The sequence below is a fragment of the Manduca sexta genome, chromosome 18, assembly GCF_014839805.1.
Source record: "Manduca sexta isolate Smith_Timp_Sample1 chromosome 18, JHU_Msex_v1.0, whole genome shotgun sequence".
In the NCBI taxonomy this organism is placed as follows: Eukaryota; Metazoa; Arthropoda; class Insecta; order Lepidoptera; family Sphingidae; genus Manduca; species Manduca sexta.
Window position 1 is genome coordinate 13,262,670 of NC_051132.1, and position 72,089 is coordinate 13,334,758.

Sequence of the window (72,089 nt, forward strand, 5' to 3'; positions counted from 1 at the left end):
ATTATGGCTTTACAAAATTTTTGTAAGACGTATAGTTTCCGAGATGTCGCGAAAAAAGTGTTTTCACCCCTTTTTCCAAGATGGCGGCCGGGGACAAGGGTGGCGACCCCACACACTTGAGGTTAAGCTTCTATTGACCCCCCACACATGGCCCAAAAATAAAATTGCGTCCTCCAAGAAATGCAATATTCGGTCCTTAAATTGTAACATTTCAATTGGACTAAACGCACATTTCAAAACCCGTTTTACGTTTTACGCCCGCGGCGTGTGCGGTTGTATGCGGTACCCGCTGTATTGGCGTCCAACTAGTAGAATCGTGCGGGCCACGGTAGCACCAGCGCGCTCTGTGGTTAGTAGGTGGGCGACTGCAGTAGTCGGTAGGGGAGGGGTGGTTACAGAAATCTGACGCCATTTTCCTCCATCGTGATCGTTTCTGATATGTGTCCATGGCGTTCTGGAACTCAACTGACCGTTAACTGTCCATCTTGTAACCGCCCGCCTTGCGATAATCGCTCGCCAAGTTTGCAGGACATAATCGTAACCGCGGTGGTTACAAATCGCACAGATCTCCGGTCGTCATGAGTTTGGAAATAAAACAGCCGTTTCTCAACCACGGCGGGCGCGAGTAAAAACGCTTCGTGAGTTCTTAGCCTTATAGAATCACTTTGCTGTCCCGTTGTCAAAACGTTTACAACTCGCCAAATACCCAGTGCGCGAGTCCCACTCGCACTTGGCTGATTTTTTTGCATAATGCATAGGTACGCTTACTTTCAAATAACAAGGTTTTTGTGTTCACTGGTGCGCACTGTTAAGAAAATTCAAGGGACGAGAGACGGAATCCTATATCTTTCTCCTCTTTGAACCTTAGAAATAAGGGATTTGGTAATTTATGTAGCTAGTGAATAAAACTACTAGTAGTAGTTAGTATACCTATCTTCTTAACTATTTGGGCTAGTTTAGGTTTACACGCTCACATCAATTTTACATATTATTTTATCCTGACGTTTAACCCTGTGCAGGTTTCGGCGTCATTATACTTGTATAAATTAAACGCGTCTAGATCCATATGCAGTTTTACTTAAGTATGTAGTGTTTGCGTAAACTTCGATAACAGTAATAGTATATTCTATATATTTTTTTAATTTTTAGGTAATCGAGCCTGATATTATACTCAAAATAAATAAGGTTATTAAAAGCCGCAAAATTATAGATTTTCAATATTTTTTGGATCAAATTAAAACACTCAATAACCACAACAGAGCAACAGGTTGTAGTATCGAACATTTACAACTATTGAAAGAGAATAATGTTTGCTTGCAGTCACCATTTTTAATGAAGTGTAATATGTGCAATATGGAATTTAAGCTATTTAAGCGCTAAGAGATATACTGATAGTATGGACGTATATCGTGGAACTGTGAATGGAGCTATGATGACTGGAGTTGGTAGATCAAATTTAAACGAACAGTTGGCTTCCATAGATTTTACCAATATTAACGCAAAATGTTTACATTAAATGTTACGACGACTTAGCTAAATGATTGAAATTAGCTGCAGAGGACAGGATGCAAGAGGCCGCTAGGGAAGAAACTGATAAAGATGTTGCCTGTGGCGATGTAAAAGACGGTATTACCATACTTACAGTGAAAGCTAACTGCTGTTGGTCAAAAAAAAGTACAGAACCAACTATTTTGCTTCGTCGTGTGTCGCAAATATTACGCAAAACTATGGATACACTGGTACAACTGGTAAATTGTTATACATGGATGTACAATCGATCGATTGATGATCGATGTCACTGAGAAGCAATACCTATTAAAAAAAAACTATCCAAAAAAATATAACCAACTTCCGAAAAAAGAAGTCTTTTATTTCTCACTTTTTAGTTATACACCTAAAAATGACATCTCATTACATACACCTTCTGACTCAAAATATAAATTCCAATATGTAATTTCTAATGACTTAATTAAACTTTGGACTTATGGAGTAATTATGTGGTTCATTATAAACATCGTAGCACAGTAATTTTCCTGATTTATTGTCTGATTACGAAGTTCTGGTGCCTATCTTTCGGCTTCATGATGAGCTCTACTTTACTAAAGGGTACTTTCTAAATGCAAATGCTTAAATTTTTTAAGAATTTACATTTAAAAAGTGAAAATAACAATTTGTAAAATTGCAGTTAAAATTTGTTTAAAATGTATATTTTTTTTATAATTACAAAATGATACATATAAACTATTTCATGATGAATTCTTATATATTTAATAATAGAATTCTTCATTTATCATAAATTCATAAATCATAAGTCACATTCCAATTAGATAATTAAAGCGAAAAGATCAAAATTGGTTGGTCTGACTATAAAGATAGCCGATGCGCTAACTCTACGCACACAGCTACGCACGCTGTCTGTGTGAGTGAATTTTGCGAAGAATTACCTATAGTTGACTTCACGCGCGGCACGTAAACGCTCTTAAAGCAAGCGAGAATTCACAAAGAATACACACATATTTTTTTAGAAAAGTCAGAGGTGTGTGCCCTTGGGATTTGAACCTGCGGACATTCGTCTCGGCAGTCCGTTCCACAACCAACTAGGCTATCGCCGCTTCAAGCTGGTAGATTATGAAGGCATATTGAGACAAATTGTAAAGTACTATAAATACATTTAATTGTAAAGGAGGATTTAATGTTTACATTATATTTATAACCGCGCCGTCGCGAGCGTTAAATGGAATTTAAAAGCATTGTATGTTACGCGACAATGCTGGACGGCGTTATGCGAGAATTAGGAAAGGTACAAATAAGTTTCTAATCTCTGTTACACTTATAAACAGGCAAATGAAAATTTCTTAAATATTTTGGAATTATACTACGTGAATCGCTTTTAGCGATAAGATCGCCCATTGTGTAACCTTGTCTTGTAATTGTATTTTGCTATGTTTTTCTGTATGTTTTATTAGGTGTTCTATAAAGAGTTATTATTATTTCGTTTCAAAATCTATTGTTAGACGTCCGCCATCTTTTTCCGTCTCCACTATCTCGTTTCATAGTGATTATGTCCTGTACGGTGATTTCGCTGATGGCAAACCCTTGCTATAATAAGTATTTTTCTATAGTAAAATGGACGCAACATAGGTTTTCAATCAAATTTATTTAAAGAAGAATTTTACTTTGTTTTTACAAGCATCCGTAGCTAAATGTGAAGACTTTCTTAGGCCGAGTAAGATGTCTATACAAAATCTCACACGGCATATTTCAACCTGTGAATCGTTCCCAAGACTTCCACGTTCATACCTCATAATATACATTTCCATTAAGATCTATAGGTGACGAGAATTCGAGAAACAAACTAATAGTGCGTTGGTTCTCTCTTGCACATATCGTCCATATCTCGCAGGCCCTGCGCAATTAGAGCGTGACTGCAGATGGGGGAACGGATCCGCGATATCTTCACGCCACGTCTCGCTGGAGACCGGCAGAATGTATCGAATGATCGGCCTTCTTACAGCTTGCATGAGTGAATTTATACGCAAGGAATCCGAAAAATGCATCACTTCAGGTGATCTTTATTTAAAAGTATATTGGATGTTCTGCTGACCTCGAAGGAAAACGAAAAGGTAGACCCAGATCAAAAATCTACAAAAATTACGTACTATTATTGTACTTATATTCTTATATTGGTAAGCTCACGATAAGGCCTGGTTTAAGCAGCTAGCCCACAAGCGCGAAATTCGGCGCGACTACGCCGTTTTACCACCGCCATACACAAATACAGAAATCCGCTGCCAAAACTATGGTCGTATCTTTTGGGCTAGAATCGGTGATAAGTCACCAGCGTAGGTGTATATCGTACCTCGCATCTTCTACGAACGCTACTTAATCATCTCACGTAGATGTTAATTGCCAATTAAGAATTTAAGAACTGAATTTAAATTTAGTCTCAGTTTATAATTTGTTTTAATTATTATTTTATTATTTATTTTTTTTATTTTTATTATTATTACTTTTTGATTTGTATCCACAATAAGTTCTTATATTGTTTTGGCATTCTGTTACCTACATGTATTTTCTTCCTTTCACCCTAATACTCAGCTAAAGCAAACTGTGTTTTGGGTAGCCCAAGATACAGGCTATGCCTAGTTTGGGTACCTCTGGAAATTCTAGTTTTAAGGATCTCATAGTGTTCGTTCATTTTGAGTAGCATTAATTCTCTATTGATTTCCATTAGCATTCCATTAGCATTAATTAAGTCTATTGATTTCCAATAAACGATTTTTCATTTTTTCATTTTCAATGATGATACTTATATATTATACTTGAACGGGCCCTTTGGCGTGCAAATATAAAAATACCAGGATCGTAGTAACATAACTAAACCCGCATTGTAACGTATAAAATAACACGCATAAGGTGGGATAGGTTTGTGAGACTCCGCGAGCTACGAGGTGCTCCCATACTGGAATTACAACCGACAGGCTACACACGGCACGGTTTGAATTGGCCTGTGTAGTTTTTTAGGTTTATTAAAGAGTATATCATGTTATTTTTGTGATGTGACAATTTGGAGTTTCGGATATGTTAATAATTAATATAGAGATAGTCATGGAAACTTTGTATTGTTAATTATAATAATTACCAATAGGCAAATTGTAAGATATTATAGTATAAACAAAATATTTTTTTAGTTATTAAGTACGCAAAGAAACGCCATTTTATTGAGAATTGCATGCATTGTGACAAAACACAATATTTTCTTTTTAAGAACAAAACACCAAAAAGGTAAAATATAAGAATTGTAACCTTTTTGGTGTTGCATTGCAAGTAGTTAATGATAGTCTACATACTACTTACTGTTCTAAAGTAATTTAACAAGTTTAGCAGCTTTCCTAGAGTTAAATTAGGGTAATATTTATTGACAAATGAACGATGCCTGCGCATTAGTTTACATATCTATCTAAGCTTATTTAGTGTAAACTGAACGATAAAAAATATTTAATTAATAGTGCATAACGATTTAGATTTGATGGTGTATTTTTATCAATATATAAAATATTAAAAAGGCCAATTCGCGACGAGCTGACTCTGAATGACATACAAAAAGCCACAATCGTAAAAGTGCTATGTTGTTTCACGTCCAACATCACATCGATGCTTCGATCTATTTGTAGCGATAAGGCATGAGCAAATAGCGGATTAAGTTTGGGAATATCTGTTTTTGAATATGTCGTCCCTTATTCTTGTAAACAGCTACTAATATTAAGTTATTGTAATTTTTTTTTTTAATTATGAATTGCAATAACGTACACAGGAATTACTTATACTAGGTCCAAAATATTACTGCCAAGGAAACAATTTAGATTTTAAGTTTTAAGATCAGTGATATTACCAAAACTTGTAAAATAAAATCCCATTTTTTCTCATCATGCTTATTCTATTTTGTAATATAAGGCCAATACTAAGGTCTAATAAGTATTACTAATGTTAATGGTATCCAATTTCTTTTTATGCCAATTGTACATTATGCCAACAATTTCAAATTTGGAACAGTAAATAACACGTAAACGTTACCAGGACACCTTCTTAAACCATTTTTTTTTAATCGTCCTTAGAGGACAGGCTATAGTCTTACGACCATACTGCCTAGTCTTACGTATTGTCATAAAACATAGTTACTGTTCCAAATTTAAAATTGAAATCCTTCCCGCCAAATCGCACAAATGGCGCCAAGGCGCACCGGTAATGCCACCAATATTGGTTCGTAGGGGCAAGCTTAGCGGTTTACGGTGCGGCGACGGGATCCGCAAATGGGCCACACCGTTGTAATTGAATTTTTTCGTATGTAATAGCTTATCGAATGGGTGTTCCGATGGATACGAGATGTGAGTATGTATAGCTTTCTTCTATGTTGCTAAGTAACAGTCTCGAGCACTCTGTTACTAATAACTGCCTGTCAGGAATGCACTATAAGGATATTGTTAAATGTTTAATAAGTAAAAAATATAGTTCTCAGTCTTGTATTGCTCTTTTAGTGGGCAATAGTGAGAACTTATGTAAAAGGGATATTACAGAAAGCATTGCCTCTATGACCAAATTAAATTGTAAAAGTAATATTATGTGCATTTCCCTTTCTGGCCAATGTACCAGACAGGTTAAATAAGCACATTCACATGTTAAACAATCATATGCAATTTTTAGTAAGTCACTATAGTGATAAACTGTTATTTTTGACATAAATAAATTTACAGACAATTGTAGATTTTCATTGACTAGAGATACTATGTATCTGTCAAAATTAGTTAAAGTTAAGATTGCTACATTGTTAGCATTTAATATTAACTCAGTCATAAGTACTATGACGAAGTCCTCCATTACTACATGTTTTAGTAGTATTACTAATATAAGTGTAGTAAATAATTTAAACAATTAGTTATGACAACAGAGAAAAGTGACTTAATATTAACTCATCAAAATATAAATCGTTTCTCTGGCAAAATACTTGACATAGAATTATTAGCAGAAAAATATAATATTGATATTTTATGTTTTACGGAGACATGGTTAAAAGCAGATAAAATGGCATTTAGTGTTAGTGGCTACAGAGTCGCCAGCTCGTTCTTTAGGATATCAGCAGAAGGTGGAGGCACCATGATCCTCATCAAGGATGGTGTCTCTCACAAGGATAGGCAGGATATTGTAAAACTTTCTGTAGAACAAGTGTGTGAGGTCGCGTGTGCAGAGACCAGTGGTTATATTATATTGTGTGTATATAGGCCTCCTTCATCAAGTATATTGGCATTTATTTCTAAAATGGAGGATATTCTTAAAAAACTTAAAATGAATAATAACATTTTAGTCTGTGGGGACTTTAATATAGATTTGCTAGTGGATTCCACAGATAAAAGACTTTTTGAATTTACTTCAATCATTTAATCTAAACTGTCAATTTCTCGAGCCGACTAGATTAACTACAACTTCAGCTACCTGTATTGATAATGTTATTTCAAATTTTAAAATTAACTCTAAAGAATTATTAGCTGGCGTTCGCTCAGACCACACATGTCAAATGGTCAAACTGAATTGTGAAAGCAATAGAAGTAAGAACATAGTACAATTTAGACCCCTAACCCAATATAATCTACAGAAATTTAGTGCTAGGCTTAATTTGGTGTTGCCTATGCTGACTTGCGGTTCAGACAACCCAAATAATATGTTTAAAACATTATTAAATGGTATTACAAACATATTTAATAAAACATGTAGTGTAAAATCAGTGCCACTAAAAAATAAAATATCATTCAGTGCTTGGGCAACAAACGGTATTAGACGTAGTAGAGATGTTCTCTATGAATTATATGACAGAAGGTCCTTTACACCCAATGTCGAATTTAATAATTATGTGAGAACATACTCTCAAATTTTTAAACGTGTATGTAGGTATGCTAAAGCTGCCTATATCAGTAGTCATATTAAAAACTCAGATAATAGAATTAAAACTACTTGGAAAATTATTAATACTGAAACTGGCAAAAATAAAACTAATGACAAGATTTTATTGAACATTAATGACGAGCTAGTTTCAGATAAATATAGAATAGCTAATTACTTTGAACATTTTTTACTAACATACCTTTTGAAACGACAAAATGTCTGCCATCCTCACCAGGGGCAGCTGAGTCGTTCTTAAAACAAAATGTTGATCTGTCGATTCCAAATTTCGAATTTGAGTTTGTCACGCATTCTGATATAATAAAAGTATTTAAGAGCTTAAACATAAAAAGCACTGAAGACCTATGGGGTTTATCTGTTAAAGCGTTGCAGTCAGTAATAGACAACATTGCCCCAATTCTTGCGGAAATCTTTAACTGCTGCGTCAGAGACGGCATATTTCCTGATCTTATGAAGGTTAGTAAAGTAGTACCAATTTTAAAGCAGGTTGTTCTAACACCCCTCTAATTTCAGACCTATTTCTATTTTACCAGCCTTAAGTAAGGTATTTGAAAAACTAATGCTTAACCAAATGCTGGTGTTTTTAATAAAAATGGGATCTTACATAATAGACAATTCGGCTTTACAAAAGGCAGATCCACGCAAGATGCTGGACGTGCTTTAGTCAAAGCTGTGTTAGATGCTTGGGAGGGATCCCAGGATGCACTGGGGGTCTTTTGTGATCTTTCCAAGGCATTCGATTGCGTCGATCACAAAACCCTCATTTTAAAGCTTCATTATTATGGTATTAGAGGAATTGGACTTAAACTAATATCTTCATATTTATCAGGTCGAAATCAAAAGTATTTATCGACAACGTCTCCTCTGCCGGGTCCGCAGTTAGAATTGGGGTTCCCCAGGGTTCCATATTGGGTCCATTCCTATTCTTAGTTTACATAAATGATCTGCCTTACATGGTTGATAATATGGCAGATGTAGTATTGTTCGCTGACGACACTTCGATTATTTTTAAGTTAAATAGAAGGGATGAGAATCTCGGTGAGCCACATAAAGTACTTAGTTTGATTTCTGACTGGTTCTCTTCTAATAATTTACTTTTAAATGCCGCAAAAACGAAATGTGTCAGATTTTCGTTACTGAATAAAAAAGGAACTAAATATTGATTTAGATGGGGATAAATTAGAATTAGTTCCCTCAACGGTCTTCCTCGGGGTTTCAATCGATAGTAAATTGCAATGGGGCCCCATATTCAAAAATTTCTAGTAAACTGAGCTCTGCCGTGTTTGCTATTAGGAAGATTAGACAATTAACTGACGTGGCTACGGCAAGGCTAGTGTATTTTGCATACTTTCACAGCATTATGTCCTATTGTATTCTTCTGTGGGGCTCTGCTGCAGATCTGCAGACCATTTTTATCTTGCAGAAACGAGCGATTAGAGCTATTTACAACCTTCGCTCTCATGATTCCCTTAGGCAAATGTTTAAGGAGGTGAATATACTGACTTTGCCGGCCGAATATATTTTTCAGAATATAATGTACGTACGTAAAACCTTAGTACTTTTATTAAAAACAGTGACTTGCATAGTCTAAATACCAGAAATAAAAATAAATTGGTTGTCCCTAATCATAGGCTCTGTAAAACCAATAAATCTTTCTTAGTTAATAGCATTAAGTTCTATAATAAACTTCCCTTCGAAGTTACCAATTTGACCGAACAAAAATTCAAGTGTTATGTTAAGCGTGAATTAATGTGTAAAGGATACTATACTGTATCTGATTACCTTAATGATAAGACGGTTTGGAAAGTTTGTCCTGCACACAATGACCCACCATGTTAGCACACATTAGTAATTAATTAACTGCCTAAAATGTCTTTGTTACATGTCTCACATGGTTTTTTATAATAATGACATTTCTATAGTTCTAATTTGACATAATCATATCATATCTTAATGAAATGTAATTTTTGAAAGACGACCACCCGATCATGTTGTGTTTGCCTGTTCAATATCACTATTTTTTTCTTTTCTCATGATTGAAAACTATGATTGTAAATGTAGGCGAATGCACGCTGTACGCCGTTATTTAAGTATGAATCTATGTTCTCTTTTATTTGCTATCGCTAATTTTATTTTATGCCGCTCCAGGTTTAGTCGATTGGATTTCATCTTATCCCATGTTAACGGTGATGTGCGTGCATTAGCTTATATAACTATTGTGACTATGTACAAGAAAGACTTGGAAAAAATACAAAAGAAGTACTGAACAATTGATGACAAAAAAGAAAGCCCGGAGTTTCTTTCTGCCTTTCTTCTTCGGGTAGTCATCACTTAGGTAGCTAGTGAAAGGCTGGTAGGTTAGCTAGGCTAGGGCTCATGTCCTCACCGGTGAGGATCGCGACGCGTTACCCTTCTATTTCCCCTACTTGCCAGCCCGAGCTGGTTACTTCGTACTTTTGTACCTAGTCTTTTGTATAAACTTTATCCCTAATTTAAAATCTCCATAGTTATATAAGTGATTTTAATAGTTGTTTAGAAATAATAATTATTCTTATTCTTTGTTTTGACGTATCATAAGTGCAACTTTGTTCGCCTACGTGATAAATAAAGTATTTTATTTTTTTTTTATTTTTTTTTATGTGGAATGTACGCCTTGGAGTGATGAAGTTTGACTCTTTCCGAAAACCGACTTTATATATAGGTACTGCTAATATGCATCCGGTTTGCAAATCGTTCCAATGATTAGATTTTACATAAGTTATTAAAGGGAAGCCGAATCGGTTTATATGGACCTTTCGCCAGTGACTCCTTGTTTTGTATAAAGGAAGAAGGTAGGAATTATTCTTGTCTATGTTTAATGTTGTGTGCATGCTTTAGGAATAAGGTTTCAGCAAATATCTTCGAAATATTACTTATACGCAGTAAAGACTGCATAAGTCTTTAGAGTCTTTATACAACTAACATTATTGAACCAAATCTAATCATTAGTAATGGACAATATTTATTTATTATATATACGAATTACCCTGATGGTAACCAAGTCTGCGAATAAACAATTACTACTACACTATTGGACTTGAATCACGTTTTAAAAACAGTATTCATGTTGCATCAAATAGCCTCAGCTCCCTTGACATCCTAATTATAAGATGCTAGTACCATTAATTTTAAGAGAATATTATCTCCGCAGTCTCAACCTTATTTCAATTGAAAAATGTATTTAATCGTACTCTAAATGGGCAATATGTTATAAAACTAAATAACTATACACTTGTACATAGATTATCTATACTACAGCATTGAGGTAATGACCATGTAGGTAAGTAGTATCAGTTGGTTAATAAATAAATGTTAACAATTTTGTGAATCATACAAAAATTGCATTTTGAGTTAGATATTAAATCTTGTGTCCAGAAATTGGATTGACTGCGGTGTCCTTCATCAGAAACGTTTGAAATTGCTTGGCTACAAAAATATACTTATAATTCTGTAGTGTGATCTAACACCTAACATAGCTGTTGTATTTATTTAAAAATAGAACTATATTTCCTGATATCGCGGTTTTTAATTTATAAGTCTCCCGACTTTTGTAAGATTACAGTCTTTGTAGTCACGGAGCGGACTGAGATGTTGGTCATCTGAAAAGTCAAAGTTACAATATCTACCTACATTTTACAATTATACAGTATCTTGAAGTCGTTTTTTACCTACGTGATTCTATTCTCCAAAATAAGAACGAAGAGATGCAGAGTAAGTAAATTTTGGAGTTAGTGCATGCGGCGCGGTACTGCGGCACGTGAGCGTACTCTGATAAATAAAGAACGAGGTTAAACTGTGAGGTGCTTCGCGCAAACAACCTTTAGGGCTGTCACTGGGAGGTGAGACGTAGATAAAATTTTAAGAACGATTTTGGCTTACGCGTCTGTTATCTGCGAAGGGGTAGCCAGAGGTGTATCTAATAGAAAGTGGGACGATATAGAGGAAATTTTAAGAAAAAAAAATTACACACACGCGTCTTTTATATCTAATGGGGTATGCAGAGGTGCATCTAATATACTCACATTTCGGTGTATATATTCTGTCTAATGTGTCATGTGAAGGTTTAGTACGTAAGTTTAGCTTGTTATTTAAAGATGGGTGTTTTTAAATTCATTTCGTGTAAGTAGTTTTGAAAAATGATTTAACAAAATAAAAAATGACATTTTAACAAACAGGGCTAGCAATATTTCGATTTAAATGCGAACTTATAATTGATATCAAAATATTAATAACAATGCGTTTTAATTGGCGATAATTTATTCTAATTTTAAATTCTTTAAAATCACATAAAAAATATTTTAGTAAACATAGATTTATAAATCTCACACACCTCACTCAACTATCATTCATATTTAAAAAAAAAAACCTATTTTATTATCTCAAATTCCATCATTCCAAATTCAAAAACGCACATAAAATACTGAAATGTGTCAATAAAATCGCGCGAGGCAGCCCTACCGGCTAATATGTGAGTGACACGGGGTCATAAATAACACGCGTCACCCGACCTGCGCGGCCGACAGATCAAGGGTTGCCGCTCAATTACATATCTCAAGCACGTCGGGGTTCCGTATGGTTTTTGTAGTATGACCCTGGATGGCCTGTCTTTAAGGGATAGTTAATAGGATAAGGTTGGGAAGGCAGTGCCTTTAAGACTTTATAATTGGTGGTTCAGGAAGACTAGAACAGTTTAATATATTTAAAATTAATATTTCTGAGTCCTGCTGCTCCTAGTCGTGATTTCCAAAATGTACGTGATTATTTTTATTCAGAAATCTTAAACAATAAACAAAAGAGTAAGATAATTGCAATGCAAATGGTCGCACATTTCTAAGCAGTCCGTGTTAAAGTGAATTACTGGCATAATTCCTACCTCCTTCTCGAGATACGTCATTTCAAGTATCAGAAGCATTATTTGGACTGCATTGCAACCACCGGCAATGTGCTGCGGTCGTAAGCAAACATTCATCATCACCTTATATACTGTCCCACTGTTGGGCACGGGCCTCCTCTACTATTTAGATGAATTAGGCCTTAGTCTGCTACGCCGGCCTAGTGCGGTTTGATTGAGAACTTCTCAGGTATGCAGGTTTCCTCACGATCACAAACAAACATTTATTGCACCTCATTTAATAATACAAGTTTTTTTACCGTCTCACTGCTAAGCTCGCGTTCTCCAACCAAAAGAGTTACTCCTTAGCTATTCTTATCCTTAGACACTCAAAACTCCTACGGAACCTTAAATTTATCAATTTAACCACGGGGAAAGCTAGACAAAGTAAAGTAAACAGGTTTATGAGGACAGGGGGTCCGGTGGGACTCGTTTCGGTCCCGTCCGCACACCGCCGCTCACCGCCGCGCACCGCCCTAATCACAACGTATCGATGGGAGATCGGGGTAACTATCAGCTTGGGGTAACACAAATTATTGGATTATTAAATTGCTATTGACTTGGGCTGAGATGTAGGATTGTGTGGGCGTTTTTTAAAATTTGACGGGTGACTTAGAACAGTAATTGAGAGTTTAGTAACTCTTTTGAACTCATAGTAATAACGAAGGCCATCAAAAATCTTGTTCTGAGTGAGGTGGATAATGTGACAGATAATTTAGAATACAGAGCTTGCCAGATACAAAACATTATGAGCTCATTCTGCGTAAATCGGACCGTCAAGAACTAAAACAAAATGTATAATTTTGAAAAATGTAGGAAGATATTATAGCTTTGACTTTTCGGGTGACCAACACCTCAGTCCGCCCCCCGTAACCATGAAGGCTGCAAATTAGAATTCGAATTCAAATTAAAAAAATACGAAGAATAGTTTTATTTCAAACTGGAGCTATTTTTACTAGTGTTTTTACCAACTTGTGCATTTTAAATAAATTGCTAAATCTATACCCAGTACAGGACGATATATGATAACTTCTAACAAATAAAATAACAAAAAACCGCGATAGAATCCGAAAAATTAGTTTAATTTCAAAAAAAATAATTTTTACACCAATAATATTAGAGAAGTGATGGTTAGATATTAAAATACCGAAGAAACCCCACGCCTAACATTTTTCTGGAAGAATTTCAATCGAGAATTCCCAATCCATGCTACATCTAAGTGATGGTTTTGTTTCACCGTTAAAACAACCCATAATTGACAAAGAATACGGTTACTTCGAAACGAAAAAAAAGCGATAATTAACAAAGAATACTTGTAACTTCGAAACGTCAGAGGTGCCTTGGATTTTTGCGCATCTTCAACTCAGAATGTCAGGATGACTTGGGTCTTGAACCTGTGGATCTTCGTCCCAGAAGTCCATCCCAACTAGGTCATCATTTCCAGTCGAAGTCCTCTAATTCCTGGATATTTGTATCCAATCAATAAAGTTGTAAAGATGTTTAAGTGATGTTTTCAGAAGCGTATTCCCTCACCGACCCTAACGCCCGCAGTTATATCAAATATATTTTTATTGCTACTCGGTAGCCATATTTTTACGTGTAATTTCTTTGAGTGTATGTACTGCACTAGTTTGGGCGTGTGGTGTCGTTCGTTTGAGGATTTTTGCAATTTTCATAACTGTTTCTCGCTTTTATATTAGTAAGTTGAGTGTCAGAAGCGAAAATTTAAAAAAATATCCTTATTTAAGTTAGGAATGTAATCATTTAAATCGTTATGCTACTAGTCTGTCTTTAGGTACAATTATTTGTCTCTTTCTAACACTAAGTGGGTGTCTCTGTTTTTAAGGATGAAAGTAAATTTAATTATAAAACACGGACAAACATATCATTACCTATAGAGTTTATTTATTACTAATATTACTGAATTTGAGTACCAACTCAAATTTACACAAATTGATTCATAAGCTTTTACCGACGTATTGGTTCCTTTACATAAAATAATATAGACGTTACAAGTCAGAACGATGCAATATTCCAACGCTATAATAGTGTGTGGACGACATCATGCATCCTTTGTTAAGAGCTGGACGACTCTACTTAGTATCTTGCTATGTTTAGCCTAGTAAGTTCTTGCAGCAATATATTGCACAACAACTTCTAATGTGCTTGGAATGTGGCAAAAATACACAACTTCCCGATGTACTGGAATTAGTTGAGACACACACGTCGCATTGGTCTCTCGATCACCAATATCAAAATTAAACATCCATTTACAAGTCGTATTTTTAGGAACATTGTAAACGGGCAGATGTGTTTACATTAACGACAATATTTCCATAGTCCTCTATATTTGCGACTCGCCGCAAGGCCTACAAGCATCAAACTTAAACGAAGGCAGCTTGTTCTGATTGTTTACACGGTAAAATTATGTATATAAGTCGAGTGTCTACTTCTGCATGTTACTTTTTAATCTACATCTCGTTTGAGTCTGGTAATAAAAATAAAAGACCCTTGCAGAGTTTATCTTTACTTTAATTCTGACGACCTCTGTCCAATTCTTTCCACTACGAAGGTTGTCAATATAAAATCTGCCACGCGTCAACAATATAAAAGAAACGACAAAACAAATATTTTAGACAAGCATTGTAATATGTCATCAACAAATTATGGGAATGAGTAAAAAAAGGTATCTAGATTTTATTATTGTTCCTATTTCTTTAACTGTAGTCTTTAGCCCATGAAACAATTAATTGAAAGCCAGCATCACCGAACGGTCTCTTGAGAAAGTCAGTAGATGATACCGCTTCGTCTAATATTAGGTAAGCAGCATTTTGTCAAGTTTAAAGAAGATGGAAACCTTCTGGGCCTTATGGGACCTCTCAGTAAATACAATGCATTGAATGCAGTAGTAATTGAAATAGCATTGCTAGAGGCTATGGGCACGCGGACTAGTGTACAGTAGTCGCTTGGAGGCAAAACTAGACACTACTGTATAAAATGTTTAAGAGGATAAAATCCCATGTAACAAGGCTAAATTTTGTTTAATACCTGTCAGATGTAAACTTATTAAATTACTTTGTTTATTATAAGAATTGTTCTTGATTACAGCAATGGAAGAAAAACGGACCAGGAAACACAGTCGCCAATGTTGAAAATATTCAAAGATATTATACAACGTGATAAGTAAGTGTAGTAATAAGGAGACAATAATTAGACTAATTGAAAGTAATATAAGCATTAATAAAGAAAGTGTACTGTCTCTACCTACCTCTATTAATTAGTAACTGATTCTGTGAAGTGTAATACGGGTATCGTAGATGCTTTAAATTATTTATTTCTCCAAAAGGTCATCGAATTTATTTTTATCGAAAACGCGCCTTTGTTTTTCTGTGTTTTGTAAGTATATTAGGCGGTAATACGCTCTATATGTAGATAAACTATGACATGTATGGAAACTATGACAGATATTTAGGGTTTGTTTCACTTCAGGGATCCCGAAAAAACCACCCTCCTCAAGGAACATCATGAAGACAGGAAGAAGAGACACTATTCTACATCAAAACCGAAAGTAAGCCATGTGTGTATCGCTTCTTAATACTTAATCTTCATTGGTCTGTATCACGTGTAATATTAAATAGATCTAAATCAATAATTATAAAAATAATCAAAATGTTCTCTGCCTGCCTGGGTGGTGTAGTTGTACTGTTTGCGTGGTACGATTTCCGTTGTTATCTGGAATTCGAATAAAAAGGACATGACAAATTAGAGTAACTTCGTTAGGTGCTCGGCAAAGTGAGCCCGTTGTACTGCTATATTCTACCACCAGCTATTGATAGTCTGTTAATATCAGTCCAAGAGTCAAACATTGCGAATTTATTCATCCCATTACGTCTTCCAGAAAAGCGAGTCAAGCAGTTCAGAACGTTCGAAAAAAACTGTGTCGTATAAGACCCAAGAGACGAGGAACTTGGAGTATGAACAGTGCAGGCCGCGGAGTACGGTACGTCATAACGCATATATAGTGAGCAACCTAGTCTGGTTCTCTTTCTACTTATAATAGAAAACACAATTATTTTTTCAAAGGTTAAAGCTGATGATATTTGTTCAAAGTAAAAACGAACAACTGAATAGATATTAATAAAATTTGTCATATATTTAGATTTTAGACAGTTTCCTAAATTATTACATTTATAGTTAGCGATGAGTTAAGTTCTAGAACTCAGTCCCCTCCATGACCATGAAGACTGCTAAGTCTTCGGAACGTCGGGAGAAAATTATAACATAAAAAACCGCGATAAAATTCGTAAACTAGTTTTACTTCAATAAATTCTAAGAGAAATACAGGAGTTAGCTACATCAATAAAAACATACCAGTAGAGCTACCATCGTACGTCCATGAATTTCTGATGCTCTTTATTTTATAACCACCTTTGTCAATTGATTTTTATTTTTTTACAGCCTTTTCAAAGCGATAGAAAAGAGAGTTGGTGGTTTTGGGTGAGTATGAATTTTACGTAAAATTACATCTGGTTGTACCTGCTTATTAAATATTATTAACTTTGGTTTAGATAACGTTTGTATGTCACCTGGGTCCATCATTGATTGTAAGTAATGCCGTATTGATTAGGCTGTAGTCTGTACTGTAGTAAACTGTAATTATTTGTTACTTAAACATGTAATTGTTTGCATCAGCAATAAAAAACCTTCTTTCTTACTTTCTAGACAAAATATTATTACTTACTAACTCACTCACTCCTACTTCAACAATATGTGGTAAATACTTTTGCATCAAACTGAATAGCGACTGTGCGTCAAATTATGGACGTAATTCATAGTGATTCGTTTTGGCGACTAGCTTCCGGAGTCAACTGGAGTTTATCCGCAAATCGAGCTGGAATACTTCTGTCAATAATCAATGTAGAGAAAGCATCTTCTCCTACACTTGCTTTTATCACTGAACTGCACTTACCAGTATTAAAATACAACATGTAAATTTTACAGGGAGACCCGAAGACATCCAACCGCGACACGCGCTCATGCGTCTCTTGCGTGTGAGTACTATTGAATACCAAAGTATGAATAGAGATATTGTTCCATCTGCTTTCATTCAAGTCTGATATAGGGTAGGTGTAAGAGAGTCGTGTTGCTTATTCCAAAGATGTTGCAGAAATTATTTGACTCAGGATTTAAACCGCCTGCATCAATTCTCTCTGGACACCCGGATAATCTTGTCACAATCCACACAAATTAGTGCAGAGCACGGGTATGAATGCGAGAACATAACAACCCAAGGCAATGGAGATTTCATAAAATTTCAAAATATGAATTCTGCTACCTTTCACCTACTATTTCTCTCACCAGGTTGAAAAGACTAGGCGGTTCAGAATATTTCTGCGTGGGATGTCTTTTGCTGATCTTCGCGGTATCGGTGGTGGTGGCGTTCCTGCTGGTGTTCAGGAGTGTGCCCACCATAGCCGCCGTCACTCCTGTGCCAGGCATGCTGGAGAGCGACAGGCTGAGAAGGAAGATGGACGCCCTCAACGAGAAGAAGAAAGACTTGAAGAAAGGAGATTCTAGGGAGAAGTTAGTGGGAATCTGCTGTTTATTTCCAAAATGTATAACAATTTTTACATAAGGACAAAGAAGAATTTGAAAGATTTTAGTATCTGATAATATAGTTTTAAGACTTCTTAAAACTATATTATCAGATACTTCTTGCGTCTGGAATTATAATTCGACATAGCGATACACTCGTCCCTTATGATAATATGGGACCTACCATGACCTACCATGGGACGGTATACAAACGGTGAAAAGTGAGTGCACTACGTACTCCTTCGGGGATAAAAGAATTTTTTATTATTAGAATAAACTGGCCAACTCGATAGCCGCATGTCCACACAAAATATTAGGCACTTACATTAATTTTATTTCTAGGCGCGAATGGGACAACTCCGTTTGGAAGAATCTGGAAGGTCAGGGATCACTTTCTAGAACAGGTATTAATAATTATCACAAGTCTTTATAATTGCTCTGAAATCAGTCACAAATCTCGCCCTCTGCTCTTAAGGCTACTCTTGAGACCCACCGTTGAATGGTACACTGCTCTGAAGTCAGTCACAGATTTCGCTCTTTACGCTTTATGCTTCTCTTTAGACCCACAGTTGAAGGAATTTTTGTTTTACTTCGGCCAAATTAAGGTTTCAAAACCGATTATAAACAATGACCGTTCATTGTAAATTATTATTAAAATAACAATAGAAATGTGTTATAATATTGTTTACAGATTTTGGTCAAGCCGGTTACAACGATATGGTGAGTACACTTTGATTTAACACGTCCGGTTTGAAATTTAAATCTTACAGTATCTTATAGGAGCTCGCTCACCAGTGGTGAAGGTACGTATAACCCGATTTCTGCTTCCCTTTCGTAATGTATGTAAAATCAAATTAACATAAGATCGATTTCCACGCCGCAGTTATTTATTTATTTTACACACTTCTATATATAATTATTGATGTATAAAGGCGGACTAAACTAAGGCATTCTCTACCAGTCAACCGGGGATGCAGAGAAGAAACAATATAGGCAGCAGCATTTATGCATATTATTAGTACTCGTAAGTTGTGTCCGGTCCCCTTTTAGAAAATTTCACCCTCACCATTACTGGTCACTATACAAGACCAGTTTGAATTCGAAAGATGTAGGTCTAACTTTTTTTTTGTAATTAAAGTGACGGTACTGTATGCAATGTTTGCACATGTTAGTCTAGCGCTGCATATAATGAGGAACATTGTGTGGACAAAAAATATTTTTTTATTTAACTTAAGGCATAACACAGAACACAATCATTATAAACAATACCTAAGCACTAAATTACATTATGACTAGATTGTGTTCCTTAAACCTATGCCCTAATTGAAATTTAACAGGTATTGATGCCGATTATGTCTCTTGTTAAATTTATGCCAGCATTTTAATAGCATTCTGAATCTCTGATACCGGAGAACACTACTGACTCTGGATGACTATAATTAAGGTTCTGCATTTTATCTGCTGATGGCTTCAAGCAATTATTATCTAACGCCTCTTAAAATTACTTTATTTTCAATATAACTATTGTTATAAGTTTTATATTTAAGTCGAAACTTCTTTTTTATTAATATAAAATCCAGCTTACATATTTGATTGTCACGCCTTTTCCGCCAAATTAGTGATCAGATTTGGGTAGGATTGACGTCTCTTCATTGCTCCCAAATATCTTCTAGACTCTACCGCCCTCTAGAAACCCTCCAGCACCCACAAAGGGGAGTTATTTATTTATTTATTTGCACTTCATATACAAAAATTGTACATAGGCGGACTTAACACCATAGGCATTCTTTCCCAGTCAACCTTAGGGTGGAACAGAGATAATCACGGTAGGTGCATTAAAAAAAATTGTTGCTGTGAGCAAATACAACAGCTTATATAAATAATACAATATATTAATGACTTATAAATATTAAATGCAGGCATCAGATAAAAAAATAATAATAAACATAAAATGCATACTATAAATATATGTATCGCATTTAAGAAATACTGATATAGTTCTATCTTCACGCTATCGCGAGGCGGCAGTAAAATCTCATAAGGCTTGTAACACCTGGAATCCTATAACGTGGTGTAACGGCACCCGCAGGACTCCGCTCGGGGGCGCGTTCTTAAACTATATCCACTGTGATTTTTATCAATATGGTTTTGTTGGCCTGTACTGTTGGTTTTCGAATGTAGAGTTTCTTTTTTCGTTTAATGAATATGGTTTTTATGATGAGGTGTTAAAGTCTATTATTAAGTAAAATATTAAATGTAGATTTCTTTTAGTAAAAAAAAAATTGCAACAATGTCTTTAGATATTACAATGTATATCCAACATACATATAGAAACTTAAACTCTTTATTTTTGATAATATCATTTATCTACATTACTTACAATAGGTAAAGTTATTAATTAGTCTTTAGTTTTTAATATATAAATATCCGTTTCTCAAATTAGAGTCATGATGACAAGACTTCATAAAATATTTTAAGAATACAAACAATAGTTAAATAAAGTTAGTAATTAATAAATTATCTTTTCGAATCTAAAGCATATTTTTATCTAAGCATATTTTTAATTAAAAAATCTCACGTCTTCTCGTAACGTTATACAAAAAGCTTTTAATTAATGGACTGTGCCCGCGATAATGATTCGACAATCAGTAGTAAGGGATGTATTGTCCCTTTAGCACAAAGTATAGGATTGGACGGGACGAGCCGGTCCGCTGTTCCTACACTCAACGTGAGGGGAATTGGCTCCTTGTTGAGATATTTTTATATTGTTGTTAATGACAATTATATACGCCACGATAGCAACTACCGTACACAAGAGCATTTAGCAATAGTAGGCTATGTAATGTAACGCGTTTTCGGATCAGACAGAGACGGATCGATAAACAGTAGAAACTGTTTATGTGCGGTAGTATTTTTTGGTATTCCACTGTGCTCGCCATCGTGAGACATGAGAATTTAAGGCTTACTATGTCCAGTAGATACACTACAATGTCCTTCAAACTGGAACACAACAGTGACTACACACCGCTGCTTGGCGGCAGAAATAGACATAGCGGTGGTACCTACCCAGGCGGACTCGCATGATTGAAAGATCTACCTCCAATATCATAGCTTAGTCGTAATTTTCAATTTAAATAAAGTATTATTTAGGCCAATACTTTGACCCCTCACAACCCCTCACCGTTCCGACGGGAACCCATTACTTCCCTTTATCCGTAACTGGCGTTGTCCCGCCGTTCGTTCCGCTGATGTATTGCGCGGTGCATCACGACTCGTCCCTCGCGGGGCCGCCAGAGATGTGCCACCCGCGCCGTCGAGTAATCATCCGCTTTGACAGCCCGCTGCCAGTTTTTTATGTTGACAATGGTGTTTGTGTTGTAGCGATGGTTGTGGTGGCGGCTCGACTGTGATTGTACCAAAACCGACGTCAACTAAGTTTGTTCTTTCATGCGTTTAGGAGTTGAGTCGACATTTTGAAAATATACCCTTTTGTCTCAATTCTTTTCTTTCAAGGTCCACTTATTCATTAAAGTGAAGAGCAAGTGAATCCGAATCTAATGTTCATGATCCTCCAGTTTTCTTTTGTATGTCATAAATTATTAATATTTAATTTTACTCTTAACTCCATTTGCAGAAATGTTTTCGTTTAAATATAATTTTCATTGCATTTTTATTAAATATTGCCTTCATACAGAAAAGGACTTAAGCAGCCGCTAAATCTAATTTTATCTATACCCGTTGGTCTATTAAGTTATAAACTTCCACAACAATATAAGAATATATGTCAAAACAAACATTACAATAATAGTAAAATTTTCTCTATGAATAAACATGACAAACTTGTGAATAAAATAGCTCGCAAATAAATTAGGATTCCGCGTACTAATTATGAAACGTTTTGTACGGAACAGAGACGATAAATAACGACGTATTATTTCCTTAGGTGCAACTGGTCGATCGAATGCGACACGGAAGGTACAGGGTGTTCTGTACTCGGTATTTTTTTATTTTTTTGAGTGTCTAGACGAGATTGCCGTTCGCCTGATTTAAGGTAAGCGTTACGACCGCCCATAAACAGTAGAAACACCATCCAACATCTTGAATTACAAAGTATTGTTTGGTATTCCACTGCGCTCGCCATCCTGAGACATGAGATGTTAAGTCTCATTATGTCCAGTAGTTACACTGGCTACAATTTTTTTCAAACTGGAACACAACAGTGACTACGCACTGCTGCTTGGCGGCAGGAAGAGACATTGCGGTGGTACCTACCCAGGCGGACTCTCACATATGAGAAACCTACCACCAGTAAAATTGGGTATTTTCAGATTTCGAGATTTGAATTGAGACTGTTACATATCAGCCATTAGACAATTTGCAGATGTTTAAGGCGATGATCACTCATTAACAGGCAATATGGTTGCTTTTCCCTCTCTGAAATGAAAAAATATATTACAGCGTATTGTTTTAAAAGAATATAGTTAATCTTATATATTAAATACTTAGTTATGGAGCATCGCCGCAAAGTACACGCAGTAGAGTTACGTATTATATATAAAAAAACAATTTTAGTAAATCCATTAAATTTTATGCTAATTTATTTTTTACTTTGGAAACCAATTTCGTCACACAAGAATAATCTCAGTGGCTGCTCTTTAAAATCTAGTTTACGGTTACAGATATAATATTAACAAAGACGTTATTGGAATATTTAATTTAATAAATTCAGAGCATTCTAAACTTCCTTTGTCTCCTCAAAACAAAAACAAAAACACGGCCATATTTAATTCCCAAATGGCAATAATTTCACAGCAATAAAACATACTCAAACAGAAAAATCCGCGTCCCCTGGGCGCTGTAAATAATTTTAAAAGTTTTCGGATCACCCTGTACAGTTAGGGGCTGTACATCATACGACACGGGACTTAAGGCCCCGTATTATGTGAGTCTCTTGGCGGGCCCTAAGTGATTTGTCTTTAGCGACGCGGTTAGGTGAATATTCTTTGTATTTTTATAAGTAAATATGGTTTGTTGGGAGTAATATGTCTGATTTTTATTGATTTTTATGTGGGAATGGTTGGGACAATGATAGAGGTTAAAAGGTGATTTGTATTGGTAATGGGTGGTGGTAGGTCCCTCTTATGTGAGTACCGCCTGGATAGGTATCACCGCTATGTCTATTTCCACCGCCAAGCAATAGTCATTATTGTGTCCCGGTTTGTAGAACAGTTTAACTACTGGACATAATAAGACTTAACATCTTATGTCTTAGGATAACAAGCGCAGTGGAATACTAAAATATTTTGTAATTCAAGGTGTTGGTGTTTCAACTGTTTATGGGCGGTCGTATCGCTTAACATTGTGCCATTCAAAGCAATAAAAATGAATTATTTATGATTTACTTTGTTAAGATAGAACGATTCCCCTAAACATTGCCTTGGTCACGATGAGAAACTAATATTTTACATCCAAACATTTTGTGAAACAATAAAATACTCTTTTTACAACATTAGTAATTACATTCGCAATAATTACAAAATACAATTTTAAACTATATTTTTTCTACATAGAACCAGAGTATAGAATATTCGCAGGGTATTATTGCTTCTAGTTTGCCAGCGCAGCCGAATATTTCCGGAAACGCCCGATGTCATCGCCTGGGTTAGCGGCGCGTAGCAATTTAGTTTAATAATATCCAAATTTCATCTTTATAGTACTAAATAATATAATAGTAACTTATATTTTGATGAAAATAAAAAGACTCACAAATATAACACCAATCAACCAATCGATACGATTAAGCGTACCGTCTTTAAGAAATATGTGGATACAGCTGTCAATAACCGACTTAACCAATTGCTAACCGCCTCCATCTGTCTATTTTTTTTTTTTAATTTATTTATTGCGGGTCTGGAAACAAGTCCATTGAGCCCCTCGGTCTGTCAAACGCTTAGTGTTATTATAGAAAAAGGTGTCACAAATACCCTCAGTACAATATTTTTAACATAACAATAATGTCCCAACAATTACTATTATAGAATCGTTTATCTAAGAAAAGTTCATTCATTATCTAGTTTAAGATAATGTCTCTCTTGAGGCAAGTTTTTTCATTGTCAATAATAACTAAGACAGAAAAATATTTCATTTTGCCGTCATTATAATAAACAAAACAAGTCTAAAGAAAAATTCTATGCGAGAGAAAAATGGCCACCGCTTTGTTTAAGAAGTTTATATTTTAATTTGTCTGTAATAGGGTTATGTCAAGTTTGTTCTTTCTTGTATTTAAACTATTTCAAAGTTAAGAGATTCTGGTTGTATTTAAATTATTATTCCAAAGTATTTCAAATTTATGATTTAGGCTATTATACTTACATTTCTGTTCTTAGGTAGGTTTTGTATATTCGAAAGTCCTATGGGTAAATAGGTGCAGGATATATTACTGGCGTCAAGCAGTTGGCAGACTTTGTTGTATATCAGTATAAAGGATATAATAGCCTGTGGAATTACTCGACATTATGAGACTACATGAAATTCTTAGTGAGAACGCGATAGTTTTGCTATTTTATATTTGCATGAAGCTGTTGTAATATAACCTATTTTAATTATAGGATGTATAATATATTTATAAAAAGCAATCACATCAACAGAAAACGGATATAAATAAATTATAAAACAGACATAACCCTGTCCATTAAAAATATCAAATAGTTACCTCCAGACATTTCAATTCATCAACGAGGAAGACGCAATAGCTAATCTTGGAACGCGGACGCATTACCAAAAGGACAGGCTGCTTGCACCGGGGGCCCGCGAAACCATAATAACACAGCGCATACAAAGAAGCGACAAAAGCCCGGTCCGTCTGTCTGTCCAGAACAATGGAGATCCCGCGGGCGGCAGGCAGATTAAAAATGCCGGCAACTGCGAGATATTTTGTGTTGTTGCGTGCGTCAACGCGATGATTTTACAAGTTCGGAAGTGTTGATTGAACTCTTGAATATCATTTGTAAAATGTACATTAATATAACATTTGATAATGTTAAGGAAGAAACCGTTTGAGGCGATTCAAATAATATTCAAGAGGTTGAGAGTTTTTAGTCTGTAACTTCGGAAAAATGAAGTATGGTAGCGCGCTTTGTAAGTTAGCCAATATGTCAATACAAACGTGTTAGTAATGGACTGAGATACAATGTTATTTAATTATATTAAAACATATGAAGATACTTCTTGATACCTTATGCACAGAGAGTTAACAAACTATGCCACAAGCTGCATAAACTAATCAGATGTGAACGAAAGAAGAAACAACTATTCTCAACATATCTACGTTTCGGTTAATATCCCGGAATCTATGCAGGTATTTGAAATTATAAAAAAAGGAAGAAAACTCACCGAATAGAAAATGAAACATGGATCCCAAACAATGACGAACTAGCGAACACTTTGTTGTGAAGATAGCCTTTGTATTGTAACAATTGATCGAAGATTGTAACCTATCGGAGTATAACCTCACGCTATATTTCATGGGAGGAGGGAAATACCAGGGTATGGGATACTGCATTCATAACATGAGGAAAGAGGAAGAGTAAAATTTGGCAGTCAGTATTCTTGCTGATGAGAGTGAGAGAGGAGTTAGCCACAATTCCTTACATTGACAATAATATGAGAAATGAGGAAAAGAGTGTTTTGAGTCCACGATATACGTCAATATTATGCTTGCTGATGAGAGCGGGATTGTTGCAATTTCTGATGCTTGGATAATTGTGTCTAAATTATAATTTATTATAATGGAATCGTACAATCGAAGCATTTGGGTAAAGGAACTGATAATGCGCTGTGTTAAATGTCCAATAGCTCACTTTAGCAAACAAAAATATGAAATATACGTTTTATTTCTTTAAGCCAGTTTTAATTTCCGTTAGCCATCGATCTGCACTTCAAAATTTCTACTGACTAAACAACAACAAACATAACATAACTAGCAAAAAGGTGATCGTGTAAGATGGTACACAAAACGAGGTCCAAACTGATAAAGGTTCAGCAGACCCTGAAGTAGCGACAAAGCACAAAGCGCCTGGCGGTGTATGAAAACGTAAAATATCTCCATTCACGGTAGTATCCGCCGTGGACCACGTAGTGGGACAATCAGCGGCCATGTCGCGGAGACGAGATGGCCGAGCGTAGCAAGATCTCGGCTGATTTTGATACTTTAGGTTTGGAGTAATGTTTTTGATCTGTTTACAGCATTATTAGAGGAAGAAAGAAATCAAAGAGTGTATATTATATATGTCGCCAATCTGTTGTTCTGGTTACTGTTTTTATTTTTCAAGTTCGTTGCTTTTAATCAAATCCAGTCTAAAGTTTTGATTAGGTTTTCCAAATAACATTTATTGAAGAGTTGCATTGTCACTTTAAAAGATTCTGTATAAAAAAATATATGACAAAAATAGATATTTATCTGATGGAATTTATACAATGATAAATAATTCAGCGTTTGATTTTTTTCTAATGTACTACATGGCATAGTAATGCGTACGTACTGTACCTGAAGGTGAATAGGGTGGGTTGACTGATGTTAAATGATTACCCTCGCCAATCGACACAATTATGCCGGCCTCTTCATCAGCAGGGACATATTTATATCACATAAATCGGATAACTAACCAAAATAAATATATTATTTCTATTTAAAATTAAAATGAGGGTCCCCAGCTCCTAGACAGCGAACATTAAAATGAAACCTGCAAAAAAAGCAAGTTTTCGGTCGCGCCAGACATGCTTTTATTTAACCATTCTGAACTCTAGAAAATACTCGGCCATATTGCTTTTTAAATAACCCGAACGCGGCGTAATGTCGCTCCGTCTGTACCTTGTACGCTAACTGCTTCCTGTGACTGCGTCCGGGTCATTTTAGATAGATTTATTAGTTATTAATTAGCGGCTCATGTTTCCAGTCGATTGTATAGTAAAAAGACCTAACTTGGATATCTACGATGCATGTATTGGGCTACATTGTAATAGTAAATATTTAAAAAATTCACATAATCAGTCCGTGGCAGTCCACTGCTGGACATATGCCTCTCCCAAGGTATGCCATAGAGCCTGGTCTGCTGCTCTACGCATACAGTCGCCTGCATGAAATTCAGATGTTTTTTAATATTAATGGCCACAATAGAGGGTCTGAGGCCTCGGAAGACCAGCACCTCAGTCCCACCGTAACCGTGAAGGCTGCAAAGTATTCGAAATATTGGGAGAAAATTATAGTATAAAAAACTGCGATAATATCCGTTTTTTTTATTTAAACAGCTGAAGGTACGTAAAATCTGATTCAAGATACGGAATATGCTGCTATTGTTATTCAAAATTGTCTGGTCCTGCCCACCACCAAGTACACACACACACACACAACATCACGCATTTTATCCCCGAAGGGGTATGAGGCGCAAGTAGGGCATCCACTTTTCGCCAAGTATGTTCCGTCCCATGATGTGATAGGGGGCGAGCCTATCGCCACATCGGGCACAAATTCCAGACTCCGGGCTGATACTGAGCAGAAAAACCCAAATATCACTTTGCCCGACCCGGGATTCGAACCCAGGACCTCAGAGCGCTATTGTACCGGACATGCAATACAACTACGCCACCGAGGCAGTCAAATTCACCAAGTAAATTCTGCGTAAATTTTCAAACACGTTGCAACTAGGTTTAAGCTATTTCTGTAAGCATTCTATGTGCAAGTCTACGGCCAACCTCGACTGGAGAATCCAGTTTTAGACAATTTGTGTTAATACTCTAGCGCAAGCATAAAACCTATTACTCAGATTCCAAAACTCATATACACCCACTAAAAACATGTGACTTTATGATCATTATATATTACAACGCATAATATACCATGCATTCTCCAACCAGTATAGTCAATATCTACACCTAATCACAAAACAACTCCAGAACGAAGTTATTTACTGGTTTCAATTCAGTAAGCGATAAATCCCTTCGCCTCTAAGTTCGTAAATAGCCAAATGAGGGGGAGAGTAGCGCTGTGACGAGTTATGGACGTCGTTAAAGAGGTACTTCATTTGCGTTTTTGACGTTCCTTAGTTTCGCGATGTGTTGAATGGTTTAGTGTCACACAATAAATACTACCCCACTGCACTCGATGGTAAGTGGAGTGGGCTTCCATAGAATGTCGACTGACGAGAGGTGATTACCCCTCGGCAGTCGACACAATTATGCCGGACTATTGGACTATATACACAGGATGATCCCGGAACGTGCAACATTTACGTGGGCCAGTATGGCGGGTTTTAACACCTTGTATATGGTGGTAGGTATCCGGGTGGATATACTACCACCAGTAAAAGTATCAGCTGAACAAATTTAAAACTTCAGAACACTTCTACATATTAACTGCAATAGATATATTTATTATTCATTTTGAATAAAGTGATCTCTTTAAATTTATATAAGAAGAAAAAACTATTGTTGATATGGACACAAACGTTGTATTTATTTATTGCACTTAATATACAAATGTATACAGGAGGACTTAACACCATAGGCATTCTCTACCAGTCAACCTCTAGGTGGTGCAGAGATAATCATGGTAGGTGCATCACGATAATATGACACTGAGAAAAGAAAATAAGTATATAAAAAAGGGGATATGTTTGAATTGAAGGATGATTGCTGAGCAATAATTGTTAATGTAAAATGCCATCAGCATAACAACAAGATAACTTAACGTTTCCAACAGCCGGGTTTAGATTACTGCGAAAAATAAGATTAATGTATTATATTGTTGATGTCATTAATTGATTGCAACGTTTGATACTAATCGTTTGGCAGCGAGGTATTGCAATAATCTAATTAACCTTAACGAACTTGTAAACACAAATTTTATGAGTTAGCATTTAGGTTGTCTGTTTCAAAATAAGTTAATGTTACTCGTATAAGCCGACCAAATACTTTAGTAGTGGTAGGTCCCTCATATGTGAGAGTCTGGGTAGGTACCACCGCAGTGTCTATTTTTGCTGCCCAACAGTGTGTAGTCACCGTTGTGCTCCGGTTTAAAGGACATTGTAGCCAGTGTAACTACTGGACATAATAAGACTGAACATCTCATGTCTCAGGATGGCGAGCGCAGTGTAATACCAAACAATACTTTGTAATTCAAGGTGTTGGTGTTTCTACTGTTTATTGACTGTCGTATCGCTTAACATCAGGCAAATGGCAAGCTCGTCTCGTCATTCAAAGCAATAAAAAAGGTCACACTACTTTTTATTTGATTACGTGAAAATGATAAAAGTTTCTGTTATTTTCAAACGGTTTGATAAACAGATCTGCCGATAGATCCAATGATTGTTTCTGACTGATTTATCGCGTTAGAATCACGTGTAAATAATTAGACAGGCGCCATTCGTCGGTCGCCAGTTGCAATCGTTATCACAATCTGATCTTAACTGATGAGAATCAAATGCCATTAGTCTAATGACATCGGCGTTTAGGCGAACTATTAGAGTTTAAAATTATTTTTTAGTCATATGTCAATTTGTTTGTGACCAACAAACAAATTGACATATGACTAAAAATAATTTATACTAATAACTACAGTTCCAATTAACTAAGTCTATGCAAAGGTTTTTTTAGGAAAAAATCGTTGATAGCGATAAAATCGCTATTTTGATTTCTTCCTAGCCTATTCTCTATAATATATTTATTTTTCTTTTCGTCTTCATGTAATAAAGAATTTAAAATAAATGCGGCTTTAACGATAAAGGAAAACATCGTGTGGAAACCGGCATACCTGAGAAGTTCTTTACATAAATTTTGAGGGTGTGTGAAGTCTACCAATCCGCACTAGGCCAGCGTGATGGACTAAGGCCTTATCCCTCTCAGTAGTAGAGGAGGCCTGTGCCCAGCAAGGGGTGTTTTTTAAATCAAATAAAAACGTAAATTAAAAGACTAATTAGTTTAATCAAAACTTTGCTGATTATTGTAATATGCTCGTTTGTATAAGTATTGATGCTGTGTATAAGACAAAGCACAAAGCATCTCTACCAGTTTTAAAATACTTATTAAGCCTCACATCTCAATGATGCCGTCATTCCTCCCTCCTCGCTGGAGGGAACAATCATTCACAGCGTTGCAATATCAATCCATTTTCCACGAGGGATACGTACGTACGTTGAGGATAGTCGGTCCCTCTTCCTCTATAAGGGAGTGAAAGAGACGGTGTGATTTACAAACGTCACATGTTAGTAATGACGCTTTAATATTGTCGCGTGTGTTAAGGGGTAGTTCCGAAAAAAATACTGTATTTTTTGGTTAATGGCAGCGTACTCGGTTTCTCTGTATAATAAATCTCATATTTACAGCAAACAATACACAGAGTAGTATTCCCTAATTCTGGCCAAGCTTGACCGCTTGGTGTCATAAAATACTTGCTATTGCTGATCCTAGCTTACAGGAGTTGCAGTAATGGGTTCGAGGCCCGAATAGGTCTTTAGCCAATCACAAAACCTCATGAAAACAAAACCCACATTGATCTAATATGTTTCTTCCCTGTATTATAATGAATATATCGATACAGTCATTGTATATCAATGTTAACATTAATGGGCCAACACTCTAATTTTAATGTGATTGACTATTCATCCAAAAAATACTATTTTACCGTTATCTTCAAGGCCCCGCCCCGTGACCATGAAGGCTGCAAAGTCTCCGAAACGTCGGAAAAAAAAATATAGTATAAAAAAAAATCGAAAATAAAATTCGTAGAATAGTTTTATTTTAATGTCTAACATTCGCGTAAACATTTCTTATGTTTACGCGAATCATGACCATTAATCAATCATCGAGCGCAATATCGGGAAAAATCTTACGTACTTGTAATGGATAACGTATTTTATTCTTAAATAATACAAATTTAAAGACATTATGAAGTGATAATACAACTTATTGTTTATTTTTCTATGACTTCTATTTCCTGTCCATTCGCAAGAACTTTCCCTTAACAAAAGGCACAAGTCGGGCCCAATATGTGTATCGTGTTTAAGTTTTAATTCGCCAAGTTTCGGGTCAACAATCCGACTCAACTTTCTCAGTATACCAACTAATTTATTGAAATTAAATTATGTTACTAAATTTGCGAGTACGGTTCAAACACGCACGATTTCATATTAAATCTGTATTTCTAGTCAATAAATTCTAGGGGGTAACGATTTGGTAAAGGTCTGTCAATTTTGGCGAAAAATGTGTATGTTAAATGTCCAACCCTGCAGCTATAGAAAGGACTTTTCCACATACATTTGTATATGGAAATAGACATGTTAAATTTAACTCAATTTGGGAAAAATATAGGTGAGTATTTTTTGCTTAAGACGGCAGTATCCAGTACCACTGCTCGACACGGTCTTCTCTGTTAGTAAGGTTAACAAAATTGTCAACAGGACTCAGTAATGTCGAGAAACATGTCATACTATAAATGAGACATATTAGCTCACCCTCCCTGCTATAAAACGTCAACCAACCATACACAAATATTTGTAGATAGCACAATAGTTTGTTCCAAGATCTAAATGCGGCCATAAAAGAAAACTACAAGTAAAATAAGTAATTGCGTAATAGTAAGTTAAATTGAAGGTTTAAATAGAGAGTAATTTAAAAAAAATATTAATGAATTAATGAATAGGAAGGAAGATATCCCTGCATGCTACAGGCTATTTTTCTATTGCGGAGATTATAATCGTGCATAAATTCAACCAAATGCAACCAAAATTCCAAAGTATAGAGACAAGGAGTGGCCGGTAGCGATGTAAAGAAAGATATATCAGTTATTTACGTACTTAATACGATTATTGTTATATTTATGTAGAACTGTATAAGGCGATTATATGCATTGATGCAAATTGGTGTATTTTTATCATTGAATCGATCGCCGAAAGATAACATCTTAATGTTTGTTTTTAATAATAACGTGCAGTAATTAATTACATTAAGATTTTTTTTTGCACCGTGATGCCAAACTTTATTTGAGATACCTACATATTATATCAGTTAAATATGTCCTTGAAAGATCGCCAAAATTATTCCGATCTGTTCAATCAATGTGTTTTCAATTTCTAATGTGAAATTATAAAATTCACGGTTAGTTAATTTTATTTAGTCGTACGGGTACGGTTAAATGACTACTGCACCTGATGGTAAATGGAATGGGGGTCCAGTCAGAGCGTTGACATACAAGACATGGTTATTCTTCGCCGGACTGTTTAAAACAGGATATCAGTCAGCTAATTTTATTCCTTCCTTATAACTGTAATCGTAAAGTACAGCTTAATGGGAAACAAAAAATTATATTCTACAAGCCAAGTAGTAAAATGGACTGCGAAATTATTCGGGCCGACACACCTGGGCACTTTTAAATATAACCCTTTAGACATATTTATTGTTTGGGGTTAATACACGAAATGGGGCCAAAGCGTACCCCCTCCCGACTAATGGACACATTAATTACAAAGCAATTTGGCACCAAGAAAACGTTCTGTTTTATTCATTTTATTGTGTTGAAAGTGGGCTGTATATTGGAGAAGTTGGGTTTTGGGGTATCCGAGAGGAATATCTTGAAAGACGATCGCTAGAGATTAACGGGTCAGGCTCTTTGGATTACTGTAGCTTTGTTTATTAACTTACGGTATGGAAACATAGCGCTAGTAATATTAATTAAGCTGATAAAAAACAATTACAAGTGCGAGCACGATTTCATAGTTAGATCATAAGATAAAATCAGAAGCGCTTATTACCTTGTGAAATTTAAATACCTGAAAAGTAAAACAGCAAGCAAGCAAAGCAACATTTGATATTACCAAGTATTTTGCATTCTTAGCGTTCTTAGGGTAGTAGAAGCGATTATGAAGTGTGGACCTACAGGTCCTGTTGCCGATTTTGTAATAGGGCCACACTCTATACGACATTAGCTAACAAGTTCTGTTTTTTCAGGTGAGTATCGACGAAAACGGCAAGTCTGAGCTATCAAACGTAATAGACACCGAGAGAATGGAAGATATCCGAAGCAACGATCGATTGAGAGGTAACGTTACTACTTATAGCAATAATTTTTTCATCGAAGCGGCGAACAAACTGGTCGCATCAATGAAATAAGCATAGGTACAATAATGTACTGCGGCATTGCGGATATCAATTCGGAAGACAGGACAACACACATAGGCAAAACAATATTTGGAGACATCTTTCGATCAAGTCCACAGCTTCTTGTTTACAAACAGGTTCAAAGTCTGTTATGCCACGAAGAATTTTAAAACCACAGCGTACCACGATTTATAATTGCTAGTCATTTGTAATTACAACTTCTTGGTGGATGAAAAACTGCGGTGAAATGTGGCGGCCGTATTTACATTTATAATTTATGTGTCGTGCGATGTTGATAGCATCACGTTGTATAGTGGATTCTGTGGTGCAGTGGTAAGAGAAATAAGGGATTACAAGTTCGAGCTATCAATAAAGACGTATGTTTAAACTATCCACGTATATTGTGATGGGTTTGTGTGTTGGGTTTGAAGCCATAGTATTCAATGTCTATGAAGATGTAATTTCATAGGTATTGAATTAGTATGTTAATTTCTGGTCAAAATCAAGAGTTTTAGATGGGTCTTAAGGCATAACTTTTTATCATAATAAGTAAGTAACTTACAAGAATTGATTATAAACAATAATATTGAAATTTCATAATCTTTCACAATCATAATTTTTCAATGAAACTAATCTTTTTATTTTGATTACGCAACAAACATATAAAAATAAAGGTTTATTACAGATTTTTTCAAAAAGTTAGTCGAAACTGATGCACAGATACGTCTGCTTAGAAAAGGCATGCAGCGCCAGAGTTTTTCCACTGATGAGAGCGAAAAATCATTGAAAAAGTTATTGGAAAGATCAAAAAGATCTGTGAAAACCAACCGTACAAAGATTGCTAACAAAAATAAACATGAAATCTTCGGGAAAGGAAAGAATACTCTAAAGAGTCGTGTACACCGTCCATTTTATATTCTAAGACGTGGTAAAACCAAAAACGCGCGAAATAAAAGAAATCCTAACAATGGCGAACCAACAGGATATTTTATAGAAAAGAAGAAAGTATTAGTTCAATATATGCCTATCGCGGAAACCAAAAAAATACCCAAATGTTCGCATGCGCCCAAAGACTCAAAATCGCACGAAACTCTACTAAAGCATCCATTTTACAAAAACACACAGAGACTGGACGAAATGTTGGACCAATTTATAGCCAACAACTTCCATGAAATCATGGGAGATCCATACGCACTAGATCTACTGATGAAAAAGAAAAAAGAGAAATGCAAACACCCAATACCCCATAAATATAGGACTAGTGCTCATAACAAGGTGAAGGAAAAGATGGAACCAAATGTAGAGAAGATATATGAACAGAAGATAAGTGATGAGGAAATAAGCAAGTTATTACAGCCACTTGTAACAACGGCATTGCTTGAAAAAGATTCAGAAAATTTGGAAGTAACCAAACCCAAAGAAACAACTGGTTCTAAGTCAACAAGTGATAATTATGACATCGTTTTGAGCATATCAACTATTTTGTAAGTACAATAATCGTAGTTTCGCTTTAATATAATTCAGTAATATCAATATCATTTGATATCTGATTAGCGTTCATTTGAAGCACTCAGGTAACAAAGGACTAAGAGTAATATATAAGTAAAGTAATACTCTTTTAGAAGTCCAGACATGCCCTCAGTTACACCTTCGACTCCATTTGGAAGAAACTACGTTTTCCGTAAGCTCATGCAAGTGGATGAAGAAGACGAAGAAGGCATTGGTTACGAGGATCTGAACGAAGTCCTCGCTGAGGACACAGAGGCTCATGACGAGAGGGACAACAGTGTTGATCGGAAAAAGAGGGACGTGAGTATTTTACTAAAATAGCAAAATTGCAACGTACTGACGTAACATTACGTGATTCCTGTGCATGACAAGGCTTAACATCTTATGTCTCATGATGAGCGCGGTGAAGTGCCAAGCAGTTTGTAAGTCAAACTTCTGTATGGTGTTGCTACTGTTTAAGGTCGGTCATATCCCTTACCAACAAGTAAGCCACACGCTCGTCTCGTCATCCAATGGTAATAGGGAAAAAGTACTAAGTGATAGTTTGTTCTATATCCTGTTACTTTATGTTAAGACTCATATTCCCAATAGGTGACTATATTAGATACAATTCTGATCAAAATCCAACCGCAATTGTTTCGACTCTTCTGCGTATATGCAAAAATAGTCTTAAAACGCTGAACATTTGGACAGACTCAGATATTTTAGTGACCTACGTAGTCTATGTTACAACAAACATGGTGTAATGGTATTTATCTGTCAGATTATTGCATATTATCTCTAGCGCGCAATCAAAGCTACGAAAGGATTAGTGATTCAATAAAGGAATCGTCCTGCGCGCTGTCGATTGATGTCATGATACATCATTATTAGAGATCCGACAACGTGATAATTTTTTAAATACCGTTAATTAATCAAAGTTAATTAACAACAGAGATATTTGATAAATCTACCGCGATCACATGTTCAAATTTATTTTTAAAACAATATTTCAAATTTGTTACATTGTATCAAATTTTAGGAGCTGACTCAACTACCGCAAGTCCAGAATGTACCGAACCCGACGGGCGTCAGTAACCGGAATTGGAAAGGCGCAATGCCTTTATATCCTGATGAAATCAACTCGATGATAAAGCAAGCGGCACTCAATGCTAACAAACTGGTGTATCTTAAAAATAAAGAGGGTAAAGACATATTTCTACCCAAAGATGCATCTTCAGAAGCCGAAGATGAGAACGACGTTCAGTACATTGAAGAGTATTTCAACAGTAAATATAACAGACTGGTGAATATGGCTCAAGCGTACAGTGATTATGGAGTGCTAGATGGAAAACGGAATGGCGTAGGGACTGAGAAAACGGGCGATCAGAAGATCTTGGAACACAGAGTAAAGCTGTCTGCAGATGGGGCGCTTGTTGGCAGCGGGCTGTTTGGAAGGCTGAAGAAACGTGAGTTAAAGTTTAATGAAGTTTTCTATATCAAGGTTTTTTACTCTGGATTTATCTATGGCTTACGCTAGGCTCCATCTAATGCTCTCTAGCTACTTTACGTTTTTTCATTATCATCTTATAAGCCTTAAAATTTTATTAAATTGTTAGATATTGTAAATTGGTGCTTTATCTTTCAATGATATTGTATAAATCACGTAGCATGGAAGAAGATAACGTCATCAATTAATCAGCACAATTTTACTATTTTTATTAGGTACTCGACCCTCAGAAGGCATAAGGTTCGAATTACGACCAACCGCCCCCTCCACAGCCCGCGAAGACCCCCCACTAGGAATGTCAAAGCTCTTACATAAACATTTGAAAATTTCTCCCGAAAATTGTCAGCCACCTAATGCCCCAGGAAGTAGTATGCTTCCACCATCTGAAATGGAATTCATGTACTCTCCTACTAAATTCGAAAAGCCAGTTATAGATGACGACTCAAAAAAGAAACCCAAGAGTGAAGAGGATGATGGGTTTATGTTTAGTTTCCACAAGGGCCAAAGATCGTTAAAGTCTATAGATGGTGTTGATGATTATTCAAATGAGAATGAAGATGATGAATCAATTACTGATGAAGCAGTAGTCGATATAATACATAATGGTGAAACAGGCATTACGTTATTCAATTATTTTGAAAATATCCCGTTTCATAAAATAAATATTGATAGTGACTATAACGGAGAAGTTAAGAAATTGTGTGTAAAAAGAGATGTGAAATTAAAACACGATCTGCTGGATAATGAATTAATAAAACAAAAGAATAACATAATTAGTAACAATGGTGTAACAAAATATAACCATGGAACTAAAGGCAATAGTAATGTAGAATTTAAAGTCCTAACCGATGAAAAAGGCAATATTGGAAACCCTCTTAATTCTAATGTTTTTTCAACACCTTATACGAAACCAAACGTATCAAGTGGAACCAATATTGACATTTCCAAATTAGTAGAAAATGGTACTGAATTACACAATACAAGTTTAAACGGAACGAATTCTAACACAACTAAACCCTCTGATGATGGAATGGATTTAATTGACCTTTTTATGATGTTCACTAATTTGTTTAACTACTTGGATTTTGATATTGCTCAGAAGATAAATGCCAAGTAAGTGTAACAAACGTTTTATCATTTACAATATCTTTATATAATTTTTATATGTACTTGGTAAAATGACGCCACTGCACCTGATGGTAAGTGGAGTGGGGTCTATTATAATGAGGAGAGATGATTATCTCTTGTCAGTCGACACAATTATGTCGGCCTGTTGAAATCGCATATACACAGGCTGACCCCGCACGCGGCACACTGATATAACTATGAGAGGCATTACTATTTTTCCTCTTTTAATAATAATATGTATAATCATACAAATCCAACGATTTAATACTACACATCAGTTAATTTCGCTTTAGTTAGTCTATAGACTATTATTGTTCTAAAACATATACATTTATTTTATTTTCAATAGCTTGAACACGACAACTATCGAAAGAAAAGATCATTCCATCAGTAACAGCACATCCCAAACTACGAAAGCAATGAACGGTCCAAATATATCTGAAAACATCGTTCATAGATCTAGAATGTTACTTTCTGTTGACAATGCGACCATAGAAAATATAGATGAGGAGTCGACAGCAAAAGAACAAATCACTAAAGCTACTGGTAATGCGAAATATTTGCTTCAATCAAGTTACTTTCTGCGGTATATAGGTTCCTGCTAACGTACCCGAGATCCAAATGCATCTTACCGATTAAAATAAAGGCAATAATTACTCACTGATGGTTCGTTGGTGGGCTTACAGTTCATATACCTATAATATATAGTTGAAACCATACACAGTATGTGGGTAGAGTAGCTTATTATTTTTTTTCGTTCATTTCGTCCTATTACATTTATAAGTTACAATTAATGTCAACGCGAGAATGGTATTTTATGAACAATGTTTATTATATTTCAGAATCTGACAAAACAACCACTATAAAGTCTACAACACCCAAAGAAGCGAACACTACACAGCTAAAAATAGACAAAAATATAGCAACAACCATAACCGTTAGGGTTAAACAATTAAAAAACAAAACACTAGTGAAGAGAAACGCTGATGATTCCAATCTTATATTCTGGAATGATATTTATGACGACGAGTATGGGGTTAGGGTAGAACCGGAAGAGACTGTGAGGGACAAACATTCAGTACCAAAGGCCCCTGGCACTTGGTTCAAAGATAAATTGAAGAGATTGACTGATAACATGCGCAAGAAATCCGAGAGAAGAACGATCAAAAGGAGAATTTTAAGAAACGCTCAACGTTTTAGGTGAGGAATTGTGAAAGTAAAATAAGATTAGCAAAAAGTTATGTTTGTGTTCATTCTTAACCTTTTTTGCATTATTGTTTTCGTAGAAACTTCAATCGAAAAGGCAGAAGTGTTGGGAGACTTTATAAAAGGGATCTTAAGTTAGTTGAATCCGTAAGTACATTTCATAGTATTAATTTATTGTAATGTGAAAGTGAGGATGTTTGTAAACCTTCCTAATCTTGAAAAGTTTTAAAGAACCTCGATATCAATGGATATGATCACGCGCATTCATTATTATAGGATGAGTTTCAACCAGATAGAAGTTTTGCAACTCTCAATGCTAATATGAAAGAAGTTTGTAAGAAGGCAGCAAGGGCTGTGCAGCAGGTGAAAAATTTGGAAGGTAACTACTGTTATAAATCATCATCAGCAGCAGGATGTCCACTGCTAAACGTGAGCCTACCCCAAAGATTTCCAGATCGACCTATTGGAAGCGACGCCCATCCAGCAACTTGCTCCGACTTTTATTAGATCTCTGTCCACCTCGTGCGTGGACGTTGATGCTGTGATTCTTGTTAAAATTACAATAAGTATTTTCTGTAAAAGCTACGACAAGGACAATATATTAAAATAATTTGAATTATTTCACAAAGGAGTGACTTGTTCTGATGTCTTGTGTATATATCACTGGTTCTAGATGAATACACAAACAATTTTATGTTATGATAAACTTCTCAATGGGGCAATTGTTGGGAAGGACTTACAACACTAGTGAACTTGCGGGCAAGGCTTATTAAAAATTAGGCAAGATAGATGCACATATCCTCTAATCCATATACAAAATATTATAATTTGAAGTATTAACCCTTTACAAATGGTCAGTAAAAGAAGATACGAAAGAATCGGCAGCGTCCACGTCCTTGATGCAGCAGCTGGTGAAGCTCATGACCGATCTCGTGGATTACCAGGTGCAGCAGAAAACATGTCTTCGTAAGTAGAAATATTATAAAAAATAGTAACAAATGCTGTTTTTTATATGGAGACGGCAAGTGATTACACAGCAACTGATAGTAATTGAAGTAGCGTCTACATGGAGTATCGATTGACTAGAGATGATTACCTTCGCCAGTCGACACAATTATTGCGGCCTGCTATACACAGGTTGCTCCTGTAGAACAACAATTTCTTTACAGCATGAGGCACAAATTTTAATGCGATGAGGCGGCTGTCACCTAATAGTTAACTCTTCTTTTCAGAATTACCTCCAGATCTTCAGGACTTCCTAGAATGGTTGACAGGGCCCAACCAGGAAGGAACTCAAGACACAGGCTACAAAAGAAGTTTTCAAGACGATTTTATGGGTGACTTGGAGATCAGTGGCAATGATGGTAAGAATTGTCACAGTAATGGGTAGATTTAACTAGGGTTAAGTTGCAATCATACGAAGGTAAAGAGAAGTAACAGCTTTTGCATTTTGTTAGGCTAATTAGATAGTCTAAAGTCCAAAAATACTTCTCATTAGTCTAGTCCTTATTGAATTCTATCTTAATACATCCACCAATCTCTGATTTTACAGGCGTTTCTGGTCACCTGTGACCACTAACCATCTGTCCACTTAATTATTAATCAGAATTTACCATACTTAAAAATAAATTACATATTGTACCTAGTTACTCAATTTCACAGATATTGCATCGTTCGCAGACAAATCGACCGATCGGTATTTGACCATGGATATGATCACGCCATCCACCAGCGAAAGGGAGGAAGTCCGTCCCGAGGAGAGGTCCGACTGCCTCGGCACACTCCGAGCTGTTCAGGACTTGATCCTTAAGTACGATGAGCTTAGCGAAGAGGAAAAGGTAATAGTTCTTATCGTAATGCTGTTATATTCTGACAATAATTTTACAAGGTTGAGCGCTCAGGATATGTGATCAAAGATCGTTCTGCATGAGTAAATGTTTATTACTACTTTAATATTATGATAACATAAATGGTCTTATATAAGGAATACACAAATACATAATAGGATAGATAGGTCACTACAAATTAAGTTCCATACCTTGTGCCCCAAAAACGTAAAGCCGTTGGTCCTGTGTCTGTTTTCCTTTTGGTCATGTCGGATCGCCGACTCACTGTACTATGTTAGTTAAAGTACAGAGAGTGCACCTGTGTATTGCGCATACACTTGTGCACTATAATGTCTCCTGCGGACCAGGATCTCCGTTGAGATTGGCCGCCGTGGTCGTGATTCGTCTAGGAGGAATTCTTAGTTCCATATTGTATCTTAACAATATGGTGAGGCTTTTTAATTTCTCTATTCAGGCATGAAATATTAAAAACAACTCAAGCCTTTAAGTTTTGATGTCATGGTGTCGAAATGCTTTAGGCTAATCGTCACAGTGTAGCAAAAGTATAGAAACAGTATTTTTTACCCAAAGCTATCAAGTCGCTCGTCTGTCGGCATGCTGCATGCACGATTGATTAAAAATAAAGACCCTGACCATTCCATGCAATTTCTGTATTAAATGCATTCCTGATCGTATTGTTTAAATGTTATCTTTCAGATTAAAATGGCTGGCATCAAGGAATACCTAGACAATCAGTTAGAATACTTGCAGAAGTATATAGTTTCGATCGATGAGCTAAATGTAAGTTGCAGTATTTAACAATGTATCATTAACAGCCGTTTTCAATGAACGATCCTTCTTAATCTTCGGTTTGATGCCGAATATACCAATAAAAATCTTTGTATTGTTTGATTCAGTTTCACAATACATGAAGAAAAGAGATAGGATCATTTATTGAAAGCGGCGTAAATTCTTAAGAAATTTACTATTATTACTATTTATTGTAAAATTTAATTTGCATCAACAGTATCAGAAAAGAGATTATCCCATACGATACAAAAGAAACATCCAACGAAAAACTAACAATGGCAACAAAATAAAAAAGAGAGGGAAAATCAAACAACGAATCAAAAACGTATTAAAATTTAACAAAAAACACACGAAGACTACCAGAGCGAGCTTCTCGCAAACCACAGCAGTGAAAAGACAAGATCCAAGAAATAACCAACCAAAGAGTTTCGTTAAACCTAAGAATCGAGGTAATATAGATCCAAACACAATCGGTCCAATGAAGAGGAATCTCAAAGACGTTTATTTCAAATCCTTAGATGATGCTAAAAAGGTTACTACTAAAAGTTATCAGAAGTATGAAGATTAACTCCTGTTTATAACTGGCTTGATACAAATCCATTAAAATCTCAGGAAGATAGAAACACAACATAATATTAAACTTAATATAACCTTAACGCAATTTTCAATTAACGAACCGAGTTTTTTTTATCAAGCAGGAAAATGAACCAATCAGAACAAAGGTTTTTGTGACATACTTATAAATTACTTATTTTGATCGGTTTATTCTCTGGATCAAATTAAAGATTGGGATCATTTATTAAAACTGATTCGGATTAGATGTTTTAGATATTATAATTTTACAAATATGATTCCCTAACGATAAATAAAATAGGTTACGTACACTGCTATTGATTTTTATAATTGTGTAAAAATAATTTGATGTAGACGGAGTTTGTAAACAAAACACGGCCGTGTCACTGCACGGATACTGCCCGTCTTTGAATAATTCGTAGTACTATATTAATATCACGCATGCGCTTTTGTGGCATTATCAAATATTGTATTTTATTTCCGTAGTTTGGAATATTGCGTCTCAATTTGTTAAGATGTCTTTCTAAAGTAATGTTTTTATATAATTTGTTTGTATGTAGGTTTATTGTGAGAATAAAATAGTTATTATTATATTTGTTTTATTTTAATTATACACCCTCATGCTTTTTATCTGCGAAGGGGTAAGCAGAGTTGCCACTCGTGCACCCACTTTTCGCCGTGTGTTCCGTCTCATGATGTGAAGGAGCGAAGCTATCGCCATATCTAGACAAATTCTAGAGTTCGGGCTGATATTGAGCAGAGAGCCAACCTCGGTACCTCTAATTCGGTTTATTGTATGGTTTCTCTATTTATTTATTTTTACACTTTCTATACATGAAAGTATAAAGGCGAAGACATTCTCGATCAGTCTACCTATGAGTGATGCATAGATGAAAACAATATGACGATTTAATTTCTTAACTTTCTTTCTTTAGCTTTTATTTCCTCGCTACGTATATTCATTACAAAACATTTCAAACATGAAGAATTCATGCCCACTACGGAACCTAATCCGAAAACTGTAAGTCACAACCCCCCTTGCCCCCCAAGCGATCCTCAGCCCCAGTGCAATAAAATGCAATGGTATAAAAGCATCGACTTAATATTTCACCACACGTCTGGCGCACGCCTTGTAAAATGCAGCCATAAGCCAATCGTCTGGACTTACAAATTACTTTTGGTCATAAAAAGTTTAGTTTCATAAAAGCGCACTTGATCGTGAGGCCGTGGGTTTGATTCCTGGAAAATGAAGGTAATAATGCCCAGGAGTTGTAGCCACGATGTGCTAAAATTAATTCACTTCTCAGACATCATTCAATCAAGAAAACGATCTAAAACATCGAAAATCGAAAATAAACTAAGAAACTCATATCGCTAAAATTTAAAACAATTTTTTTATCTATATAAATAAAAATGAATAACCGAAATGTTTATACGCGTATAACTCCCAATCGACTGAAACAAATCGGATAAATCTTTTATGTGTTCGTTATGGGTCGGAGAAGGTTTGTATGAAAAAAATATATTTAAAAAATATACAAAAAAATGTGTTTTCGGATGGGTCTCTGGATTGTCTGTCAATTGCTCTGTACTCGTATTCCAGGACTTTATCTTTATCTCCTTTTTAGGACAAAACGACGTTTGTCACGACTAGTTTAAAATAAATAAAATTCCGTTTAAATAGACATAACTATAGAAACATATACGTTTCTATTTCCAATTAAATATAATTGAATTAAAACTAACAAGACTTGGATTTATAAATTAGCAGTGGATTTACTAGTTGACTGCCTACCCTTCAAGAGAAAGACGACATATCGTATTTATATTTCCCAACAGAGCGTTACTTCAGTTACACTAGACATATTGTTACGCGCCGCTATCCTAGTCGATGACATCGGGCGTTTCCGGAAGTATTCGGCTGCGCGGACAGGCTGGCAGAAGAGAAGATATGCTCAGAACAATGCTTGTTCTTGTTCTGAGAAGATATGTCACGCGGCGACTATTCTATTATTCTCACTGGTTGGACGTTGCCAAGAAATGTCTTAAATTGTATTCTGTAATTATTTTGCTAATATAATGTTTACTGTAAAAAGAGCGTTTTACAATATTTATCTGCAGTATTAACTGTGGAAACTAGATTAAAATCTAGATATTTTGAAAGCAGACTGAAGATTTAGTCTAATAGATTTTTAAATGGGGCAAACACGGCGCGGTGTTGCGCAGTAATGTGCCATTTTTGTACTTAAATTCTACATTAAGTGGTTGTCATTGTTTGGGAGAGGGTGGCCATCAAATGATAACAGTGCGGACGTTTAAAACTATTTTATAAGAAGTTCCTGAGAGTATGAAGCATTATCTCAAAACTCAAACAGAATTACAACAGCTCAATATACTCATATATTAAGCTGCTGTAATTGTGAGTTGAGTTGATTGAATTGAGTGTAATTTTAAGACTACCGGTGCCCTTATGATCTGTCAGGTATCATGATGGAATGGAAATGAATGAGTTTGATATTTGCACCAGTGATTAAATTTTTAGGAATATAAAGATGACTTTACACGAATGAAGACAAACAATGAATCATACGCTGTAAGTGGTCTTAGTACAAATATAATGACATGTGTTTTAGTTTATTTACTAGGTTTCCCGCTGCAAATGTCTCTCAAACATGAGACGACGCTGGGGCCATCTTTTAAAAACAAATATTTTTTTTTCCATAATTTCGCAAGGAAGCAAATTACAGGGATACACTAACATATATAATTCTGTATGATTTATCCTAAAAAAATAATTACACATGCACATGCCAAACTAGCAAAATATAACATTCAAAATGTAATACTAGCTTTATGCTTTACAAAGATCTAATCCCGAAAATTCCCACAAAGACGTAGTCACCCGTCTTCCTCATGTCCTGACAAACGGTTATAGTAAGGTAACACGCCACGAGACGATCTCCTTCGGGTCTCATACACATACATTATTAATCCGCAGACAAAATGGCAGGCACACACCGCAGAGAGCACAATACTGATATAAAACTGGCAACAAAGAGAATATAATACCAATATCTGTAACGAATCAATTCAACTAGAAAATGAAAACTATAGGCCGCATATTCGCTTCATCTCTTTCACACTTGACAGCTCGATATTAAAACATTGAATATTTACTGGTGGTAGGTCTCTCATATATGGGAATCCGCCTGGGTTGGTACCACCGCAATGTCTGTTTCTGCCGCCAAACAGCAGTGTCTAGTCACTGTTGTTTGTGTCAGGATCGCGAGCGCAGTGGAATAACAAACAATACTGTAATTCAAGGTGTTGGATGGTGGTTCTACTGTTTATGGGCGGTCATATCGCTTACCATCAGGCGAACGGCAAGCTCGTCTCGTCATTCAAAGCAATATTTTTTTTAAAATTATTTCAAAGTTATCTTCACACAATTGAGTGCGGATTCTATCAATAGTTTTTTTTTTCAAATGAGTATACAGGATAGATTATAATTTTCACTTAATTACAATAATTATTTGTTGCGTTCAGCAAATGGGGCCTCAGAGGGGGGCGAGGTCAGCGGAGCGAACATAGCGATGTTATACGTCTATAATGACTAAGTATATTATACGTCCCCCTTCTACCAATAGTTTGTGTTGGTCCGTTATCTATACAGACGAAATGTGGAGGTTTTTAAGAGCCTAATGGTTATAGCAATTGTAAAGGTAGACACTGTTCGAATTGCTCGTGGATGATTATCAAGGTTTGCTAGGTACCTATAGACCTGGCAATTAAAAAGCAACCATGAAAGACTTGTAGAGTCGTGTTTTGGTGCCAGTCAGTACATCAACTAAGAAAATCATACATAATCATAACAAGTTTTTCCATTTTCAAATATAGAAAACACCGTTCGTTCTGGCCTCTCGTGATGTTCATAAAACGGAAAGTTTCCCAAATATTATTCTTAAATTAATTTGTCGCAAACACGTCCGATAAGAAATATTTAATAATTTATCGCTCAAACAGCTTTAAACTCTCCCGTCTCGCTCGTAGAATAGTGATGTGGATAAAATGTGTTATCGATACGTCGTTACGAGTTGTGTACGATAATTAGTGCCGTACATTATCGACATTATGATGCCGAGACTGCACTCTACCGCGACTATTATTTCGGTAGGGTTGGGCGTGGGGAATATTAGTGAGATATCGATGTTATAATCAAGTTTTTATGACTGCCGAGGTAACGTAGTTTTATGTGCGCGGTACAATACTGGTCTGAGTTCTCATGTTCGAATTCTAAGCCGGGTAAAGTGATACGCGGTATTCCTTCTGTGTATTAGCCCCGTGACTGGAATTTGTGCCCGATAAATCAAAGAGTTTTTATCACATCACGGAAGGGAATACACATGGCGCAAAAGTGGGTACTCTAGTTATAAACTTGCCTACCTCTTTGGAAATATAGGCATGGTCTGTGTACTTATTTGTTTTATTAATGGGAATTAAAATATCTGATAATTCTTTTACTGTAGGGTAACAAACGCAGTATAATACCATTTTGTATTTAAATTGTGGGTTTTGTTAGTAGTTTCCTACAAGTGGCGAAAAGTGAAATTTCGGAAGGGGAACTCGACACAACATATACATACTAATATGCATAAATGCGGTCTGCTAATTCCTCTAATGATAAATTAGATTCTACATAAAGGAAAACTGGCAGGAATCAGTTTACATGAAACCTTCACCACTGTTTCCTACTGTCCATAGGCAGATATCTATAGCCTTACATTCACCTTTATTATAATAGATTAGATGTTTATGATTACCGATCTCTCTAATTTCCGTAATATGAAACGTTAAGTATTTAGTGATTTGACAGAATTAACACTTGCATTAATTTCGTGACACATCAATTGGATTATCGATGTCGATAATATTAAAATGAAAACCCTCACCTCTATCGCGAACCAATGCTATAATTTCGGTACAAAATACAGCACTTTACCTCGTCGGATACTTTCGATACTGGCTCCCGCCTGCATACAGGGTGAATATTTATACATCAAAATATTCAGTGTATCTTCACGACTTACCTCATAAATGGTAGGCAGTACACAAATTTTAATTTTAATAGGATCTTACTAATATTATAAATGCAAAAGTTTGTAAAAATGTTTCAATGTTTATTAGAATTCAGTTTAAAAACACCTGAACGGATTTGGATGAAATTTGGCACACAAATAGACCTTGTCCTGGATTAAATCAAAGGTAACTTTTATTCCGATAACATGCTCCCGTAGAAGATAATTGAATATTTTAGTCTAATTTTTAAAAATTATAGCGATGTAAATCGGTACAATGATTTATGGACTTTTTTTTACCGGGAAAGACTACATACGCGGGCGATTCCGCCAGCAACACTCAGAGTATAATATACACATATGACACAACACAATTCTGAATAGGAGTTACAAATAAAACAATCAAACTCATATGCTGCACATAATGAACGTCACAACGATCCGAATCTAAATATCTGTGCCAAATTTCAAACTATACTCTCTACTCGACTAAACTACTGGCGTAGTCCGGACTAGGCTTTAGTAGACCTCCAGGATAATGAAGCACCCTGTAGCAGTAATGAGTATATACCTGTATGTATATTTAAATTCGCCGTATAGTCGACGGTGCTGTCCGTACTTATGTACGCGGGGCTACGTGAGACGAATATTTCTACAACTGCTTGGCTTACATGAGAGATTTTTATTCAGGGAAATGATTTTCGTAGTATCGACGAAGTTTAGGTGCGAGTTTTAATAATAAAACTAGTTAGTAATGAAATTTTAGTCTCGGGTTAAGACCCGGATCGCGCATTGATATTCGGTTTATTTGCTCATTATCAGCCCGGAGTCTGTAATTTGGAGTAATATGACGATAAGGTCGCTCCCTATTCATTATAGGATGGAACAAACATGGCAAAAGTGGGTGCCTCCCTCGCTTAGAGATAAAGGTGTGATGTGTGTTTTTTTTAATATTTTCATTATAAGGTGATTTGGGCATTTGGAGATGATGGATGATGATGGTCGACTGATTCGGTTTATAAGGCGAATGTGGATGGAAGAGCCGGTAGGGGTCAACCGCACCGAACCTTCAAATGTCAGATATCTGACATTTTCAGTAAAGACCAGGTCAAAAGTACCCGGATCCGGCGGGAATGCATGAAAAGATTGGTGAAGGTGGAGCAAGCGAGAGAAGCATGCCAGATTCGTGCAAAGTGACAATCCATAACCCTCTGCCTACCCCGATGTGATAGAGGCGGATACTATGTATGTTTTCATTCAAGTGTGTTAAAGGTGATATTGCTATGATTTTAATAACAGGTACTAAAGGTAAAATACTTGCCTATGTCAATATAATTAAATAGCTCGACTAAAATACCCGGAATTATCGCCCCATGTAACCGCGCCACTAAACAGTTTTTATTCTGCCGGTATCCAATCCCTCAAGCGTGATGGATGCAGGAGCCGGTAAACGCTTTACCAATCCTAACTTCAATCAGTATTATGCTGTATTTGATAATATTTATATACGGTTATCTCGAGATTTATTATGTTTCAATTTACATTATTTTGTTGATCACGTCTACACGCCAACTGCTCATGATTAAGTATCCAGTTAACTAAGGCTGGTGGCTTGCTGGTGAGATTACCAAGGGATTTAATATCGTTTTACTGATAATCTAATGATATTTAAAAAGTTTAGATAAACCATACTCTAACAAATCAAACGAAAAACATGTTTCCGCATGAACACGTATACAATACGGTATACGTGTTCTTGTGGAAAACACTTTTCTCCGGATAAATCTTTTACATTGACGATGACTTGTGAATGACATCAGTGACGAAAGGTGCAAATAACCCGATTCCTGTCGACTCCCCTTTTGTATAATATAATATCAGCCCTGTATTATATACTGTCCCACTGTTGGGCACGGGGCTCCTGTACTACTGAGAGGGATTAGGCCTTAGTCCACCACGCTGGCCTAGTGCGGATTGGTAGACTTCACACACCCTCGAATACGTATAAAGAATTTCTCAGATACTCAGGTTTGTTCACGATGTTTTTCTTAATCGTTATAGCAAGCGATAATTCACAAAGAATACAAACATAATTTTATAAAACTAGTTTTGAACCAGCGGACATACGTCTCGGCAGTCCGTTCCACAACCGGCTACGCTATTGCCGGTATCCCTTTTGTAACTTCTGTAAAAGCTTATTATCATTAGAACGATTTGCAAACGGCATTAATGCATTTAAAACAGAACGAATAAAAAGTATAGTACTTGATATTTACGCGTAATATATTCAATTGAATTTTAAGAACGTGGCTCCATCGTTGGCAGACGATGATTTTGCCAATATTCAAAGTTGAAAGTAGGAAAAGGCGTAGTATATGAATACTTCCTAATTAAGATGACGTCAAGACTTCAAATTACGCCTTTAATAGCGTTTTTAATTTATAATTTCAACTAATTTAAAACCTTCATACTGCAACTAGACATTTTGCAGATGAGATTTTGTTCTTGGGGACCGTCGATCTATTCAAATACATTTTAACATAAAGAGGACAGCGGAATAAAACCATCTCATTTTTATAATAAAAAGAATGAACTCTAAATGTCATTGAAGGAAGCGTTCCGAAACTGGAGTATAAAAAGTGTTCAAAGTAGGATTACGCGGCATAAAGTTCGAAGTGAAATTGTTTAATATTTATTTATAAAGTTTCCGCGGGCCCCATGTGGTCCGGTGCAGCTCAATACAATACTCCTTATTGTTTTACTTTAATAACATTCTTTAGTAAGTATCTTTTAGAACAAAGATCTAATTAATGAAATAAGTATATATCTGCGCGGTTTTTGCATTTAGTAGACTTTAAATTGTTTATAGATAAGCAGAACTCATTTAGGAAACATAAATTGCTCACCCTACGATGTTTTTTAAAATTTTGCTGTTCGATCCCTAGACACGGTTAATGCACCAACCGCAAATAATAAGTTTGTAATAGTAAATTCCTTTTTTCGGTATAAAAATACATATTTACGCTTTTCATGTGCTATAAGAGTGCTTCTTGAAAAATTTCATCAATCTAAGTCAATGGAAAATACCCCATTGATTGTGATTCTTTTGAAAAATCGCAAATTATGCGACATAAATGATCATATCTTTTGATCGCGTAAATTACAAGTTTTATATTTTTATTTATTTTTTGCTAAAGGAGGCTATAAACACCAATATTTTTTTTATAAATTTCAACTTAATACCTCTACGCGTTCCTGAGAAAAAGAGTTTTAACAGACAGACCGGCGGACAATAAAGTGATACTATAAGGATTCTTTTAGAGGTATGGAACCCTCAAAATCACTTAAAAGGTGCTTGCTATCCTTGAACACTTTAGGTACTATTTTTTATCCTAACAATGAACTTATACGAGAGGGGACTCGCGAATGTAGTTTCTCCGATGTCTTATCTAACAAACAGTCAGCACAATAAATTTTAATTACATAGCTTTCCACATAGTTGAGCTCGCTGTCCAACATTTTTAATATGCCCAATAGTTAGTAATAGCAATGCCTTTTAAGCTGAGACCATGTTTCTTCGGAGCAGATGCAGACGTCGGTACCAACCCACATGGATCCTGCACACGAGTCTTCCGCGTAGGAAATAAATTTGTAATAGAAAGTAGCCCTCGCGAAGAGATTGACTTCACATTATTGTAAATACCAAATATGATAGAAGAAAATCCAGAATCCGTTATATTGATTTTGATAAAATTTCGCCCACAATTAGGCCAAGCTAAATTAAAAATTCTTTACTCCAGAAAAACAGAATTAGATTTTTATTCCAGGAAATGTTTCCTGGAATAGAAAGATCCGAGAACAAAACTATGTCCATTACCAGTATAAAATATCCAAAATAGCCACGTGTATAAGGCTCACTGGATTCCCGTTACCTCATACTAATATAAACAAGACAATATTTTCTTCCGAATTCGGTAATAACACATCGCAGGGTCGCGTCACATTACGTTCGCATGTTTACGACTCGCCCGCCCGGGGTGGGCAGTGAGCGTTAATATTTTATTTGCCCTGCAAGCGACTTTTATTGACGCCACATCTTGGGATCGATTCGTTCTGTAAATTTGAAACTATAGCACTCCGGTCTGAATTTATAGCGTTCGAACTGGGTGTACTAGGATCTTTTTATTGCATAGGCTACATCTAGAGGGGATATAATAGTCCGTGCTTACCTCAGAATAGCGTGATGCCAACTCACGGGATGTTGAAGCAACCCCTTACTACAGTAAATTTCTAAAACGACAAATAATTTTAAATCTTCAAGTACTCAGAAGTATTTTTTTATTTCTAAGTTAGGTTGTGACCTCCCTTGAAAGTTGAAAAACGAGCAAGTGGATCGCCTCATGTTAAGTGATCTCCTCCGCTCCTAAGTATACACTTTAACTGAGGAATCAGGAAGGCGCTGCGCGCGAAAAATTCAAGTTTAGACGTCAATATCCCACTAATGAAAACGGTACAACATAATGTAACTGCGTGTTAGTTTTCTGCCCTACCTTGATCAAGTCGTTTTCATGCTGCAGACATATTTGTCAATTACACTGTAGACAAATATACTAATATGTACAGTGTACTATCACTTTAAATCCTTAATGATATTAATAGAAACATTTATCCACCCATTCTTAGGACTTTTTCATCCTTTAAACTTTTTTAACGCGTGTCATCAGTATTCCCTTAGATCGATCATCGAACTCTCTCCACATTTATCAGAAATTATGTTAAACTTTGTGTAGCGAAGTGATCTATCCTTCGATGATAAAACCAGTTACCATCAGGCGCTTGGCTGCTTCTTTTATTTCTTGTTTCAAAATGTTTGATAATTTCTTCATTTCCTGATTATTCATCTCCATTGTAAGCGAGGGTTGACATATTTGCACGGCAAAGTGTCATATTTGTAATTTCTTCACCTTACGTCCTTTTCATGTAGGTGAATTTATAGCTTCTTTTTTTGATGTAGAAGAATATCGACGTACATTTTAGCAATGTTGCAAATCTGTCTGAAACTTCAACAATTTACAGTTAGGCGTTATATTACTCTGTCTTTTTTCATCTCCTGTGAGCAAAAGTTCACATTGATGACGCTGAACAATGAAATCCAAAGAGTCTACGGCAAAACGAAGGTTTCTTTGAGCCGGGGATGACAGTGTTTCTTTGCTGTGTTTATCCCGATGGAGAACAAATTGATATGCACTGTTTCTTGTTTTCTTAAGTATTTTGATACAATTGTTTCTTGTCATTTGGACTCATGGGAAATACTATAATAAATATGTGAATTACTTCGACAGTCGGCAAAATTATACCGGTCTGTTGTTCCGAGGTCCTGCAGCGCATTCTTTAAATGATACATACTACAAACTCCATCCAAATGGATCACAATTTATATTACAGATGCAGAGGGAATACACAAAGCAACCTACCAAGATTCTAGCATACGGAATCTATCTAGCAAACCAAGTTATCGCAAAATCTACATACCTACCAACATTGAAGAACATGACTTCCCTTACCTTCTACCAAAGGAAAACCTTTAATCCACGTTTACAAAATGCCATTCTCTAACAGTCTAAACCCTAATCATCTAAATTATTACACTAGAATTTACAAAAAGGACCTCAATTTTCTATAAACAACCCAGTCCTTTCAAGGTAAATGATGACCAATTTACCAGAACTAAGGAACCTAACAGGAACCTAACTGTAGCTACCTTCGCTATTTCCTAGAAAACTATAAACAATAGTGGCAAAGTTGTCCTGTAGACAAAGCGGTTGTATCGGATATTTATCGCTACCACGCCCGACGAGCTGGGCGGGGGCTCCTGTGGGCGTGGTGCTGGAGACTGGGATGTAGAAGGGATGGATGAGGCAGTTTGCATTTAGATGAGTTTGGTGTTTATTGGAGTTATTTTTGGTGTAATTAATGAGTCTTAACGAAATGTTAAATGGTGAATTTTAGATGAATTTCGTGTTTATTGGAGTTATTTTTGGCGTAATTAACGAAACTATTTTTAAATATTTTAAACAGACCTTTTATGAATAAGTTATGCTTAGTTCTTTGTAAACTTATAATTGCAATTTTACCTTTAAAAAGAAATAGAAACACTTAATAAATTGTTTAATACCAATAATAATTCCGATATTTAGTCGCTTAGATACTGCGAAAATAATTGTTATGGAACGAAAAACAAAGACAGCAGCAATTTCCCTCTTAACCTTACCTTGAAGAAACAGTCTAAACACGCGTTGTCGGAACGCAAAAATTTATTTAGGATTTAGTAGCAGTTTTAAAAATTTGTTTATTAAGTATTACATCAAAGTAACGAGTTCAACTCCTAGCATCGCCTGCTTCAATAAAGTTCATAACAAATAACTTTGTTGGAGGTCCTTAAATAAATAAATAAATAAATAAATAAATAAATAATTATAATTAAGCACCAAAAGAAATTAAAGCCAATTTTAATGATGTTGAGTCTGATCTTCATAAGTGCTTTATGTTTGTACCTACACATAACAAACGCCACACATGGTATTAAAGACAAATAAATACGTAAAACATCGACATCTACCAATTTTAGTTTTAATTCGTCGCATCTTTAATGCAATGAATTTTGCACTATTTTAAATGAACAACCTTACTTTATTTCTGCCTAAAATGTAAAAACATTATTCAATTATCGTCTATCAAATATGACTGCAAAACCATACCTTTACCTCTTTCAAGTAAATACCGCATCCTCTAACACATCCACAGCGCACACCACATTCTTACCTCCTCAATTCCCAGAGTAGGCGTGCCATCCCATCCCGATTGGGCGAACCCGCCCACACTGAAAATCAATACTACTTCAGGATTTTATGAATGTTTCATGCACACTGCAGTAAGTTTTGTGTTTTTATTACTATGGAAAATGTTGGGGAATCTCGTGGAATTTAGATATGTTTATTGGAGTACCTTGGGCTTAGGTATCCATCTTACGAAACAACTGTAATTTAAACAGGAGTTTAGACTTCTTTGCAGTACCCGAACAACATCGACAATTCTAAAGAATTAGAGAACTTTACTTAAGAATCTGGATACCACGAAGGAAGTTACTCAAGCAGCAGCCAGTCATAAACTTCTGCATTAGACTGTTTTTTTTGTATGCTTGAAAAATGTTCCACCAGGTTCACGTTATAGGGCAAGGATGGATAAAACAACTATAGAGAAAAGTATTAGGATTTTGAATCATCGATTTTCGGAAGAGAAGAACTACAAAATCCCGAAATGAAGAAGAGTTAAGTAACAAACAAACATACAAAAACGGTGTTCAAATTGAATTAGGCAATCACTCCAAAACAATATTTAATGTGCATATAAAAAAATGAGAATTTTTTGTATACATTTGCCATGTCAATTGTACAAAAATTTCATCTAGTTTATACGTCTTTTGGTTAGTAAATAATTAATTTGTTTTGGTAATAATCATTAAAAAAGCGATAAGGTTCGTCACGAGCTTGTTATGAACTGTCGAAATAACGTGATATGGGGATCAGGGCCTAAGTGTTTTTTGAAACCGAAATACTGAGAAACATTATATAATATTTTGATTTTAGTCGATAAGCCTCAAACTCACGCGGTGGGCGGGAAAATGATTTTCCTTATGTAAATAGGCGGATATCATAAGTGCTACTTCTTCCTCTGATCATGCAATTGTATGAAACAACTAATAATATTAACCTAAATGCATTGGTTGTCTCCACCTTTAAAAGAGAGACCAGCTGGTCTAAACGAAGCAATGTACTGGGAGTTAAAACGAAGGGAGTAATTATGTTTCGCAATTAATTGCATTCTGGCAAGCATTACCCAACTTAAGTGGTGCAGGTCACTTTTATAGCATGACCGTCACGTCTCCGCTAAGCAACAGTATCGAATAAGCTACATATATATGGCGAAATCCTTATATTCTAAAGCAAAGTCCCCGGTCTTTGAACTCGATAAACTCAAAAAGTACCGAAAGGATTTAAGGTAATAAAATTTGATATAGAGATAGTTTGAGACCCAGAGAAGAACATAGTTCTACTTTTTATCTCAGAAAAACTCTTTCACACGAGCGACCCTTCAAGCAAAAGCTAGTATAAAATAATTAGACCACAATTTATAGACAATACTTATATTATTTTAAGTTTAAGGCCTAATTCCTTAGTAGTAAAGTACACCCGAGACCCGCAGTAGGACAGTATATAATACGGGGAAGATATATATGTAGCGGCGAAGATATTTAGGTAGTAACTATGGTGTTAAAGAGCACCACCTAAGACCCTAGATGCATCAACTTACGAAATAACACAATCACAAACTCCTATCACAAGCGTGGTCAGTTTCAGGTCAAAGACAAGCAATTTAATAGTAATGAAATTCAAACATTCGTAAAGTAATATTTTTATCAGGCACGATATACTTACCCTGATAGTAAACACAATGATTCTAAATAAAATGACAATTTGGATGAGCGAGAAACTCTAGAAGCTTTTTGCTTTCAAAATAGTCTGCCTAGTAATTCCTAGAAGACTAGACAATAGTAAAAAGATGCTATTCAGTTTTAAATATAATAAAATCCACAATATTTACTAGCAATTGACTCTTCAGATAACAAAATATAGCCGCAAATGTACTTTATGTGACATTGCTATATCACTCGTTAATAGCATAATAATAATACCAGACCTTTATTATATACTGTCTACTACTTAGCACGAGGCTTCTCTGAATCGAGAGGGTTTAGGATTTAGTTCGCCACGCAGCTCTAGTGCCGGTTGACAGTTGTGTAGTTACACATCAGTGGCGAAAGGTCCATATAACTCGATTCTTATCGACTTCCTTCTTCGAATTTATGTACAATCTAATTATCATTAGAACGATTTCCAGGCCATATTCCATGCATATGTACATAGTATCACACCTCTATCTCATGGGGGCAGGCAGAGACTATAGATTGCTACTTTACACGATTCTGGCATACTTCTCGCGTTTCCCCCACCTTCATCAATCTTTTCATACATTCCTGCCGGTTCCGAGTACTTTTGACCTGGCCTTTACTAAGAATGTCAGATATTTGACATTCGAAGGTTCAGTGCGGTCGACCCCTACCTAAACCCTCTTTGTCAGTCTCCTACCATCCATCCTCTCCAATTGCCTAAACCATATTGATGCATATTAATACAAGTATGTTGTATCGGCTTCCTTTTCGGCAAATTTTACCTTTCGCCACTGCTACTCATACCTTCAAAATTCCTACGGAGAATACTTATGTATGTAGGTGTCCTCACAGTGTTTTCCTTCTTTGTTAAATATACCTATACAGATAACTTTGAAACGACAGACGTGTGCCTTGGATTTTGTATCTGCAGACATTCATTTGGGAAGAACACTCCATTCCCGATATGCTATTGTACAGTAAAAAGCAATATGTTCAGAATGTTCAAATTAAAATCAGTAGTGAGTAAAACATTGGTATGCAGGTCTGTCGTCAACATTTCTTTACAATAGTTAATTAAAACTTAAAAATAACTGTAAGCGTTTTCGTCTGAGATTCCGAACGTGACTTGAACACACTATTGGATTTCAATTTTAAAACTATAAGAGTTTTTCGTTTGTAAAGTCTTTAGAATTATCAATAAATTATAATTTTTAAATAACCCCTTGTAGTGTTTATTAAAAACAACAGTGTGTGAAGCATACCGAAAGTTATCTTAGAAATATAGACTTTTAAACTACAGGATAGCAAGAAAATCGAGTAAAAACCATTCATATCTTCCTTTGGGTTTCAAGTACAAATAAATTTTGTTTACACGAATGCCACCAACCGAATAGGAATAGCATAGTTTCAATGTACTTTCTTAAACAGATCCACGTCAGCTACAACTCTTTTTGAAAACTCTATGACGGGACGAATCCTCTGTATGAAGCCGAACGACTACTCATAAACAGCAGCGATGCAAACCAAAACTATGAACTCAGCACTACAAAGCATTTCATTGCTCCAGACATTCTAAAACGTTAGTTGTTTATAGTTATAATGCCGACGAATACGGTAATGATTAGACTGTTAGTTCGCCACCACTAGGCGCATCCAAAATGATGTCTCATCCTCTCCCAGTGACCGTCCTGAGCCGAGGTTCGTAACCCATTAGTGGGTTGCCCTCAGCATAGTCACTTAATGTTCAAGGGTTGCGAGCGTCTAAAGCGTTCACCCAAGTCCAATGTGTTTGTATAAGCCGGCCTTTGCCAGGCTAACAAACGTAGTGTAAGGTAAAAAAATTACATTGGTTATAGTCTACTTCAAACTAAAATAAAACATTGCTACGACACTATATACAGGCGGTACATATATACATTGCAGTGGCTAGCAAATATAGTGTAAGGTAAAAAAGCCTTTAATTACATCGGTTATAATCTACTTCAAACTAGAATAAAACATTGCTACGACACTATTGGCAGGCGGCAGATATATACAATGCAATGGTATCCACCAAAACAGACTTGCGTACAGAAGACGCACTCGTTATCTAATCGTTCGCTATACGCCTGTCACTTGTCTAGAAAAACGTTTCTTGAATATGAATCCAAGACACGGCACAAAGCTAGCGAAACACAATCACAACAAAGGAAAGGCGAAAGCAAAATATCAAAGAGCGGCGACAGAAGCAAATGTTTGGGAATTTATTTAAAATGATTAGCATATTGCATTAAGATCGCGGGAAATATTCTGTGAGGGATAATTGATATTTTATACAGATTGTAAGGAACAGGGTGCACGCTGATAGTAATAGTATGGATATAACTTAAGGTTGAGTTTCCAATAATGAAATAATTCTTATTCCTAAAACAATTAATAACATAAACGAAAAATTACAATATACATAAAATACTTGATTTAATTGTTTCTTTTATATTCAGGTACCTGCAATTAATTTTATAGATATCTTTTGCAATTTAAGATATATCTTAGAAATAGTAATGAAAACTTTACAAATCAGATTAAAATAAAATGTTTTCTTTAAATTGAAAGTTTTATAGAGTCAAATTATAGATAGGTATATTTGTTTCCTGTTGTCCAGCCTCACGGAATACTTATCTAAAATAACAGGACTGACTGAACAGGAATGACTCAGGATTCTATCCCACAAAAAGCGCACGAGAATGAGAAATTTTATGCAGATTGCCTAGTTTTTTGATCCCAAGCTTAGTAAAAGTTACTTGCGTACTTCGTTACTATTTAACTAAAGGTGACCTATATCTTCTAAGATTTTTATTTTATTGCTATGAATGACGAGACAAGCTTGTCGTTCGCCTGATTGTAAGCAATACGACGCTTATAAACTGTAAAAACACTATCCAACATCTTGAATTACAAAGTATTGTTCAGTATTCCACTACGCAGGCTCAGTGGTACCTACCCAGGCGGACTCTCACATATGAGAGACCTACCACCAGTAAATATAGTAGACACAACAAAATAATTACACATAATAATATCTCATCGCATCCCCCCTAATCTATCGTCCAACGACATTAAAAGCACAGACGTCTGGATAAAAATAACAGGGGCCGCCACCCGCCCGCCCCCTACAAATTGCACAACGATATACTTGTTGATTCAGACGAATGCGTTGTAATATGGTGTTGAAACAATGTACTCGTGTCGGATTGTCTGAGATGTTTCGTTTGTGTGAATGGATCCGAGTTGAGTTGTGACTAATGAAATTAAATTTATTCGAATTTCTCTTAAAAATAAAACAATTTTTATAAGTATTTTTTTTGTTAGAAGTTACCACATAACATGTCCTGTCCTGGGTAAACGTACTATTAGCATTTTTTTCAAAGTTCACAGGAAAACATTGGTTAAACACTTGTAATAAATGGCTCCGAATTAAATCAAACTATTTTGTGGATTCTATCGCGGTTTTTATATTATAATTTTCTCCCAACGTTGCGAGACTACAGCCTTCGTGGTCACGGGGCGGACTGAGGTGTTGGTCATCCGAAAACTCAAAGTTAGAGTAAGTACCTTCATTTAAAATTATACATTTTTAAATTTTAGCTTTTGGTAGTCCAATCGCAGCATGAGCTCAAGGTGTCTTGAAATCACTGAAACTGAACTGTACAATCTTTGAAACGTTGGGAAAAATTAGAATTCAAAAATCGCGATAAGATCCCCAAATAGTTTTAATTCAATGTCTAACATTCGCGTAAACATAAGGAATCAATATCCCATAACTGTTATACATTATTTAAATTCCGTTATATTACTAACGCCAGAATGGAACAATTTATACCAGAGAAGAGCGGGCAAGAAAATAATGTTGCTCATTACAAAATCAGTTCTACGATACAAAAATACAATTTTCGACGTCAATCGATTTCATCTTCATTCGATTCTAACCAACTAAAATCACTCCTTATCAATCCAATTCTAACTTATAATGTAAATCATATACTACATGCGAAAAACAATATCACAATACATAGACACGACACATTGATAACTCCAAAAATAGGACATATTCAGGGATCGCATAGAAATTTAAATGGAAACATCGGCGCACGGCACGCGAAGAAAACAAAGGGCGGTGGCGAGGGTAGTTCCAACGGAGATACACCGGACGCGCCCGAGATACTGTCACCGGATACCCTAACACGGAAACTCGACGCGAGATCACTTGCGAGTTGGGAATATTACATTATACGATATTAGAACTTAATTAAAAGCACAATAGCTTAACACTGAGTTATTATAGAAAAATGGTTGGATCGTAAAAGTATTTATGAAAAATGCGATTCATGTTCTTCAAAATATACTGTAAAGTACTGCTCTCCCAATGCCACTTAGCTCACATGACAATGCAGTGACAACTACGCCAATAGATTATTATAACAAAGAACAGGTATCATGCAAAAAGGTTTTACTTTGAAATTTTTTTTTTTCACAATAATTTCCTTTACGTATTACAACTGATTTTTCCCGTTGGCAGTTTTGAGTTTATTACAAGCAATAATTATAAACTAAGGAGATTTAACCACATATTCATGACTTATACATTTTTGATTATAAAATATAATTTCAGATATGGATTCAGAATTCATTCTCGAGAACCAAAAGTACGGCGCTCACATACGAAAACAAAATGCCACCGCGCTGTCGGAAGTGACGCGTTTGACGTTCCCATACACGCAGCATGTAATTCAATTACAACTTCAATGAGGTATATTATGTAGGTCAAAGAGAGAAGGTTTGATGTTTTGTATTTGATAAAATTTTCCGTACAATTTAAATAAAACTATATAATATGCAAATTTTGATAAAATATTTTTTTTCTGAGAGAAGGTGAAATAAATATTACAGTACATTCATTATTATAGATGGTTTAAGTCCAAAAAGAAGTGTTGCACTGAAAACTGTCATATCGGTATTTTGTATAAACAAAGTCGACCGAATTGACGTAAGTATTTCACATTATCTAAAGGTACTATGAGAAGAATCTGTCGTAATAATATTGAACCTCCATATTTCTAATATTAAGGTAGATACATCTCTAGAACCAAAAGCGATCTAGACTACGGACATCCAACAATCTATCCGACCAAACTCCTAAACGCAGCGTAAAACGGAACGCAGCCGCCGGACGTGCCGGACGTGGCATTTCCGGTCAACCGTTAAATTTGAATTTCGAAACCGATATCTCATTCCGCTGCAGACTTTTGTTGCGAACGGACGTGTCGCCCGCCTCGAGTCTGTGCGGAAATTGATAAACTGACTCCTGCTTTATTTCCTACCACTACGCATATAGTTACACACACGTCGTGTAGCGTCGGCAAAGTTAGAGCTCTACGTAACGAAGTAGATATTGAACGACTAATACATTAGTTCATATACTGTTTTTCATAATATATTATCTCTTAGATGCATCGTATTTCCAAACCTATTAATTTATAACATGTAGTGCCAAGCTTTTTAAAATGTCGACACTTCCTCACAATTTACATTGAACCAAATATTTACAATTGCTACAAACATTTGTCCAACTGTCCTCTAGCTTATAAGAAAGATATTGAGGTTTTATTTGGGTGGACAGCAAACATTGATACAAAGAGAACTTTATTGCTATTTCCTCACAAAAGGCGTCTTGTAGCCTCAGGATATGAGTTTAAATTTTTACGATAGTAAATCTGCTTTTTTCGCAATTCTACCTAACTTGCTAGTCCTCTGGAGTATAAGAAGTCAAATAAAAGAAATATAATATTCCATCTTAAAAACTGAATTTATAAAGTCTATATTTGGATACATTTCTTAGTATTTCCTGCTTTTAAATAGTTGTGAAAAGTTTTCCATTGACAAAAGGCTGTGATCTGCGACTAATAAATATGTTACAGTCACTGTCAATTATACGTATATTAACATTGTAAAAGATACCACGAAGACACTATCAAAAAACATATTACAATAATAACAAACATATTATGATGATAAACTAATCAATTTAGTTAAGGCAACTATCGTAATCGTTACTTTATAAGTTTGCGACTTTGCTGCGACGGGGTCTACAACCTTTTGAACTGATCTCAAAATTAATTTAGGAAATTTAAAATTACATATTAATTTCTTGATAAAAATAGTTTATTGTATTCTAATTGGTTTAATTTTGTTCTAAGAAACTTGCATACAACCACAATCCAGTAGTCACTACAATAATTGCCTCACACCACTATTTCTCGGGAAGTCTGAACAACGCCAGAACACATGAGATTGACGGTAACAGCGGTGCGGCGGCGTAGCGCGGCGGGGAGCGCCCTGTCGACTCTCGGCCGACAGACAATGCTACGTGGAAATTGAATTTTCAACATTTTACGCACAGTTTTCGCTTAAACTACGAACTAATACATTAAAGTTAATTATAATAATAATACCAGCCCTATAGTACATTCTATCTCTTGCTAACCACGGGCCTCCTCTACTACTGAGAAGGCTATTACACCACGCTGGCCTAGTGCGGGTTGGCAGTCTTCACAGACCTTTGATATTATTATGGAGATTTTGTTAGCTATGCAGGTTTCCTAACGATGTTTTCCCCGTTAAAGCAAGCGATAATTCACAAAGAATACACACAACTTTTTTTAAGAAAAGTCAGAGGTGCGTGTCCTTTGGTTTTGAATATACGGGCCTTTGTCTCGCCAGTCCGTTCCGCTTCCAGCTAGGCAATCACCACTTATTATCTTAGCCACAGCAGTATTATATCCTATAAGTTCGCATCATGTATATCGGCTGCCTTTCGCCAAACAGTACTAGTATGTTTCATGTGGAAATACATTGTGACGAATAAATGACTGGATATTAGTTTTAATCTCTCAAGTCAAGGTTACGAGTGCGATTTAGTGCCATGTAGATCTCGTTAATTAATTTATTAGGATGTTGGTATTAGTATTTATGGAAATTTGTCACCATCAAGCAATTACTTACCTTATACAAGTGACAAAACAAGACGAGCGTCATTCTGCTATATACTCAGAACAAGATATATACATAGCACTGCTTTGACAACGCCAGTGTCATTTATATAAAAATTTCATGCTTTCCTAGCAGAGCAAATTATCGAAATAAAAAGAATCGTATGTGTTAATCCGGGACATTGCCTTTCCTCGTCCCTAATTTCATCCAAATTTCAGTCATTACTGTGTTTACTGCTAACAAACATACATTTTCACAAACTTTCGCTTTTATATAAGATTTCTTGAATTAATCTCCCAAGTCTGCAGTACAAGCGGTCGAAGCAACAAGTAACCGAGGCGCACTAGTTGTTAGCAACAAATGAATAAGTTAAACTCGCGCGTCACAAGTTACAACTATCGTTTCATAAGCCTGGGGTTTATCCTGACTATTAGCGATATTTCAATTGCACATTCATTCTTATAGCTTCTATTCTCATCACTTTTTGCATCATTATACTACTTGCGTTAAATTCTTCGGGATAAAAAGAAATTTAATCTCTGAGGCTGTGACGGTGTAGTTGTATTGCGCAACACCGCTCTGAAGTATCGGGTTCAAATTCCAGGTCAAACAAAGTGATATAAGGTTTTCTGTTTAGTATTAGCTCAGTCTAGATTTTGTGCCTGAAATGGCGAAGGGCTCGCCCTATCATATTATGAGACAGAGCACTGTGCGAAAAGTTGGTACCCGGGTTGCACGTTCGCCTACCACCTACTAACATGAAAATCTCTAATGTCATTTTAGGAAAATAATTAATAATTAAAATAGGACGTCGTAAAATAATCCAGCGGTTTACATTAATATATTTCTCATCCTCTAACAAAAGTAATAAATGATCTCAATCGATATCTCCAGTTTTTTTGAGGAAACAAATCAAAATAATATTTGATCGCAATGCTCAGATATCATTACAAAAATATTTTGTAGGTTATCATAAGTTTACTTTCATTACTTTTCTAACAAAGAGAATTATACTTGTCTAATTTTGGCCTCATGACAATAATTTTGGACCAAACCAGAAAATAAGACTATAACACAATATATCCAAAACTGTCATCAACTCAAATGATTTATTTCCATTGCCAAATTTTGTGGAAATATAAAAAACACAAATGTCACACAGAGCAATCAAATTGTCATTCTCATAAAATATTCTAAAATGTGCAAAAGTTTTGAAACGTGGACATGGCGTATGACTTGCCTGGCTACATCGTGCGGTTATATTTTAATTTCGTTTTTATTTGGGCCGGTGCATACAGTGTACTACTTAACAGGTATTTACTTGTTCGTATTTCAGTAAAGCTGATGGTTTAGTAAAGGACTGGTGGTAAGTCTCTTTTACGTGAGAGTCCACTTGGGTAGCACTGCAATGCCTATTTCTGTCACCAAGCAGCAGTGTCTAGTTACTGTTGTGTTTCAGTTTGAAGGACATTGAAACCAGTGAAACTACTGGACATAATAAGACTTAACATTTCATGTCTCAGGATGACGAGCGCAGTGGAATACCAAACAATACTTTGAAATTCAAGGCGTTGGATCGTGTTTCTACTGTTTATGGGCGGTCGTATCGCTTACTATCAGGCGAACGGCTAACTCGTCTCATCAATCAAAGCAATAAAAAAATTTGCTAGCGACTTCAATCTAGTCTTCTGTGTAATTAACGAACAAAAATCGGTCATTTTATGACCCGTAGGTCCTATGCTTATTGTTGCCATTGATGCGTAAAGAACCTATATTATTTTTCTATTCACAATTTCCAGGTAAAACCCCGGATCTAGAAGAATTATTCGAGACAGAGAAGGACTACGCGTTATTCCTTCTGTTCATAATGATTACGATGTGGTATCTCTTCTTCGCCTACATTACTTTGTTAATAGGTTGTTACTTCAAACGTTTGTTATTATTAAATATCTTCTTGATAATTAAAGTGGTCCACATGGTGTCCTTGTTTGCATTCTGCACGAGGTATTTAGTACTGTGTTCATTACTGGATACTAAATGTTTTGACCACAAAGAAGGTAGGGTTGGGAATGACGTGGGAGCTTCCATAATACTATTTGTTTTTTGTATTCTGTATTTGCTAATTTGTATATTGATTAAATTTGTTGTGTGTAATTACAGATTGGCTCTGATGTACGTGTTTTTTTATTTATTTTTGATGGCATCGCGTGTTATTCTTCAATTCCTCTTTTGATAATTGTAAAACGATATATACGACAAGCTCGAGCAATAAAAATAATTAATAAAAAAAATTGTGCCTTTATAACATATGAACAATGTTTTCTTGAATTGGGACGTTTCCAGCTTGGCTGTATGACCACTCTACCAAAGCTACATAACTTGCGACATGGTTTAAAACCTATTAATGACAATCTATCTTTTTATAATATTAGTGTTCGCGTCAAATATTAGTTATTCAATTTATGTTACTGTAAAAAAATATATAATTCATAAACATTTTCTAAGTATTGACTCCTTCATTATCATTCAAATACATTATAACCAAGTTTCGCTTCACAAATCTCAGTCTACATACAAACCTAGACCTTTTGCCAGTTAACAATGCATTGTGTAAGTTTAACCACTAAATCGAATCCAAACTACACGTATCAAATCAGAATACAACCACCCGTACGAAGATAACCCGATCAAATTGAGCTGTCTGTTGCAGCGAACGCACTGTCTGCCGATACTTCTGAATTTGGCAACTTAATACAATATTAGATAATCTATATCTTGTTAGTGTTCCGTGAAATGAAGAATTTTGAATGCTATCTTTATATAAATTGTAAAGTATTTTGCTTAGTACACATTTTGCATAGAAATAGGGTTAGAAACATGTTAGATTTTTCTAAAATACGCATACTTAAAACTTTAAATCTACTACATTTACTGATGGTAGGTCTCTCATATATGAGAGTCCGCCTGGGTAGGTACCAGCTCAATGTCTATTTCTTCCAAGCAGTAGTGTGTAGTCACCGTGTGTTCCGATTTGAAGAACATTATAGCCAATGTAACTATTGGACATAATAAGACTGAACATCTCATGTGAACGTTGTCGAATACCAAACAATACTATGTAATTCAAGGTCTTGGATGGTGTTTCTAGTTATGGGTGATCGTATCGCTTACCATCAGGCGAACGGCAAGCTCGTCTCATCATTCAAAGCAATAAAAGAATTCTAGCAATCTTTCATTTTTCATGCGAGCCAAGGTTGGTCTGAATGTGTTACGTTTGGCTGTAAACAAATACAAGTTTAGTGAAACACCATTTATTTTTAAGCAGTGCAAGAGCAAAGTAATTAAGCGAAATGAATATTTTCAAGTAATTGAACTGAACGCCAACGGATTGCAGCGAACAGGCAGCCGGACACGCCGACGGACAAATGGGGCTAGCACTTCATTACAACGTATACCGGCAGGGGAATTTGGAACCAGTCTAGAATATTACTATATTGGGAAATGTATTTTATCATCAGCTGCAGGATGTCCACTGTTGAACTGAACTGAAGTATTGAACTGTATTTACCTACGTTTAATTAAAAATAAATATTTTTTGAAATGCAATATTGAGAGCTAGATTTCTCCCGGCTTTGAACGTTTATAACTTTTCCCTTCCCTTCCTTGCCTTTAATTCTACGGGGTGATCAATGATTGTTGATGAAAAATCTAATATTGACAGTTAGATTTCTCGGCTTTTAAAGTCAATATCCGGTCCCCGTGTAAAGAATGACTGAAATTTTACGAGGTGACTGTAGTCTTAACCTTATTCTAGGCGTAGATCTGTCCATTTAAATACATTCAAGGCTTTCTGATTGTTTCTAATAAAAATTCAGACACCTTCACGAGTATCCAATCGTTTAAAACAGTCCTAAAACGAAAATAAACCCATTAAAAATATATAAACAAATTATTTTTCATTATATTCTTTTACCTAACACTAAAAATCAAATTCGCCTACAAGCGTACGTCGCGAAAATCGCAAAAATGCTCATTAACAGCGTTAGAGTTAGACGTAAAACGATAACTGCTCGTCCCCCGCACCCCACTGCACCACCAACACCCGCCAGTAGCGAACAGTTTCATTTGTTACCCGTTAGAACTCTATTAAGCAGTTCAGTACTTAGTAGAAAACTATTGCAATGAAAACAACTTGAGGGTCCGAATCCTGGGTAATATAATAGTGACTATTTTATTTAGTGATAGGTTCTCACTTCTGCTATGTCTGCTTTGTCTATCACTGGCGCCAGATAGCAAAGACACGTTTCGGTTAAATTTTAACGCCATTATAATACCAATTAAAGATAACAGAGAGATTTTTCACATTTATATTATGTAGCATAATATTAGTAGTTTAATGAAACTAACACAAAATATTATGTTTGCTTGACTTTGGCGCTACGGGTGTTAGATTTAACACCTTGCGAATTTAATAGTATAAAACAGTAATTAGATTCAAGGATATCTAGATTTTGAATAAACGAATGACACTAAGAAAGACTTCTTGCTTAACAAATAATTGTAAGTAATTGTTCAGAAATAATGAAAATGCTCACAAATAAATTTGATTAATACAACATAACAATAGTTATATATTAAGTATAAGGACACCTCTATAACCATTGGGTAGGCTCTTCTATATCTGCCAAGTTGTGAGCAAACGAAGTTTAAAGGACATAAAGTCTAAATTAGTACAATTATTGCGCCTAAAGACTGAGCCTCGTTCGCCACATGAACTGCAGTGCTGACAGTGAAATGCATTGTAAATAATTTGCAACAATGAAAAACTATTCAAATAAGTATGTAAATGCAATGACTTAAATTAAGTAAATGAATTATTCGGTGAAAAATGCTATTTTCCTTATTAAATATAGCTTTACATTTATAATTTTTGTATTTTCCCCGTTAATAATTTAATAAATACCAAACGGAACACTACCTAATTACAAGTTATTCGAAATAACCTCAAATTAAAAATCTTATATTAAAACATAAATATTCCCGAAATCCGGGTGAGTGTACAGTTCATTACTCCCTAATTTGATTAGGTTTGCGAAGCCCAGTTTAGCCGGCCATATCTTTTGAGGTTATCAAATCTTTAAAGGTGTTGCATAAGATTTAAGTGATTTAATGAATGAACTAGATTTTTTACAAAGACATTAACCTACAGTACAGTTAGTTATAGACTGAACATCAGGGCCAAAATTTTTGCTTTAAAGTTATTACCTCAGAACAAGAACAAGCATTGTGCTGAGGTTATTACCAATTAGTAATAAGTTGCTGTTTTATTTGATATGTCCGTATGAAAGATGTCACGGAGTTCTTAGATATAAATACAAAAATAATTTATTTACAGAAAATATACTAATATTAAAAACGTGCAAATCATGCAATGCAAAAAATATGAAGTATTTCACATTGGGATTTTGTTATTTCACGATAGATTGAGTAACCATCACATAAGCACAAAATTATTGTGTGACAATCATTCCAATGTCAGCTCTTTATAATCTTAGAACTCTTTGATTTTTTATTATTTATATTTCTGTATCAGCTATACTCAACGTGCAGCCGCTGAGAATTTGATAGAAACCCATATGTATTTAAAAATTCAATCAAAATTAAAAAAATCGGAGATTTCTTGAGGTGTATTAATTCTACGGGAATATTATCATTCAGTTAATTACAGATACTTTTCATTAAAATATACAGAAAAGGTTTTTTGACGTTTAAAGTAGGTCAATAAATTGATGTTGCGACCCAAAGCACTATTAGATATAATATATTTCTGGCTAGCAAGTAAAAATGTTGAGTAAGACTACTTCATATTGTTTATAGGGGAAAACTAGACTAGGTTTTCTAGCTAGAAGGATTCATATTTTGCGAGAGTCTATTTCTTTCGCCATCGTGCTATTACTACTAGTTTAGCCAAGCTAGGCTAATATTCATTTCATGGAGTTGTCGTCTGAACCTGTTAGCTGCTTGTCCTTCGTTGTTGTTATGTACTATCTATTATAATATATAAGAAAAGAATACTTGGTGTAGTTCATATAACTGTGAATTATTTAAGGGAGAATTCAAGTTTTTCTTAGGTAATGATTTTTATTCACCATTAAAGCAAACAATAAATGATAAATGATTCTTTTTGAAGACAAAGGACTTGATTAATGTAACATGTTCTTTTGAAATACCTATAAAAACTTGGAAAATGGAAGCAGGAAGAATAGTTCCAATAGTTCTCAATTGTCTAAAATTGGAATCAATAAAAAAATAACTTCAAGTTTGCATCCTATGTAGGAAGTATGTGCGTGTTGTGTTCCGACGTAGCATTTTGCTTGTTTCCAGTTGAAATGTTCCAGCCGGCATACCGCGCCTAAGTTTTTTAATAAACCCATCCATTTGCCCGGTATGTGGAAAAAAAATGTGGAAACTCATTACAAAAGTATGCAGCCGTTGTACGTGTATGGAGCACTTTTGATATGGCCGTTTAACTGCATTGTGCTTTTTTTCACATGCAAAATGTGCTCGTTGTCTGCGATGCGTTCGAAAGTAGTATATGGTACAGCGACATCTGTCGTCGAATAGCGGAACTAGGAAAATTATTTTCTTGTTATATTAAACGTGTTTTTTTATATACAGTTTTTATGGTGATATATTTGGTTTTAATTAGAATGTGTCTTTTAACATTTTATATATTTGAACACATTTTGAATATATTTCTAACGCCATCTATGGCCAAACAGAAACAACTACATTGAAATAAAATATTTAACGCGGGCAAAAAGTTACAACATTACAAATGGGTGCTTGTTTACAGGAAATTCAAGCTTATACAATTTAAAATAAGGCTTAAAATGTATATGAAATGTTTAGAAAGGAATAACAGTACTAAAATATTCAGAAAGCAGCCGGTGGGCCGAAATAACACGTAAGTATCGTTTTCCTTGATAGAACAACTCAGCCTTAGTCGGAAAATTATTTTATATTGCATGTCCTATAATACTTGCAAATGTATCAGATATCTAATTAAATAGACTCAAAATCCAAACTAAAACTAAAATAAATACAAAATCAATACTTTGCCGTTGAGAAAAAAATCGATTTTTTTCCGGAAAATTCTACATCCGTCATACACTATGCAAGAAGAGATATGTTTCTGCCGTTTTGAACCCTATAGTGAGTGAGGGAGACAGATGTACATCGATATAGTGGCATTTGCTTGTGTGAAACAATGGATCCGTTGAACTTGCAGCGCAACGCGACACAGTGTTAGAATTGTATGGGACTATTGGACACAGCGCCATCTGTGCGCGGTAGGTGGAAAGCGCGGTATTTTGTTTTAGTGTGCCCCGTGAGGATGAGGGCGATGCTGTGTGTGAATGTGTGGGTGCGGAGGGTTGAAGCGGACACGCCGGGTGTACCGACAGCAAGGGAATTCGGTTGCTTTAAGTTTAAAAATGTTAACACAGAATTTAAATATTTAGTAAAAAAAAATACTGCAATAGTAATGGCAGATTTCTTTCATCATCAGATTTTTTTCTACCACCTTCTTGTAACGATATTCTGGGTAAATTGATACATCACATATTTTTAATTGACTCTTTTGAATGATACTGACCGAGTAAAATCACAGAATATAATGTAACTTTTTGTTCAACCCACTCTCCTCATGCGATATGTGGTGATATTAAAACCAATTGCCCTCATATAATGTTGGTTACTAAAGGCAATAATTTAAGACGCTATTTACACAATCAAGAAACATTTACAACTTTGAATATTGGATAGGTTTTTGATATGACCTCTAGGAATTAAAGTGACAGCCACTAAATTTAGTGAAATTAAATACCTACGTATTTAAATAATAATTTTGAACCTATGCTATGTTATGGTTCAAGTTGCTTGTCAACTGATATTTTTTAACAAAGTGGAAAACCATTTGAGGTTCCAATATTATCTGTTCTTATATGGGCACTTTAAAATAATTCCACTGCACATAACGCTAAGTAATGATAAATGATTAGCCCTCACCAGTCGACACAATTGCCGGCGTGTTTTAAGCCGGATATAAACAGGCTGATTTAACACTGATTTTGACATACTAACAGTAGTTAGTATGTTAGTGATGACAAACTAATTTGGAATTTTAATATTTTTATACATTCATAATATTCTTATTCTGAATTTACGTATAATGTGTTTTTCGATTATTTTGTATTGCCATTGCTTTATTTACCGCTCAACAGTCATAGATAATATTAGACCCATAAAAAATTACCGTAACTTTTCCTACTTTCAACTTTGACATTGGCAAAATCATCGTCTGCCAACGATGGAGCCACAATTTAAAAATTGAATTGAATTGATGAGAAACTGGTGTCTGCTGTCACTATAGAAATAAGTAACAAGAAGCTAACCTTAAAAACTTTGGTTTCAACAAATAATCGAATAGTTTTACACCTTAACAGGTATTTCCTTTCGTCATTACATAGGTAGACATATCATTCTCAGGTGGTGGAATGTGTGAATGTCAAAAATGAAAGCTTGTGTCTATTGGCGCCCACCGCAGTGCTACCTATGGCGGCTGTCCTGCGTTTGATACTATTTGTCATGTATTTTCCATAAAAGTTGGTATATATTTTTTTGTTTCAAGTCCCCGAATAGCCAACATCGCTTATTTTATTCATATTGCTTTTCTTTACATATCGTTATTATAGAATAGTCTTATAGGCATTTTACTAATCCTTATGAGCTCTAGGTTATTTTAAATAAGAATTAACAATCATATTTTATGACAAAATAACAAGAATTTTAAATTCTTTTTTTCCTCTCACTCGCCTTGCGTACTATCGCTACAACTAATCTTCACCACCCTCCTGTAATAGGCCATCTCCTCGTTGCCATGGCGACCGTGCAAAATGGCCGTCGCGCCCCCCGCTCGCCCCCGCCGCGCGTATATAAACGCGCCCCGGACGTGTCGCAGCCAGAGAACCAGTAACGCTTGCGGCGAGAGCACGTGTTCTGCCACACGCCATTTTAATTTCGAGACATTCCGACATTTAATTTCCGATTTATTTCATCTATTTATCTACTAAAATCTGTTTTCTCTGTTGCCGCACACCTTCAAAATAAACATCTTTTTTGTTTTTTATGATTTTTTTTCGTTTTATTTTATTTTTTTTGCCGTATTCCTGTGAACGTGTGTTGCTGCCGCCGCTAAGGTAAGTTCTTGCATTATTTCGACCATCTCAACGTTATTTTGAGTCCACGTGCGAATTTTCTGGTTATCGATCACTGCAGATGCGATAGGTGTAAAAATAGACCGTTTCATCTCGCCGTTGTTAAAGGAATATGTACTTTAATTTCGCCGTAATAAGGTCTAAGTTCCCGCGTTCGGTATAACACTTGCAACATTATTCCTCGAAAGCGTAGGATCTCGCGACAAGCATAATTTAAAGTAATGTCCCAGTGGTATACAATACAGTTTTTTGTAATTAAGCCTCAGGAGCAAGAATAGGGCGCTTGCCAGACAGGAAATAAGAATTCTAAGGGAATCTAGACAGACGGGAGCTCTGAACCATCTTTGTGTGGGCGTTTCGAGATTTTAGTGTTCGTACTGTTCGCTTAAACAAAATGTCTCGCCTTAAATTGAAATTTGAATTTATGATGTAGAATTGAGCGGGACTTTAGTTTGCGTTTTCAATTAAACTTAAGTCTTTAATAAACGAAACGGAACGAAGAATTTGCCTGAATCATAAACGTTGCGGAATTATTA

At 35.5% G+C, this 72,089-nt stretch overlaps 1 protein-coding gene and 1 long non-coding RNA gene across 4 annotated transcripts; both read left to right on the forward strand.

Moving 5' to 3' along the window:
* Positions 1-14,955: 14,955 nt before the first annotated feature.
* LOC115444532 lies at positions 14,956-42,256 on the forward strand. 3 transcript variants are annotated; one of them, XM_030170338.2, is made up of 23 exons: positions 14,956-15,068; positions 15,491-15,565; positions 15,872-15,959; positions 16,281-16,382; positions 16,841-16,879; positions 17,384-17,433; positions 17,744-17,965; positions 18,320-18,381; positions 18,669-18,697; positions 32,975-33,065; positions 33,810-34,608; positions 34,747-34,933; positions 35,655-36,081; positions 36,338-37,235; positions 37,600-37,796; positions 38,093-38,450; positions 38,537-38,603; positions 38,733-38,835; positions 39,315-39,422; positions 39,689-39,820; positions 40,119-40,294; positions 41,000-41,083; positions 41,310-42,256. In XM_030170338.2, the coding sequence occupies exons 1-23, from the start codon at positions 15,049-15,051 to the stop codon at positions 41,658-41,660; spliced, it is 4,665 nt and encodes a 1,554-aa protein (XP_030026198.1). In that variant the 5' UTR covers positions 14,956-15,048; the 3' UTR covers positions 41,661-42,256. The 3 variants fall into 3 exon arrangements, with proteins under 3 accessions (XP_030026198.1, XP_030026200.1, XP_030026199.1); XM_030170340.2 differs by having other exon boundaries at positions 40,137-40,294; XM_030170339.2 differs by having other exon boundaries at positions 15,872-15,950.
* A 21,165-nt stretch (positions 42,257-63,421) lies between these two features.
* LOC115444534 lies at positions 63,422-64,534 on the forward strand. The gene is made up of 3 exons (XR_003938738.1): positions 63,422-63,588; positions 64,075-64,191; positions 64,436-64,534. It is a non-coding gene; the product is annotated as an uncharacterized LOC115444534 (long non-coding RNA).
* The last annotated feature ends 7,555 nt before the right edge of the window (positions 64,535-72,089 follow it).

Coding starts and splice junctions, on each gene's coding strand:
- LOC115444532 (XM_030170338.2), top strand. CDS start 15,049: ATGGGAATGAGTAAAAAAAG. Junction 33,066..33,809: donor AAGCAACGATCGATTGAGAG/GTAACGTTACTA, acceptor GGTTTATTACAG/ATTTTTTCAAAAAGTTAGTC. Junction 36,082..36,337: donor GTTTGGAAGGCTGAAGAAAC/GTGAGTTAAAGT, acceptor TATTTTTATTAG/GTACTCGACCCTCAGAAGGC.